The sequence below is a fragment of the Mya arenaria genome, chromosome 5 (assembly GCF_026914265.1).
Source record: "Mya arenaria isolate MELC-2E11 chromosome 5, ASM2691426v1".
NCBI classification, from domain to species: Eukaryota; Metazoa; Mollusca; class Bivalvia; order Myida; family Myidae; genus Mya; species Mya arenaria.
The window spans coordinates 76870565-76942653 of NC_069126.1; the positions used below are offsets into that span (position 1 = coordinate 76870565).

General features: G+C 35.8%; 3 protein-coding genes across 3 annotated transcripts; 1 reads left to right on the plus strand and 2 right to left on the minus strand.

The window, feature by feature from the left end:
• Nucleotides 1-18448: 18448 nt before the first annotated feature.
• Nucleotides 18449-29321, minus strand: LOC128233714 (uncharacterized). The gene is made up of 2 exons (XM_052947526.1): nt 29212-29321; nt 18449-19211 (listed from the first exon to the last, which is right to left on the minus strand). The coding sequence occupies exon 2, from the start codon at nt 19184-19186 to the stop codon at nt 18755-18757; it is 432 nt and encodes a 143-aa protein (XP_052803486.1). The 5' UTR covers nt 19187-19211; nt 29212-29321; the 3' UTR covers nt 18449-18754.
• A 6872-nt stretch (nt 29322-36193) lies between these two features.
• LOC128235977 (prespore vesicle protein-like) lies at nt 36194-37176 on the plus strand. The gene is made up of 2 exons (XM_052950760.1): nt 36194-36368; nt 36590-37176. The coding sequence occupies exons 1-2, from the start codon at nt 36194-36196 to the stop codon at nt 37174-37176; spliced, it is 762 nt and encodes a 253-aa protein (XP_052806720.1).
• A 25171-nt stretch (nt 37177-62347) lies between these two features.
• On the minus strand, nt 62348-63612 carry LOC128235978 (clumping factor A-like). The gene is made up of 2 exons (XM_052950761.1): nt 63573-63612; nt 62348-63066 (listed from the first exon to the last, which is right to left on the minus strand). The coding sequence occupies exons 1-2, from the start codon at nt 63610-63612 to the stop codon at nt 62348-62350; spliced, it is 759 nt and encodes a 252-aa protein (XP_052806721.1).
• Between the last annotated feature and the right edge of the window lie 8477 nt (nt 63613-72089).

Genomic DNA, 72089 nt, shown 5'->3' on the forward strand with positions numbered 1-72089 from the left:
GTCATCGAACAAACGATGTAAACTTGTGAAGCCATGGAAATCATCTTGAATCTCAAATATTAGCGTCTCTCATTCCGATAAGGCTTTATTTCGCTTTCATTTATAAGTTTTGGGACCAGTTTTACTTTGAGCATCGATCACCGGTGTTACCTGCAATGACCTTCTTGATTTTCGCTCAATGTTTGTTTAACCCCCAATAAACTAAACGATATCGTTGTTTACTGTTAATAGTGAAACAATTTATGATGAGTTAATAAATATATTTCACTAAAACAAGTACAGCTAAAACTGTTGTGTGAAATATTGATAGGAATAGTGCCGATCATACGTGTTTCCCTTCCAAATATTTATGCGAAAAGCTGTAAGCTTTAAAGCTGCACTCTCATAGATTGAACTTTTTGACAAGTTATTTATTTTTTGTCTTGGAACAAGCTAATTTTTGCGGAAGTCCATTGAAACCAGTAATATAAGACTGCTGACAAAAAATAAGATCGCATATTTTTTTGTTATTTTCTTAAACCGTTAGTAGCGGTTTAAGCCATAAAACATTAATTTTCGAATGGAAATATGACAATCTGCGATTTGATTTTTTGTCAGCAATCTTATCATTGGCTTGCAGATATTTACGCAAAAAATTGCTTTTTCCAAGATAAAAAAATAAAAAAAAGTTGTCAAAACGTTCAATCTGTGAGAGTGCAGCTTTAAAAGAAATACAATTTTGAAAATTAACAACGTTGTTTACTTTAAAAAAATATGAACAATCGGCCAAATATGTTTTAAATCTTAGATAAACTCACGCAATGTGTTTTTAACCCAAATTGAACTGGTTGGTTTTCCTTCAATGTGTGTTTAACCCTCAATATTTACACCTCAACTTACATTCCTTAAATGAATTGCCTTTCGGCAATTGCGTTCATCAATCGATGAACGCAACATCTTCGGATATGTTCGGATCGCAATTCATCGCAAAACAATATACATGAAAACTATTGATCTTGTTATTGTTTGTATTGTGTCAGCAGGTCCCGTAAAATATAAATCACCATTTTAGAAAGTGCTAAGTTATTATATTTTAAACGTTTTGTTGCCCAAAGAGTTTCAATTTTACGTTAAAAAGTGATTTCAAGTGGTTGATCTTTTCCCGCGTTATTGTGACGTCGTTTGAAAAAAATGTTTCCGGTAGCAGTCGGGTCGTCTTATTTACAGAATGGGTCAGAAAGGATTACTGAAAAGTAATCCAAAATTAAATGAAATATTTTTTTAATGTTTTTTTAACAAAATAATGAACTATAAGTGTAAATATAAGGAATGAATTGCGGGGTTGATGTCATTATCGGGGATATGAACGCAATTGTGCTGGTCAAAGTACGCGTGGAGTCCTTCGGACTCCACACACTTAGACCACCCCAATTGCGTTCATACACCGATAATGACATCAACCCCGCAATTCATTCCTTAAATGAACGACTTGGTATGTGATCAATTTGTATGTAATCCTCAATGATCTCCTTGGTTTTCGTTCACTGTGTGCTGTATTACGTGGCATTGATCCTGTTTGGTATTTGAACACCATGCCATTGCACAAGGCAACAGTTGGTATAAGGCTGCCGAGCTTGTATATGTTGTTTCCAGTGCAGTGTATATGTTAGTTTGGGTATCTTGTGGATATACTATGGATTTGCTATATTTATGGATAGACATTTGCATTAATACCAATATTGGTTTTAATTTCACATCTGTTTGTTTTCAGAAACATAAAGGTTAAATATTTCATAATAATCTCTGTCTATTTATTATGTAATTCAATATTTTAAATGAATAGATGGTATGACTTACAACTTAACAGACGCATCTATCATTTTGATCTATGTCCAATACGATGCCAATAATAGGTTGGAGATAATCAAATTAATTTCCTATATATTCTATAGAGAATAGACCGATTGGCACGCGAAATTACACTGATTTCAAGATTTTCACGACTCCAAACAATATATATTTTTTGCGAGATTTTTGAATCACAAACCATTCATCTTTAAAACATGAAAAAATTAAAGTCGCCCATGGCCTGATATGGTATGACTATGCTTTAATTCAGCGTCATGTGCTAAGAGAGAGAGAGAGAGAGAGAGAGAGAGAGAGAGAGAGAGAGAGAGAGAGAGAACCGCAAGTCACTCTGAATAGTCACTTCAACATTTGTATTATTTGCCTTTTAATATAACCCTTTATGTTACGTTTTTATGACACTGAATAACTGATGTGCAATCAATTTGCAAGTAAATCGAAGTAGGTTTTTCGTAAAGTTAACTCATGTTCCAGTTAACTCGAGTTCCACCAAGGCTGTTCTTTACCATCATTAACTAACCTTGGCTACAAGAGTTTGATAAATAGTCAGATTGGCATAATTTCACTCCAGAGGTAAGTCCTTTTTTTGTCGGCATTTTACCAACTTCACTTTGTCCATTCTTTAACTTATGCATTTCTTATCATCACTGTTACCTTGCTCGATGGAGTTCAATCAACAACCAGAAAACAATATTAAGTCTGGAGTTATATCCCTTGATATTTACTTAAATGAGTAACACTGTTTAACGGCATAATATCTAAAATACGTTTTACCAACAGCCAGATAGCACTATTAACGCACGAGTTATGGGCCCTTTATTGCTAACATTGGACGAAATTCACATTGACTCTCCACTCATACCCTAACATTACCCCACTCATACACCTGAGACTATTATTTTAGGTGATTTTAATACAGACATGTCTTCTAGTGCTAGATGTCCACTTCTCAACAAATTAAAATCTGTGTGCGATATGTTTAGTCTAAAACAAGTGATAACTGATTTTACAAGGATAACTGCAAAATCGTCTACAACGATTGATTTGATTCTAGTATCAGATCCGAAGAAAATTTCACTAAGTGGTGTAATAGACTTTTCTGTAAGTGACCACATGCTGACATTTTGCACCAGAAAAGTTTCTCATGAATTCTTTGGCAAACACAACAATGTTAAAATTCGTTCCTTAAAAAACTACTCAAAAGAAAGTTTTCAGCAATCTCTCTTGGGATTAGATTGGTCACCAGTTTTATTTTGTGATGATATTAATATTGCTTGGAATAATTTTAAAAATATGTTTGTCTCTACATTGGACTCTATTGCCCTTGTAAAAGAAGTACGCTTAAAACAAAGAACTGAAGAGTGGATTGATTCTGACATCTTGGAATGTATTAAGGCTCGAGATAAATCTTTCTATAATTTTAGAAACTGTAGAACTGATGAAAATTTTAACCATTTTAAGTCTCTGAGAAACAAGGCCAGCTATTTAATTATGAATGCGAAAAGGAACTTTTTTAAATCTTCACTTGAAAGCAATAAAAATGACTCTAAGTCTCTGTGGAAAAGCTTGGAAAACTTAGGTCTGCCTGGTAAAAATACGCAGTGTTCAAATAACATTGGCTTAAATATCGATGGCAACATTTGATTTGACAAACTTAAGGTGGCAGAACAATTCAATTCATTCTACACCTCTGTTGCCGATAAACTTGTGAGCAAATTGCCAGCTACTGTCAACAGGTTTGGTTCAAGTTTTGTATCGAATTTTTATTCTTCGAAAGGGGTTAAACCCAACAGTTTTTCATTCTCAATTACTACAGAGAAGAAAGTATATAAATACTTGAATAGTCTCAGTCCTAAAAAGGCTACAGGCCTAGATGGCATACCCTCTCGTTTTGTTCAGGACTCGGCTTCAATAATTGCTGGCCCCATATCTCACATAGTTAACCTTTCCGTAATACAGGGTGAGGTCCCTGATGATCTTACGTCTGCTCGTGTAGTCCCGTTGTACAAAAAGAATGATAAGACTGATGTTGGAAATTATCGCCCTGTCTCAATCTTGAGCATTGTCTCTAAAGTTTTCGAGCGGGTTATCTATAATCAATTAGAAGAATACCTAGTCCAAAATAGTTTATTATACGAGTATCAGTCTGGATTTAGACAAGGATTTTCAACTGATACCTGTCTGATTAATCTCACAGATTATATTCGCTTTCAGATGGACAAGGGACACTATGTTGGCATGGTCCTCATAGATCTGCAGAAGGCTTTCGATACAGTAAATCACTCTATTTTATTGAATAAACTAAAAGCGATGGGTCTCAATGAAATGTCTATTAACTGGTTTACCTCCTACTTGTCTGATAGAAGTAAGTTAGTTGAAATTTCTGGTAAATACTCCTCCTCAACAACTATTTCCTGTGGTGTGCCCCAAGGGTCAATTTTAGGGCCACTTCTTTTTCTTATCTATGTAAATGACATGCCTGCTGTTGTCGAAAATAAGTTACTCCTTTATGCAGAAGACTCAGCAATTCTTGTGTCAGGTAAAAGTAAAATGGAAATAGAAAACCTGTTAAGTAATGACCTGAATATTGTTAGTCAGCGGCTCATCTGCAATAAACTTTCCCTGCATCTTGGAAAGACAGAGTCTATTCTATTTGGGTCCCAACAACGGTTGAAATCCCAGTCCAAACTTGATATTCAATGTAATGGCCAACCTATTGAATCAACGACTTCAGTTAAATATCTTGGAGTAACCATTGATCAACACTTGTCCTTTGAGTCTATGGCAAGGTCTCTTATTAGAAAATCAAATGCAAGGCTAAATTTTCTGTACCGTAAAAGTAAATTCCTCACCCTACATACAAAGAAACTTCTGGTTACCTCTCTTATACAATGTCACTTTGACTATGCATCATCTGCTTGGTATAACAGTTTGACACAAGATTTAAAGAATAAATTGCAAGTCACACAAAATAAGTTAATGAGATTTGTGTTGAACTTACAACCTAGGTCACATATTGGTAAAGAGCATTTTTCACGTTTACAGTGGTTGCCAGTTGTAGGTAGAATGAATCAAATAACATTATGTCATGTATATAAAATCAACTCCAAACTTTCCCCTTTCTATTTAAGGGAACAGTTTACCCCCATCAATGAAGTTCATAAATATCCTACCAGGTTCAGAGTTAAGGTCGATGGTACAAATAATTTAATGTCGGAATGCAAGATGTTTGCAATTCCTAAGGTCAAAGGCTTTGGTGGCAAATCTTTTGCTTTTAATGGTTGTAACCTTTGGAACAGTTTACCACAGGATGTGAGGGATGCCAAATCTATTTCTTCCTTTAAAAGCAAGGTCAAGGAACACCTTTTAAGTTCGATTTAATTACTGTATTTGCTCTTCTTTTAATGCAATTTTACTATAAGTTCATTTATTTCTTATAATTTTTTAAACTGTCATGCATAAAGATAGATATTTCAATTACATAGTTAGTTTTACAGGTCAGTTTTTTCATGGCAATATTCATCTGTGATATCCATATATTTTTATCTGATAAAGCTTTAGTTAATATTGTTACTTAGTCACTCTATTTACAATGTTTTGTTAACGCCGCATATTGTTTCTTTATTTTAGCTATTTAATTTATTTATTTATGCAATTCAATGTCTTTCCTTGATAACCACACTGTGATAATTAATTATTTTTTGTTTTAAGTCTTCCTATGTCACACAATACTATATTTTAAGGACCACAATGGAAATAAGAGTTTTATTTAAACTCTTTTTTGTGATATCCTTATCATGTAATGTTGATTGACATGGCTGTATTAACTCATACAGTTTGTTTAACACCTGTATGTCTTAATTGTAAAATTGCCATGTAAATTGTACATTTTATGTTGAAATAAATCTAATTTCTTATCCATGGTGACAATGGAGTGACAATGCTAATGGGGATACAACTCTGTATCTCATTTGTTTATGAAAGTCAAGCAGGTCGCACTTTATTTCTGGGTTAGTGACCATGAAATTGTGAAACCATCACCAATTCACTTTTTATTTTTCAGTAAGTAACGCCATACAATCGGGAGCATAATTCGAATATACCACCTGGACCAAGAAAGTATTAGTTCGAATGACCTTGCAATGACATAATTACTAAAGTTTATTTTAATTCCTGTGAACTGGTCATGCTTTTCTCGCAATATGCAAGGAATATATGCAATAGTCACATTAACATTTTTACCCATGGTATAAAAGGTATTACATCTATATTAAAATATCGGCATTCGCTATTACGCGTACAATATTACTACTAAATTTGTCTGTCAGTCATATTTTACAAACAATATTGTTGAGAATTGCCTATTTTTTCTTCACAGCTATGGATGTCATCAACTATTATACAATCTATCAAAGTTGATGTGAATTCACCAGCGGAAGCAATATTTACTGCGGCGTTAGCCGAGGATTCTATTGTCTTCATCTGGAGAGTAGAATTCTAACAATTCCATTTTATAAGTTATAAATGTAGTTTATGGCAATATGTATTTCCCAATAATGCTCAATTATGCTTTATCCTGCTTTGCCATGTTTGAGAGCAATGAACACATTGTTCTACTATTAGACGTGTCACTGTGAATTCATGCCGTAATTGAATGTTCTTTCCCTATAAGATTCTGCAGCACCTCAGTCGTAGATTTTTTAGATCATACATAAATTGCATTGTTATTAGATGTCAGAACATAGACATTCGTTATTTAATTAATTTACGACGTCATTTGACGCTGCAACAGCGGTGTTTAATAATTAAAATAAATACTAGGTTCAAACTATTCTTACTTTACCATCCCCTAACGTCAGAATTAGTTTGCATGTTGTCAATGATATAAAGGTCGGCGATAACCCATTGTACTTATGAACTGTTTGAGGAGTAGGTTATGTGATGTCCAACAAGGACACAGCTTGCTTCCTACGTAATGATGGGCTGATATATGCGCAAGCAATAACACTATTGTAACTTAGTGTGGAATTTGAACAGACGCGCACGCGTTATGGCCACCATACCAACAAATAGTGCAATATTGGAACTTTGCGGAACAAATATTTCTTTCATGTTTCTCGATGAAATATGGAGTTTTAAAATTGAAATAACATTAGTGAAAATATCAAAGTGTTATTTTAACTGTTTTCGTTTTTCACTGATTAAACTCCATTTATCATCGAAAAGCAAACCAAGAAGTTAAAATATCAACTTTAAGAACTACTTTTAAAATCCATTGTAGTAACTTGTACTTACTGATCCAAAATTTGACATCACCTTTGAACCAGAAAATGCTACCAAAAATAAAAATGGTAATCCTGCTCTTTTTTTTGAACGTTGAAGCTTTCGAATATTCCATTAATTGCTTTCGTACAAAACAAAGTACAGACGAAAACAACACCTTAAGCATAAGTTCGATGTTATATTATTTATCAAATATCTTGTTGTACTGTTTGACTTTGTTTTAATACTTCCCTGGAAATTAACCCAATAATTAGAAGTTGTCTTTTTACCCCTCCCACACTTCAACAATCTTACGTGATCTTCACTCTTTTTGTGGAAAATAACCCGTCCTCAAGCGAATCAGGCTGGTCTCTGACATGTATCATTAACCAAACTCTAAGCTTAGACAATTTTTAAATACAATGATAATCCGCAATCGTTTGATAACACGTCCGAACTTTTATTTGTTTTATTCAGTAAATGGCGGCGTATTTTTTTGGTCAGGTATTTATGCCCTGTTTAATTTAAAAATGCAATCCTGAAATCAATCATGCATAACTGGTTACATTTGGAATATATATGGATTAAAAAAGTTCACTGATGTATGTTTATTAAATTTCTGAACAAAAAAACGGGTATACAATCAACTGAAATAAACAACTCTAACGAGAACTTTTTATCCACGAACCGGAAATAGAAAATAACAGCTACGTCATCAATTATAACTTTTCATGAGGGGCGTCCCACAGGTAGCGGCGTAGCAAACACTCTTTTAAGAAAGGGGTATTTAGAAAAGAAATACCAATAAAACTCCGAAAAAGGGCATACAAGAAACAGACACTTTCTTCATTTCAGTGTTGTACGATTGTTTAAGATTTCAATTGTGATCATAGAAAACTATATTCTCACTCGTGGTTTCGCCAAACAAGACAATACCTTTATTTTGAAAGGGCATAATGGTTTCAAATATGAAATATGAATTGGTATGTTTCATTTTCCTGCATTTTACTGTTGGTATTTGATGATGGAAATAGTCATGTGCTTCTAGTAAACATATTCACTCATTGTACCCAAGCGGAAGCGGTGTGTCGGTTTTTTAAGTTTATATTGCGCTTCACAGTAGTAAGTTGGTATGAAGTAATATTTTAATGATTAAGATTATGGGCGCAGTAAGCGAAGCGAATGAGCCTTTTGAATCATTAAAGTGCTACTTCAGGTCATCTCACTCATTGGCTTACACATTGTCAACGCAAAATCTGACGCAGGGAGTGTGTATCGGATGAGTGGCAATAGGCAGGCCTTTAAACATCCGCGAAAGTTGAAATTCTTAATGAGTAAGCCTAATACTTAATGCTTGCCTTTCTGCATTTCCATTGGCTGTAAATGTAGTTTGTATTCAACTTTGTTTTAAAGGTATTTCTACCATTAGGTAGTTATTTTTTGGCCATGTAATATGGATTTATTTCCGACATCTTTATTTTGCTACGTCTTGCCAATTTTCCACTGGTAGAAAAAGAAGTTCTCTAACTTTAGCTTCTATGGAATAATTTCTCGAATAACATGGTCGATATCAAGCACATTTGCACACTTGATTTTAACAATATAGAAGTAAATTGCATATCTTGCAAACACTCTAGGGAAAATTATCATTATGGGATCAAAAATAATTATTCCTTTTCACCTCATACTACTATATTAAAGCCTGACCTCATTTTATTTGTATCAGTATGTCCGGGTAATAAAGATATCAAAAATGAAAATTTGAAACGTTGTTATTACACATTAAACAAGAATGCTATTTGTCTACTATATATTTCACGCTTTTTATGCAGTTCACACATACTATAAACATAGAGAGTTTCTTTGTAGAGCACTATACTTTTCTATAAAGAAGCAGTTACTTTAACTTAATCTTTTAAGACTGTCGCTCTTTTAAAGGGACTCGCTTAAGGTTTGAAAAAATATTACTAAATAAAATGTGGCAAATTGCTTGGAGTGTAAGAAGTAAGATGCTGACGGCTGGGACCCTTCAACAAATGTTAATATTTGCTCAAATATTGTCTTTGAATACCACAGTTTTGAATACCGTTACTAACGAGATTCAGCGTTTGTTGTAGTGAGATTGGTTGATTGACATTATCGCAATGTTTTCTTGACTTGACACCACACTTAAGTCTTCCTATTTTATACTTTCCTTTTTTGGTTATTTCAATATCACTGAGAACATTAATGAGACAATAAGTGTTTTAGATACATTACCGGGATATTTTTTGATGGTCCAAAAACAAGAGCGAGTCCCTTTAATGATAAACAGTATATAGTAATACATGTACCACCTTATTTGGGAGTCGTAATGACTTGCGTGGGGATAGTTTAAATAACTATTGAAAGACTCTATATATTTAATATAATCGCCACTATCATAGCTTATATTCTATCTAAACCAATAAGCTTTAATCTAAATCCTTTAAAATACTTTCGATAGAACCCACTTTTCAATATAGTTTGACTTCATGAAAAATTAATACTTTCTTTCCATTTTGGCGTACATAGAACTGTGTTTCCTAATATTCTGGGTCCAGTAACTGCAAGGGAAGGTAGTAATAAAACCTAGCAATTATCTGGTATATATTTTCCTATGACAACGAGTGAAATGGAATGCGTTCTTACACTATAAAAGAAAAGTTTATGCTTATTTTCGTAGTTTTACTTGTATTTTTAATAGCCCTTTTTTGAATACATTTGCTACTCTGCTTCCTATGGACTCTCTTCGCGCAAAGATTTGATCGCTGATGACCAGGGGGTACACGTATTCCGAATCTGCAAGGGTTTAAGTGAGGTTTTGGAGCTTGATATGCAAGATGGCGGCGAAACCATGACGAAATAGGATTTTTGGAACCTGTTTTCGCCTGGTTAGTGGTATAAAGTATATATTTCAAAAATATCATGACGCGCATTCGGCTCTACAATTACTATGCCTCACTCGGCTTTTTATTTCATGCGTCTAGGTTACGGAATAAAAAAGTTATTGAAGGAAAACCCTCGGCCAGTCTGTTGTTAACAACTGTGGGAAGCGAGAATTTGATACTTTTTATGACGATTAAGTTCCAAAAACACATATTTTTGCAATGGTTTCTGCTTTAACATTATTTAAATGTGGTATTTTAATTTCCTGACAACTCCTTTGCTGTACAAGAGCCTTCGTGGTAATTTTATTTTGGTTTAACCACCTAAATGTGTGCTAAAATAGTTCAACCACCTTTTGGCATCTGCACTGAAAGACACTTTTATAAATGAAAAAAAAAACTGTGTGACAAATTAAACTTGTTACAAACGTTCCATAATATTATGACAAACTTTCAATTATATCATACTATCACGTGTTGTATACAAAACAAACGTTTTATACATGCATGCTCTCCTTTGTCAGTTTGAATCTAGGAACAAAACAAATTGGTCTGATCAAAAGTGTACAGCTATTGATATTAACCTTGCCCTCTATAACTCTTCTGTTGGTATGTGCTGATATCAATGATCGGTAGAAAGAATATGGTCTTAATCGTAAGAAAGAACAAAAAATAATTCAAATAAATGATGAAATGTTCCAAATAATTACCGTTTATGCATGATATTCATTTTTTGTCAAATTGCGCACGGCATTAATACAAGACCAAATCACACCGGTCGAACGTGTTAGCAAAACAAATGGCGATTTCCATTTGATTAAAACACTTCCTAAGTGTAAGAGTTTGTTTCATGATACGTGGTTATTCAATAGCCCCTCACTATCAGTGTTTGTATACCACGTAATAAATTGCGTCATAAATGCTACGTCAGAAGGCAATATTTCGCTTTGAATGAAGACTTTAAACAAAGATAACTTTCCTATATCTTCACCATTTTAAATAAAACAAAGTGCAGTCTACGCCGCTTACGGAGCCCCGCTTTAGGTCTTTTACCAGAGTTTAGTTTCTTAAAACACTTCGACAAACCTTTTCGCAATACGGCCATCTGAAGGAGCACTGTCAAAACATTATTTTGGAAACAAGTTTGTCGAAGTGTCTGATTATATTAATTACCTTATCAAAATCCGATAGTAAAACGAAGGCGTGGCTCTTTAAGCGACATAGACTGGCATTTGTTTCAATTGAAACGGTGTAGTAAAAGAAAAGTTATCTTTGATTTCAGTCTTCATTTAAAGCAAAATGTTGCCATCCTACATAGCATATATGACGTAATTTATCACGTGGTATACACACACTGACTATCAGAGATCTGGCTGATTCACTTCAAGATGAATAGATGTATACCAGTCTTCGTTGTTCTGTTGTTGGCCTTTTTCGAGGCGTGGTGGGGCAAAGGTTATTGCGTAAATTTGCCAGGAAGTTCGTTTTACAAAGGCATAAAGTTTCAGAAGATATAAGATACATGATAAACCATCGAATTTATGTTCGTGCAGTTGTTTTTGTCTGTAATTCGTATTGTACGTAAGCAAATGTTCGAGTAATCAGCTCTAAGAAATGTTTGAAAATCAGGATAACCATTTTTCTAATAAACGTTTTGTTATGTTTATTTACAATTAAATCTTGATTTAAACATATTCAACTTTTTAATATCATTTTTTTTATTTTTTGCAAAATTAACAGGTTCAAAAGTGAGATATTAGGATTTGATCTAGGGGAAGTACCTACAACTAATTTTCTAGTAGTTCCTAAAGCTGATTGTTTCACTCCTTAGTTTGCTGTAAAAATATCTAATTCATATTTCAACCGTTATTATTCCACTGATAAAAATTCCATATTTCATCATTCACAGACTTTATCCTCTATCAATAAGTAAAATTAAGATTATGAAATTGAACTATTTTATATTTAATATATATATCAAGTTATTCATAAAGACAACCTGGGTATTTAAAGACGGTCTGTTGATGAATTATAATTAGGTCCTGCTACACACACATCCCTCTATGAACAAATATTAAAAAATATTTAAACGACAAGTTTTTTTTAGTTATTTTATATGGTAAAGATATTCTTGTATTTAACTTCTGAAAGATAAAAGTTTAGATTGGCCTATTATTATAGATGATAAACCATTAACTTGTACATGTATATATGAGTTATTTCACAATAAAAAAACAAAACAATTGAGACTAAATTGTGTTAAGTTTAATGACAGGGAAAATAGACATGTGAATAAAATATCATTAATAATTTAAGTATATTACAAAAAATAAAATAAAGTAAAATTGCTAAAGTAAAGCTTACCTTTAATTCTGGGAAGTCCTCTTTTAAAGCTTTGATATCGAAAAAAAACTCGCTCCTACAGGTTTCGACTTTTTAACGGCGCGGCTTATTTCAGACCATGTTAAAACGGCAATATCAGGACTGGTTTTTGCTACAGAGCGTTTCCCGATAGCGGCTTATATACCTGCAGGCTTGGAGGAGGAGGCGGTATTCACAGAACCGATATCACAGGTGTCCACAGAAAACCAATTGCTAACCTAAATTCTATGATGAAGAAAACTTGTTATTTTTAATCATCTTCGAGAAATCCATATTCAATAGTATTCACAGTTAAACAGTGTAGTTTTGACTGTATTGTATGGTTCTGACGGAAGAAAAAAATATACTAGAAGTTTTCAACTTTTGGATGGAGTTGTTGTGTGTGTTTCGTTTGAAAAGATATCGACGACCTTACAGGAATACTTCAACCTCTGAATATTCAATGACATACTGTATACAAAGTGTTCTCTTGCTACCGTTGCCTAATTCACAGATTGGCACATACACTTAAAAACTCCGCGAGTTGATGATCATGATTTAAGCCTTTTTAATGGACAACAATAACACTAAACCAGCTGTCTAAACTGTCATTGTGTTTTCATGTGACATGTTTAAAAAGTCCTTTATAAGGGTTCTCCTGGACGTCTTTCATTCATTCTTTGATATGAAACGTTCCTTGAACGAGTTAGAAAGTCTTGGGAGCGAGTTAGAAAGTCGTGGGAGCGAGTCGGTAAGTCGTGGGAACGAGTTAGAAAGTCTTTGGAGTGAGTAAGCGCGTTAGTAAGTCGTGGGAGCGAGTTAGTAGATCTTGGCAACAACACAGTCAAGCGTGGGAGCGAGTTAGTAAGTCGTTGTCACGGAATAAACAATCACACATGTCACCTCTATGCCACCCCACACTATCACACACCAAGTAATTATTTGTGGGTTTACTACTTTTGTAACTCATGAGTGGCCACTTATTTCACTGATTGTTTAAGACTGAAGTCTGCAGTAGTTTTACAAAAATGTATGTACTTTCAGTCAGTCGGTATTTGAGTCTAAATAGATCTACCCGAGCCTATAAACTGCATTATTGCTTAACCGAGGGACATTTTAATTGTGATTAAGATTGTGTCAAGTGATAAACCGATTCTAACATTCGTTACTATATATATATAGCTTTTTCAAACAAACTAATCTGAAACTTTATATAAGGCCGAAGTTTCCGGTGAATTTGATCGTACTGAAAATATTATATGCCAGATAAGTCACGTGCAGCATGGCGCGTGCATTGTATAGTTTTATTAGGGATGCAAACAAATATTCAAATATTCGATCAAACTTTTGGTATTCGAATGTCAAAATCGGTATTCGAATATTCGAAAAAAAGTTGAATAAATAGAATAAAAATATTTTGCCTACGACTTTATTGTGACTTGACTTGTTGTTGTGTATAAAGTTTGATTGTTTTGTTTTTACGGCGATGGGCCCATAATGCCAGAGGTGATGACAATACACTATACACTATACACTATACACGCCACATGTCATTTAGTAACATATCGTCGGGAACTATAAAAAGTCCCTTTAATTTTTACAGTAACTGGCTATTAGACAAGTGACATCAAAACGTATTTTTTCGGTTAATTTCAATGCCTTTGCCAATTAAGTTTTTAATGAATCGGCCTTCACAACAATGTGTTGTGTTGGCTACAAATTAAGCTGTGCAACATTCGCCACCCATTACGGGGTGTCCATGTGAGTGGCCACAAGAAAGAACGTTCCTTAACCGTGGATCGAAACCTGGACCTCTTGGTCGTACGAGGGACACTCTACCTCTGAGTTACCTTCCCGACCTGTTTGTATTTTTTTAAGTTACGTATATGTTTGATAGGATATCTTACCGATATATTGGGATTTCGGAAGTTTATGAGTACATATTTGCATTACGAACTGTTTCCAGAAACATAAAGGTTAAGCATCTCATATGTGTAAGTGAATTAGAGATAAGTCTTCCACCTTACCAAACGGATCTATCATTTTCAATTATTTTCAATATAATGCAAACAATAGGTTAGAGTCAATCAGATATTTTTCCTATATATTCTAAAGGGAATGGCTACTTGCACGTGAAATTACACTGATATTTTAACAACTCCGACAAATGTTTATCGAGGTTTTGGAATCACAAACCATTAATCTTTCAAATAAATGAAAATTGAAAGTAGCTCATTGGCTAAACACTATGCTTTAATTCAGAGTCCAGTGCTTGATTAAAAAAAGAAAGAGAATAAAACGCATCTCACTGTGAGTAGTCATATCCAAACTGGTAATATTTGTCTTTTAATACAGCTCTTAACGTTACACCTTTATTCACCAGTCAATTGAAACAGCGGTCCCCCAGGGGCTATACCGGGGTTCGCCGGGAAAATGGGCCGTAATTTTACCTTCCCGGTGGTCCCGCAGTGCCGTGTGAATGCGGTGGTTTTGTCTTCGCGTCAAATATACAGGGGATGGGCCTTACCTAAGGTCCCTGAGTTGCGGGGGCATTTGACGGAGATTTTACCATCAGTTATTCCCCGCAAGGCGGGGATTTTACCTGGGCTTGACCGAAAGTCAAAGTCCCCGCTATTCCCCGAACATGGGGTGTGGGCGTGGTTACGATTGACTGGTGTATTATGACACTTTAAAATTTATGATTTTGCAAGAAAAACAAAGTGGATATTTTGTACAATCCTATTCCAGTTAGCTCGAGTAGTAGTAGTCTTTTCTTACCCAAGATATACCAAACTTGGCTACAATGTGTTTGTGCGTAATATATCGACTGATGTGCAATACAATTGTCAAACTTTCACTTTTAAGTTTCCATACAGTCGGGAACATCATTCGATTATACCCATGGACTGAGGAATAACTGTTCGCGCGAATGATCTTGCAAGGGCATAAATACTATATTATAAATTTTAATACTTGTCAACTTTTCATTTTTTTTCTCTCATTATGCTTGGAGTGAATGCAATAGCCATATTTTACCTTTTTACCCTATGTTGTTAAGTGGTATTGCATTTATATGAAACTATCGGCATTCGCTACAACATGTTCAATATTCCTTCTAAACTTGTCGTTCATATTTAACGCACCATATTGTGGAATATTGCCGATTTGTTCTGCACAGCTATAGATGTCATCAATTATTACACAATCTATCAAATTTGATGTGAACTCACCACCGGAAGCAATATTTACTGAGGCGTTAGCTGAGGTTACTTTTGTGTATAACCATCATTTCAGTTCTTACATTTCCAAAACTATTTTATTATATTTTTTTCCATTTGTGTTTGTTTGTTTAAGGTTTAAATGCAGTTATAAATACATATATTTCCCGATAACGATCAATTGTGCTCTATCCTGCTTTGCCGTAATAATAAGCACATTGTTCTACCTGTGAATTCCTGCTGTGATTCAATGTTCTTTCTTAAGGTTCAACAGAAGCTCAGTCGAAAGAATTTTTTTAGAACATATATAAATAGCCAGTGTTGTTAGATGCCAGAACATAGACATTGGTTATAAAAGTAGTTTACGATTCGACGCTGAAACAGGGATTTTAAATAGTTTAACAAATTATTAGATGATTTTTCTTACTTTACCATCCTCTCACGTCAGAATGATATTGTATGTTGCCAACGATATAAAGTTCAGCGATAACACATTCTACCTATGTACTGTTTGAGGAGTAGCTTTTGTGATATCCAACAAGGACACGGCGTGCTTCCTGCGTAATGATGGGCTGATATATGCGCAGGTAATGACAATATTGTCACCTAGTGGAATATTTTGAACAGACGCGCAATCGTTACGACTGCACTTTGGGAACTTTGAGGGAGTGATTTATGAGTTGGAACCAATTTATGCCATCGAATATGATCACCCAGAGGAGCGCATGAAGCCGCATGGTTCTTTGTGTGAAACAATTAATCTGACTTTTACGAAGTGAAAGAACTGATGTTGCCAAGACGCATTTTCTACTTGATTTACTTCTACTACCACCACCACTGCTACTACTACTACTACTGCTACCACTTCTACTACTACTACTACTACTACTACTACTACTACTACTACTACTACTACTACTACTACTACTACTTCTACTACTACTACTACTACTACTACTACTACTACTACTACAGCTACTACTACTACCACCAATACCACTACCACTACTACTACTACTACTACTACTACTACTACTACTACTACTACTACTACTACTACTACTACTACTACTACTACTACTACTACTACTACTACTACTACTACTACTACTACTGCTTCTAATACTACTACAACTAGAAATACCATTGGTCATAATAAAATAAGTAAACTTAAGGAGTTCCGAAAACGAGCTTTTTAGATCTCTGATTGATTAAAAGTTGATGTATTTTTTTTTCAGAAAAGTAAGGCAGATCACCGTTTAAGGGTAAACACATCGAGTAAAACACTAAAAGTAGTATATACATTGTTTTCGGACTTAATTGTCTTTGGTGTAATACGGTCCTGCTTTGTGTTCCGTCCATGCATTTAGACCTACGTAAAAAAGACACGTCATTTCGGGTTGTGTTAAAGTGCTGACCAACTAGCTGACGATTTAGAAATAGAGGGATGCATCTGACCATTTGCTGCCCATATAAATAAAGAAGGAAATTCTTAGAAGTGAAATAGTAGTATGAAAAATTACTTTATGTTTCATTATGGACCATTAATTTGTTCATTATTAATTGAGTGTTTAGTAAAAAGCCACAAACAATCTGGTTTATTCCTTGAAGGTCGATCATGATAGTCCAAACGAATGTTCTTAAGATTTCCTGTTGGTCGTATTCATTTACGCCCTGCAATAAATCTCATTATACAGCACATGGTGTTTTGTTACCACTTTTTATTAAGAGTGCAAACATTTCTGTATAGAAAAATAGCACGTGCTTATTCACATATTGCAATACCTTGTACCATTATGCATGGTAATGATCGTCCTTTCAAAAAGCTGCTCTGACTCAAGTTTAACCCAATAGAAATCAAAAATAATCTACATTACATGTCGAACATCCAAACCATTCTATAGTCCAAAGATGATTCATAACTATCGAACAACAGGATGAGCACACTGAGCTACGGAATTCTAGTTTTTTAATTAACAATATAACTAATAGATGAAAACCAAGTAATTTTATACCATTCCTTCATTAGTCACCTATATGGGTATGGATATGTACATATTAGAAAAAAACCAGCAGGAAAACCTAACCAGTTGATCAGAGGTTCAATCATTGCAGACTTGTTTTTGGTATTATTTCTAAAAAGCGCTTCACGTGGATGGGGTGGTTCCAATTTAAGCAGTCATGTGTGTTAGGTAGGCCTCTTTAAGTAACCAATCACTTTTCTTGCCAATTCATTTAATTAATTTGCAGTGAGCAAACTTTAGTCAGTAGATCATTTCCTATTGCACTGACACCGACAGCCAAAACACCTCGATTTTCTTTTTAATAATATGTCCACCTGTATAAAACTTGAAAAGCCATTGCTTTGGTTTAAGTTTGAAAACATCTTTAGCTATTGGTCCATAATAATCAAAGATTTCCTGTTAAACAATCAAAGTGCCTTTATGTGCAAGCAAGTGAAAGATTACTTGTGTATATTTGTTCAAGTTTCGACCAGAGAACCGCCATAACCTAGTTCTAATCTTATGGTCATCAGTAAACTCGTTTGCTATAACAATGAACATTTTGGAAACCAAGTAGTCATTGTTTTCAAATTGTTTTGCCCTTAAATCTTTTACGTCTGAGAAAGTATATTTTAAAGTGAATGAGGCTAGAAACCTGAACATCTAGTGCTCACTGTTGGTATCTTATGTTCATATAGTTTCTACGTTACTCCACTTGTTGAAAAAATCACAGAAGTGGGTTAAACGTATTACACTTATAGAAATCATTGCTACTTTCATTTAATTACGTTTGTATAGTCATACTAATGTATGTTTTATGATAATTTTGACATTGATAACACAGGATATTTTTTGCGTCTTCGTAATGTAACAAAACGTTCTTAATTATGTAACAAAACGTTCTTAATATCATTAGTCATATACATGTATAACAATTATTGAAATAATACATTGGCAACTACAGTGTCAATTTGTGATATGGAACATAGTTTAGCCCTTATTATTACTTATAACTTGTCTTTTTCTACTCGAATATTTAATAGTTTTGATACCTTGGGTACATAATACAGAATAAAGCCGTTAGTAAACAAAAGCATTAACAATTATTTTTAGTCAATGGCAATGTTATAAACAGTGTAGTTTAAACCATTCGTTGCTTTCATTTTCTAATGTAAAAATCGCTGAAAGCCTTCGACGATTCTACGTCACCAAGGTCACTTCTTTTGTTCCAAAATCCACGTTTTCCATTCATACGTCTTCTCATCTTTTCTTGATTCGTCGGGTAGGGTGGAATCATATACGCAAACCGCGGGAAAAAGTAACGCGACATAAGCCACGCCTGATCGTGCACGCGCTTATCCCAGAATCCTCGTTTATCCCAGAAGCCTCTCTTATCGCTTGGACCGGAAATGACGTATCCTGTCTCTTCAATGTCGTCTGATGGCAGAACTGAATTTGTAAATTCATCAAGCGTCAATGATTCGCTGAGTTTGTCTTCAGCAAGTTCCCGAAAGCTTTCTGCCGAGCAGAAGAATGAAATCAGCAGAACAACAGTAACAGCCACAAGGTCAACTTTCACGTAAGTGTTCATCGTAATGTTGTTGGGTTTGTTTGTTCTGAAAATATAATTTATAGTTGATATTGCTTAGGACTTTTGACGCAAAGCAAATATAAAGTGGAACAAACAATACATAACCCCTTTTACAAAAAACAAAATAGCAAATAAGAGAAAAAAAATCAAAGTCCAATTAAATGAAACGCTAAATACATTGCAGACACGAGAGTCCGCGGCCTCACCAAATTTAATAATAAAATTAGGATTGGTTCTTGTGGAAAAATGACATATTCAACATTATAACAATCTATATATGAAACAAAATGTTATACATTCACTTTCCTTTTAAAACAACATTTGAAGAATAGTATATGATAATTTAGAATTTCGGTGTACATACGATACTTTATGTACGGCTTTACATATTGTGCAAGCTCAGTTTTGCCTTTTCCAGACGAACTGAACAATGTCCACTTCACATATTTTATCTAAGATGTCCTCTCCCAAAGGAATATTTAAGATTTAAAAGGCAAAGTTTCGGCTTTACTAGAAATCCTCTGTTTTACTTTAAACTATCTGCAAGCCATAAGGTGACTATACGTCATCGAACAAACGATGTAAACTTGTGAAGCCATGGAAATCATCTTGAATCTCAAATATTAGCGTCTCTCATTCCGATAAGGCTTTATTTCGCTTTCATTTATAAGTTTTGGGACCAGTTTAACTTTGAGCATCGATCACCGGTGTAACCTGCAATGACCTTCTTGATTTTCGCTCAATATGTGTCTAACCCCCAATAAACTAAACGATATCGTATTTTACTTTTAATAGTGAAACAATTTATGATGAGTTAATAAATATACTTCACTAAAACAAGTACAGCTAAAACTGTTGTGTGAAATATTGATAGGAATAGTGCCGATCATACGTGTTTCCCTTCCAAATATTTATGCGAAAAGCTGTAAGCTTTAAAGCTGCACTCTCACAGATTGAACTTTTTGACAAGTTATTTATTTTTTGTCTTGGAACGAGTCCATGGAAACCAGTAATATAAGACTGCTGACAAAAAATAAGTTCGCAGATTTTTTTTATTTAAGTTCAAAAAATGACGTTTTATGTTATTTTCTTAAACCGTTAGTAACGGTTTAAGCCATAAAACATTAATTTTCGAACGGAAATATGACAATCTGCGATTTGATTTTTTGTCAGCAATCTTATATCATTGGTTTGTAGATATTTACGCAAAAATTTGCTCTTTCCAAGATAAAAAATAAAAAGTTGTCAAAACGTTCAATCTGTGAGAGTGCAGCTTTAAAAGAAATACAATTTTGGAAATTAACAACTTTGTTAACTTTAAAAAAAAATATGAACAATCGGCCAAATATGTTTTAAATCTTCGATAAACTCACTCAATGTGTTTTTAACCCAAACTGAACTCGTTGGTTTTCCTTTAATGCATGTTTAACCCCCAATGAACGACTTGGTCTGTGATCAATTTGTATGTAATCCTCAATGATCTCCTTGGTTTTCGTTCACTGTTTGGTATTTGAACACCATGTCATTGCACAAGGCAACAGTTGGTATAAGGCTGCCGAGCTTGTGTATGTAGTTTCCAGTGCAGTGTATATGTTAGTTTGGGTATCTTGTGGACATACTATGGATTTGCTATATTTATGGATAGACATTTGCATTAATACCAATATTGGTTTTAATTTCACATCTGTTTGTTTTCAGAAACATAAAGGTTAAACATTTCATAATAAACTCTTTCTATTCATTATGTAATTCAATATTTTAAGTGAATAGATGTCATGACTTACAACTTACCAGACGCATCTATCATCTTGATCAATGTTCAATAGGATGCCAATAATAGGTTGGAGATAATCAAATTAATTTCCTATATATTCTATAGAGAATAGACCGATTGGCACGCGAAATTACACTGATTTCAAGATTTTCACGACTCCAAACACCATATATTTTTTGCGAGATTTTTGAATCACAAACCATTCATCTTTAAAATATATGAAAAATTAAAGTCGCCCATGGCCTGATATGGTATGACTATTCCTTAATTCATGACCATTCAGAGAGAGAGAGAGAGAGAGAGAGAGAGAACCTCAAGACACTGTGAATATTCACTTCAACATTTGATTTATTTGCCTTTTAATATAACCCTTTATGTGACGTTTTTAATGACACTGAATAACTGATTTGCAATCCAATTGCAAGTAAATCCAAGTAGGTATTTCGTAAAGTTAACTCATGTTCCAGTTAACTCGAGTTTCACCAGGGCTGTTCTTTACCATTATCAACTAAACTTTGATAAAAAGTCAAATTGGCATAATTTCACTCCGGAGTTCCCTTTTTGTCGGCATTTTATAAACTTCACTCTCCACTCTCTAACTTATGCATTTCTTATCATCACTGTTACTTCGCCCGATGGAGTTCAATCAACAGCCAGAAAACAATATTAAGTCTGGAGTTATGTCCCTTGAATTGTTATCGAATCTTTACTTAAATGGGTAACACGGTTTTACGGCAAAATATCTTTATTACGTTTTACCAACAGCCAAATAGCACTATTAACGCACGATTTATGGGCCTTTAATTGTTAACATTGGACGAAATTCACATTGACTCTCCACTCATACCTAGTCCACCTAAATTGCCGTCAACCAGTCTTTTGACGATTTTCTTAATATGGCAGACTCGTTACAGGGATACATAAGAAATGTCAAAATAATAAAAGTATCCCTGATCGCTCATTATTGTAGCTACACTCATACCCTAACATTTCTTATCCATGGTGACAATGGAGTGACAATGCTAATGGGGATACAACTCTGTATCTTATTTGTTTATGAAAGTCAAGCAGGTCGCACTATTTATTTCTGGGTTAAGGACCATGAAACTGTGAAACCATCACCAATTTCACTTTTTATTTTTCAGTAAGTAACGCCATACAATCGGGAGCATAATTCGAATATACCCCCTGGACCAAGAAAGTATTAGTTCGAATGACCTTGCAATGACATGATTACTAAAGTTTATTTTAATTCTTGTGAACTGGTCATGCTTTTCTCGCAATATGCAAGGAATATATGCAATAGTCACATTAACATTTTTACCCATGGTATAAAAGGTATTACATCTATATTAAAATATCGGCATTCGCTATTACGCGTACAATATTACTACTAAATTTGTCTGTCAGTCATATTTTACAAACAATATTGTTGAGAATTGCCTATTTTTTCTTCACAGCTATGAATGTCATCAACTATTGTACAATCTATCAAAGTTGATGTGAATTCACCAGCGGAAGCAACATTTACTGCGGCGTTAGCCGAGGATTCTATTGTCTTCATCTGGAGAGTAAAATTCTAACAATTCCAACTTTATGAGTTATAAATGTAGTTTATGGCAATATGTATTTCCCAATAATGCTTAATTATGCTTTATCCTGGTTTGCCGTGTTTGAGAGAAATTAACACATTGTTCTACTTTTAGAAGTGTCATTGTGAATTCATGCCGTGATTGAATGTTCTTTCCCGATTAGATTCAGCAGCAGCTCAGTCGAAAGATTTTTTATGTCATACATAAATTGCATTGTTATTAGATGTCAGAACATAGACATTCGTTATTTCATTAGTTTACGACGTCATTCGACGCTGAAACAGGGGTGATAAATAATAAAAATAAATATTAGGTTCAAACTTTTCTTCCTTAACCATCCCCTGACTTCATAATTAGTTTGCATGTTGTTTAAGATATAAAGGTCAGCGATAACAAATTCTACGAATGAAGTGTTTGAGGAGTAGCTAGTGTGATGTCCAACCAGGACACAGCGTGCTTCCTTCGCAATGATTTGCTGATATATATTCAAGCAATGACAATATTGTCACATATAGTGTGATATTTTGAATAGACCCGCGAACTCGTTATAGACATCATACCAACAAAGACTAGAATATTGTAACTTTGCGGAACTGATATTTCTTTCATGCTTCTCGATAAAATAATATGCAGTTTTATAAGTGAAATAAAACTCATTTTTCATCAAAAAGCAAACTAAGAAGTTAAAATATCAAGTTTAAGAACTACTTTCAAAATTCATTGTAGTTACTTTTACTTACTGATCAAAACGTAAGACGTCACCTTTGATATGAATACGGTTGCATTAGTTTAAGTAAAGATTTTTTCGAAAATAAAAACTTATTGTTTATTAGAAAAATGGGGATCCTGTTCTTCATACCCATTCTTGAACGTTGAAGCTGAATATTCGAGCGATTGCTTTCGTACAAAACAAAGAACAAACGAAAACAACTCCTCTAGCATAAATTCGCTGTTATATTATTTATAAAATATCTTGTTAAACTGTTTGACTTTGTAATAATACTTCCCTGGAAAATAACCCAATAATAACTGATGTCTTTTTACCCCTCCCACGCTTCAACAATCTAACGTGATCTTGACTCTTTATGTGGAAAATGACCCGTCTTCAAGCGAATCAGACTGGTCTCTGACATTGAGGTATGACCGAATACAAATGTATCATGAACCAAACTCTAAACTAAGACACCTTTAAATCCAATCATAATCCGCAATTGATTGATAACACGTTCGAACTTTTATTTGTTTTTTTTTCAGTAAATGGCGGCGTAGTTATTTGGTCAGATGCAAAAATGCAATCCTGCAATCAATCGTGCACTACCTGTTATATTTGGAACAAAATGGATTAAAAAGGTTCATTGATGCATGTTTAAATTTCTTGACAAAAAAACGAGTATACAATTAACTGAAAAAAAAACTCTAACGAGAACTATTTACCCACGAAACGGAAAAAGAAAATAACAGCTACGTCATCAATTATTAACTTTTCATGAGAGGCATCCCACAGGTAGCGGCTTAGCAAACACTCTTTTTAAAAGGGGGTATTTAGAAAAAAAACTAAAATAAAACACCGAAAAAGGAATAAAAGAAACAGACAACTTGTTCATTTCAGTGTACGATTGTATTGGATTTCAATCATGATTATAGACAACTATATAATCACTCGTGGTTTCGCCATATAAGACAAGACCTTTATTTTGAAAAGGCATAATGGTTTCAAATATGAAATATGAATTGGTATGTTTCATTTTCCTGCATTTTACTGTTGTTATCTGGTGATGGATATAGTCATGTGCTTTAAGTAAACATATTCACTCATTGTATCCAAGCGGAACGGTGTGTCGGGTTTTTAAAGTTTTATTGCGCTTCACAATAGTAAGTTGGTGTGAAGTAATATTTTAATGATTAAGATTATGGGCGCAGTAAGCGAAGCGAAGCGAATGAGCCTATCTGAATCATTCAGGTCATCTCACTCACTGGCTTACACATTGTCAACGCAAAATCTGACGCAGGGAGTTTGTATCGGATGAGTGGCGAAAGGCGGGCCTTAAAATATCCGCGAAAGTTGAATTCTTAATGAGTAAGCCTAATACTTAATGCTTGTCTGTCTGCATTTTCATTGGCTGAATATGTAGGTTGTATTCAACTTTGCTTTAAATCTATTTCTACCATTAGGTGGTTATTTTTTGGCCATGTCATATGGATTTATTACCGACATCTTTATTTTGTTACATCTTGCCAAGCAATAATCCACTGGTAGAAAATAGTGTGTGCATACCACGTGATGATTTGTGTCATAAATGCTACGTCGGAAGGCAATATTTTGCTTCGAATGAAGACTTTAAACAAAGATTTCTTCACTATTTCTTCACCATTTTAAATGAAACAAAGTGCAGTCTACGCCGCTTACGGAGCCCGGCCTTCGGTCTTTACCTGAGTTTGATTGAGAGTTAAGTTTCTTAAAACCCTTCTACAAACCTTTTCACAATACGGCCGTTTGACGGAGCACTGTCAAAACATTATTTTGGAAACAGGTTTGTTGGAGTGTTTGATGAAACTAATCACCTTATTAAACTTCGGTAATAAAACGAAGGTGGAGCTCTTTAAGCGGCATAGACTATCCTTTGTTCTATTTAAAATTGTGTAGTAAAAGAAAATTTATCTTTTGATTTAATCGTCATTTTAAGCAAACTGTTGTCTTCCGACGTAGCATCTATGACGTAATTTATCACGTGGTGTACACACACTGGAAAAAAGAAGTTCGCTAACTTTGGCTTCTATGGAATAATTTCTCGAATAACATGCTCGATATCAAGCACATTTGCACACTTGATTTTAACAATATAGAAGTAAATTGGGAATCTTGCAAACACTCTAGGGAAAATGATCATTATGGAGCCAATTATTAGTATTCCTTTATCAGCTCATACTATATTAAAGCCTCCATTTTATTTGTATCAGTATGTCCGGGTTATACAGATAAAATTATGACAAATGAAAACTTGAAACGTTGTTATTACGCATTAAACAAGACTGTTTTTTTCTACTATATATTTCACGCTTTTTATGCAGTTTACACATATTATAAACATAGAGAGTTTCTTTGTAGAGCAGTATATTTTTCTATTAAGAAGCAGTTACTTTAACTTAAACTTTTAAGACTGTCACTCTTTTAAAGGGACTCGCTTAAGGTTAGAAAAAAATGCACTTATATATTTATAAATATATAAAAAAATATTACTAAACAAAATGTGGAAAATTACTAGGAGTGTAAGAACTAAGATGCTGACAGCTGGAACCCTTCAACAAATGATGATATTTGCTCAAATATTGTCTTTAAAGACCGCAAATTTGAATACTATTACTAACGGGATCTAGCGTTCATTGAAGCAAGATTGGTTGATTGACATTATCGCAATGTTTTCTTGACTTGACATCACACAAAAACCCTTCTTTTTTGTTATTTCAATATCATTGAGTAAATTAATTAAACAATAAGTCTTTTAGATGCATTACCGGGATATCTTTCGCTGGTCCAAAAACATGAGCGAGTCACTTTAATGATAAACAGTATAATTATAGTAATACCACCTTATTTGGGAGCCGTGTAGACTTGCATGAGGATAGTTTAAAGATGCACTGTTACTCCCAAACAAGATTTACCACAATTAATAATATTGTTTTAATATTCCAAAAAGGATAGTAGTTAATATTTTCCATAAATGCATAAGGTTTATCAGTTAAAATTTATGTTTGTTAAACATGTTTATGTATTGATTTTGAATAAGAGTGTCACTTTAAATAACTATTGAAAGACTCTACATATTTAATAGTATCGCCAATAACTAAACCAATAAGCTTTAATCGAAATCCTTTAAAATACTTTCGATATAACCAACTTTTCAATTCATGCTTTCTTTCATAGCACTATGTTTCCTAATATTCTGGGTCCAGTAACTGCAAGGGAAGGAAGCAATTTTCTGGTATATATTTTTGTATGCCAACGATTGAAACAGAATGCGATCTTACACTAAAAAAGAAAAGATAATGCTTATTTTCGTAGTTTTACTGGTATTTTTGATACCCACTTTTTAACATTTGCTACGCTGCTTCCCATGGTCTCTCTTCGCGCAAAGATTTGATCGCTGATGACGTAGCTGTCATTTCTACGCCGGCTCGTGGGAAAATAGTTCTCCAAGGGGTTTTTGTGTTGATTATTATAAGCTCGTGTTTCAGTGCAAACATTTTATTAACATTCTTTAATAAACTTTTATTAATGCACCTATGTTCCAAATAGTTACCGTTCATGCATGATTTTCATTTTTACAAATTGAGCAGGGCATGAATACAAGACCAAATCATACAGGTCGAACGTGTTAGCAAAACAAATGACGATTTGCGTTTGATTAATACACTTTTCAAGTGTAAGATTTTGTTTCATGATATATAGGATATTAAAAGTAGTTCTGTAAGTTGATATTTTCATTCCTTATTTTGTAGTGGAAATATCAAATTGATATTTTCACTGTGGTTACTTCACTGATAAAAGCCCATATTTTTTCGAAAAACATGAAAGAAATAGAGGATATTTGTTTATTTCAGTGTAAGATCGTATTTTATTTCACCAGTGTCATAGAAATCCACGAGTGAAAAAGTAGTTTTTTTATGATCACGGGTGAAATTAAATACGATCTTACACTGAAATAAACAAATAATCTGTTTCTTTTATGCTTATTTTCGAAGTTTTATTTGTTTTTTATTTATTTCTGAATTACTTCCTTTTTTTGAAAAGGGTGGGTTTTACGCCGCTACCCGTGGGGCGCCCCTCATGCATGATTTTAGCTGTCAACTTTTCTATATTCAGGTTTGCTGAGAAATAGTTCTCTGCTATTAATTCTTATATCTTAATATTCGCTCGTTTTTTATTGCAAAGCTTTATGAACAGTAAACAATGAAGTTTTATTAGTGCACATATGTTCCAAAAAATAATGAAAACACTTTTATTTTAAGATGGGCATGAATACATAACCAACTTACTACGCCGCTATTTAAAGAATGAAAATTTGGAAGGTCAAATGTGTTAGCAAAACAAATGTGGATACTCATTGAATTTTAAACATTCTTTTTAGTTTAAGACTGAATGTGTTTCATTGTAAATTAAAATTCAGTCATCTTACTGTCAGAGACCAGTCTGTTTCGCTTTAAAACAGGTTTGTTTTCCAGATAAAGAGTGAAAGCCAAGCTAGTTTGTTGACATATTTTGAGGTGTGGGTGGGGTAAAAAATATAGGATCTATCTGTAAATTTTTGTGTGAATTTTCCAGGAAGCTCATTTTACGTACTACAACGGCAAACAGTTCAAAATACATTTGAACGATGATATAAAATTTTATTTATGTTCGAACAGTTGTTTTTGTATGTAATTTGCTTGGTATGAAAGCAAATGTTCGAACACTCAGCTTCAAAGATCAGGAAAATGTTTGAAAAACAGGATAACCGGTAATTTGTTAATTCCCAATTATATATCTATTTAAATTTATAAAACATTTCTTTAATTTTTAAACATTTTTGACATAATTTACTGAAGCCTAGTGTTCTGTTTTGATCAAGGCAAGAACATGTTACAACAAAGGAATTTAAAAGTAGTTCTGAAAGTTGATATTTTCACTCCTTATTTTGTAGTGAAAATATCAAATTTATATTTTCACTGTTGTTATTTCACTATAAAAACCCCATATTTCATCGAAAAACATGAAAGAAACACGGGTATTTGGCTGATTCACTTCAAGATGAAGAGTGGGTACCAGTCTTCGTTGTTCCGTTGTTGATATTTTTGAGGCGTGGTGGTGCAACGGTTATTGCGTGATTTGCCGGGAAGTTGAATGAAAGCAAATGTTCGAACAATCAGCTTCAAGAAATGTTTGAAAATCAGGATAACCATGTTTCCAAAAACGGTTTGTTATGTTTATTTACAATTAAATCTTCATTTAAACATATTCAACTTTTTTAATATCACTTTTTATTTTCGCTAAAATATTTTAAGTTTTGATCTAGGGGAAGTACCTACAACTAATTTTGAAAGTAGTTCCTAAAGCTGATAGTTTCACTCCTTAGTTTGCAGTAAGAATATGAAATCCATATTTCAACTGTTGTTATTCCACTGTTAAAAACTCCATATTTCATCGAAAAGCATGAGAGAAATAAACTTTATTCTCTATCACTGAGTAGAATTACGATTATAAAATTGAACATTTTTATAAACATTCATTTTAAGTTATTTAAAAAAAAACCTAGGTATTTTAAGGAGGTTTGTTGATGAATTATACTAGGTCCTGTTACACACACATCCCTCTATATACAAAAAGTAGAAAAATATTCAGACGAAAAGATTTAAAAAAAAAACACAATTATAATTATGGTAAAAATGCTCTTGTATTTAACTTTTGAAAGATAAAAGTTTAGGTTGGCCTATTATTATAGATGATAAACCATTAACTTGTACATGTATATATGAGCCATTTCACAATAAAAAATAACAATTGAAACTAAATTGTGTTAAGTTTAATGGCAGGATAAAAGACAAGTGAATAAAATATAAGCGATAAATAATTCAAGTATATTACAAAAAATAAAATAAAGTAAAATTGCTAAAGTAAAGCTTACCTTTAATTCTGGGAAGTCCTCTTTTGAAGCTTTGATATCGAAAGAAAACTCGCTCCTACAGGTTTCGACTTTTTAACGGCGCTGCTTATTTCAGACCATATTAAAACGGCAATATCAGGACTGTTTTTTGCTATAGAGCGTTTCCCGATAGCGGCTTATATACCTGCAGGCTTGGAGGAGGAGGCGGTAGTCACAGAACCGATATCACAGGTGTCCACAGAAAACCAATTGCTAACCTAAATTCTATGATGAAGAAAACTTGTTACTTTTAATCATCTTCGAGAAATCCATATTCAATAGTATTTACAGTAAAACAGTGTAGTTTTGACTGTATTGTATGGTTCTGACGGAAGAAAAAAATATACTAGAAGTTTTCAACATTTGGATGGAGTTGTTGTGTGTTTTCGTTTGAAAAGATATCGACGACCTTACAGGAATACTTCAACCTCTGACTATTCAATGACATACTGTATACAAAGTGTTCTCTTCCTTCCGTTGCATAATTCACACATAATTCAATTGGCACATACACTTAAATATTCCGCGAGTTGATGATCATGATTTAAGCCTTTTTAATGAACAACAACAATAAAACTAAACCAGCTGTCTAAACTGTATCATTGTGTTTTCATGTGACATGTTTAAAAAGTCCTTTATAAGGGTTCTCCTGGACGTCTTTCATTCATTCTTTGATATGAAACGTTCCTGGAACGAGTTAGAAAGTCTTGGGAGTTAGTAAGAAAGTCTTGGGAGTGAGTTAGCAAGTCGTGGGAACGAGTTAGAAAGTCTTGGGAGTGAGTAAGTAAGTCGTGGGAACGAGTTAGTAAGTCGTGGGAACGAGTTAGTAAGTCGTGGGAACGAGTAAGTCTTGGCCACAACACAGTCAACCGTGGGAACGAGTAAGTAAGTCGTGGGAACGAGTTAGTATGTCGTGGGAACGAGTTAGTATGTCGTGGGAACGAGTTAGTAAGTCGAGGGAACGAGTAAGTAAGTCGTGGGAACGAGTTAGTATGTCGTGGGAACGAGTTAGTATGTCGTGGGAACGAGTTAGTATGTCGTGGGAACGAGTTAGTAGGTCGTGGGAACGAGTTAGTAAGTCATGGGAACGAGTAAGTCTTGGCCACAACACAGTCAATCGTGGGAACGAGTAAGTAAGTCGTGGGAACGAGTAAGTATGTCGTGGGAACGAGTTAGTATGTCGTGGGAACGAGTTAGTTAGTCGTGGGAACGAGTAAGTAAGTCGTGGGAACGAGTTAGTATGTCGTGGGAACGAGAGAGTAAGTGTTGGCCACAACACAGTCAATCGTGGGAGCGCGTTAGTAAGTCGTGGGAGCGAGTCAGTAGGTCTTGGCAACAACACAGTAAATCGTGGGAGCGAGTTAGTATGTCGTGGGAACGAGTTAGTATGTCGTGTGAGCGAGTTAGTAATATAAACAATATAAACAAAAGCACACATATCACCTCTATGCCACCGGCAATATCACACACCAACTAATTATTTGTGGGTTTACTGATTTTGTAACTTATGAGTGGCCACTGGGAAGGCTAATGGGCTATCACTAATTGTTTAAGACTGCCTGGTCGACTGAAAGTCTGGAATTTTTTTTTACAAATGTACTTTCAGTCAGTCAGTATTTTAGTCTAAAAAGTATTTCTACCCGCATCTATGGACTGCACTATTTGCTAGGTTGTATGTACATGTATTTCTTTAGACCTTGTGATCAAGAATAACCCATGAAAGTGCAAGCACTGATTTCCAACCGGGTCCTTTGCTTTTGCTGAAGGGACAGCACGCTGAAGAGACAGTGGTTAGATACAAGGAAGTCCGGGTGCTTTATCCTACCTACTCTTTTACGTGCTTGGTGTAAAGCAGCGATACACGGTGTACAACTTTCCTGTTTTAAAGAGTTTTGAGTACACCACTTTTCCAAGCACTACCCTTTAAATGCCGGGCGACAGGCAAGGGAGCTACTTGTACCAACTTTTAACGTCTTTTGGTATGACGCGGCCCGGGATCGAACCCACGACCTCCCGCTCCGTAGGCGGACGCTTAACCACTAGGTCACAGAGGTTGTGTCATGTGATAAACCGAATCTTACATTCGTTACTATATATATATATGTTAAACTTGTTTAGAAAAATTAGGTCGCAAAGAACTTGCTATATAAATTTTCCTTAACTAGTTTCAAAATGCTTAAAAAAAACAAAATTTACAATATGAAAATAAATAATTATATAAAAACGCGATTTAGCAGAGGAACTATTTGCCCTCAACATTAAACTATTTTATTTAACACCAATGGATAATTTAAGGTACGTTACAAAATAATATGTGTCTCGGCAAGCCGGACCGGAAACACATGATATAATTATATATTATCAATTTTTTCACGTGAATTTGACCGAACTTGAAAATCTTATATGCCGGAGGAGTCATGTGCAGAATTTCGCGTGTATTGTATAGTATTTATGTAAGGCCGAAGTTTCCGGTGAATATGACCGTACTGGAAATCTTATATGCCAGATGAGTGACGTGCAGCATGGCGCGTGCATTGTATAGTATTTATGTAAGGCCCAAGTTTCCGGTGAATTTGATCGTACTGAAAATCTTATATGCCAGATGAGTCACGTGCAGCATGGCGCGTGTATTGTATAGAAGTATTTATGTAAGGCCCAAGTTTCCGGTGAATTTGATCGTACTGAAAATCTTATATGCCGGAGGAGTCACGCGCAGCATGGCGCGTGCATTGTATAGTATTTATGTAAGGCCCAAGTTTCCGGTGAATTTTATCGTACTGAAAATCTTATATGCCAGATGAGTCATTTGCAGCATGGCGTGTGTATTGTATAGAAGTATTTATGTAAGGCCCAAGTTTCCGGTGAATTTGATCGTACTGGAAAGCTTATATGCCGGAGGAGTCACGTGCAGCAAGGCGCGTGCATTGTATAGTATTTATGTAAGGCCGAAGTTTCCGGTGAATTTGATCGTATTGGAAAGCTTATATGCCGGAGGAGTCACGTGCAGCAAGGCGCGTGCATTGTATAGTATTTATGTAAGGCCCAAGTTTCCGGTGAATTTGATCGTACTGGAAAGCTTATATGCCGGAGGAGTCACGTGCAGCAAGGCGCGTGCATTGTATAGTATTTATGTAAGGCCGAAGTTTCCGGTGAATTTGATCGTATTGAAAATCTTATATGCCAGATGAGTCACGTGCAGCATGGCGCGTGTATTGTATAGAAGTATTTATGTAAGGCCCAAGTTTCCGGTGAATTTGATCGTACTGAAAATCTTATATGCCAGATGAGTCACGTGCAGCATGGCGCGTGTATTGTATAGAAGTATTTATGTAAGGCCCAAGTTTCCGGTGAATTTGAGCGTACTGAAAATCTTATATGCCAGATGAGTCACGTGCAGCATGGCGCGTGTATTGTATAGAAGTATTTATGTAAGGCCCAAGTTTCCGGTGAATTTGATCGTACTAAAAATCTTATATGCCGGAGGAGTCACGCGCAGCAAGGCGCGTGCATTGTATAGTATTTATGTAAGGCCGAAGATTCCTGGTGAATTTGATCGTACTGAAAATCTTATATGCCAGATGAGTCACGTGCAGCATGGCGCGTGTATTGTATAGAAATATTTATGTAAGGCCCAAGTTTCCTGGTGAATTTGATCGTACTGGAAATCTTATATGCCGGAGGAGTCACGTGCAGCAAGGCGCGTGCATTGTATGGTATTTATGTAAGGCCGAAGTTTCCGGTGAATTTGATCGTACTGAAAATCTTATATGCCAGATGAGTCACGTGCAGCATGGCGCGTGTATTGTATAGAAGTATTTATGTGAGGCCCAATTTTCCGGTGAATTTGATCGTACTGAAAATCTTATATGCCAGATGAGTCACGTGCAGCATGGCGCGTGTATTGTATAGAAGTATTTATGTGAGGCCCAATTTTCCGGTGAATTTGATCGTACTGGAAATCTTATATGCCAGATGAGTCACGAGCAGCATGACGCGTGAATTGTATAATATTTATGTAAGGCGGAAGTTTCCGGTGAATTTGATCATACTGGAAATCTTATATGCCGGAGGAGTCACGTGCAGCATGGCGCGTGTTTGTAAAGAAGTATTTATATAAGACCGAAGTATCTTCTGCAGTTCATTTTGAATCTATATTCCAAAGTTAGTTCTTAACTATCAAAAACAAATAGTTCGAGAAAAACTGTACACGGACTTTTTTTATAATTAACAATAGAACTGTTCTACAATTTTCGGGAATAAATTGGTTAAAAAACAAGTAAGTCCATACAATTCTTTCATTAGTCACAAATATGGGTATGTTCACATTAAAGAACAGCATTTTAAAACCAAACGAGTTCATCAGAGGTTCAATTATTGGAGACTTGTACGGTATTCTCGCGTATTATATCTCAAAATCACTTTACGTGCACAGGGTTTGAATTAAAGCAGTCGTGGGTGTTCCTCTATAACTCCTTCAAACATTCAATAACATTTCTTGGTAAAATATAACATTATTGTATAAGCAAACTTAAGCGACTTGATCATTTTCTATTGAACTGACATTGACAGACTAAGCGCCTAAAATGACTTGGTAGTGATACATATATATGTGTATGACTTTCTCTAATGGCTTATATTTCTGATGGCATTATGAAACTGGAAAAAGTACTTTAAGCAAAACAGATAAAAACTGCATTTGCGTTATTAATCATTTCTCACCGTACTAAAGAGTTTTAGGAATATGTAAATCAAGTAAGTCTACCAATCTCGAATGTTCGTAGAGTAATACCATTGATGCCCTTTGTCGTAATGGTTTGACCTTTAACGGAACGTCCAAAAGCCTTATTTTTTACAATGTACTCTACAAAACTGATGATTTTCGTCTCATGACTTGAACCTAGGGTAAACTGAGAAGTAGTTTCTTTCCATTATATTTCATAAAACGTGGAACGAAACACAAACGCAGGATTGATGTGTGTACCCTTTCATTTAGAAATATTCAATACCAACCATATTCAGTAATTATACTGACAGTATATTGTGCAATAAAAGTAATCACTCTGTTAATGTCCACTATGTTCTGTATAAATTGGTGAATTACAGACACATTCAGCGAACAATGGTTTTACGGACCTAGTTGGATAGTAAATTGGAGCAATAACTACTCATTAAGCAAATACGAATTTTATGTTAACTGCTATAAATAGTTATTAAAACAGTACTCTTAATATTTCATAAACCAAATGTAGCAGCAATCTAGCGCCAGATAAATGGCAATCTCATACCGACATCCCGCCTCGTTCAAAAGCGGAAATTCCAATTAGAAGACGCTGTTCCCGCATTTGTACTTAATTAAAAGGGATTCATTTCGAGCTTATAGCCAGCAGACGACATCATTCATCTACGTGCACAAAATACCAGATAGAAATGTAGGTGAGAGTTATATGGGGACAGTTTCGCGAGAAGGGGATGCAAAACAAACCCTAACCTTAATTATCCCGAACCTTTGACGTTACTCCAAAATCGAATAACCTAAATACTTGATTTCGTTTTAGATATAACACTTATATTACGGGAAATGTAAAATAACGATCAAAATTTGAATATTGTTCTTGTTGTCAGAGCGCTCATTGTACAATAAAAGACATTTATAGGTTCACTAATATTTCATTATTCAAATTCCATTCTAACACATGTTAATCTATATGGAAGAGACACACTGTGTGTTTATACATATATTGAAAAAAAAGAAAAAAAGAAAAGCGCTGGATTTCAACGTAAAATTAATACGTTGCTATGGCAACACTGTGATGGAGACTTGCTGCTGTTCCGGCATTTCTGCTTGGCCCGTGAAGCACAGGTTACGGGTGTGACATGTATAGTTGCCGGCATGACCCAGTGTGACGTTATCAATACGTAGTTCCGCTTCGTCGATGTTTTTTTCCTGAAATAGACATCATTTCAATGTATTAAGTACAAACAATTCATGTTTAGTACAAATTAATATTTCTATATTTATTAAACATGCTCAATGAAGTAAAACTATGTCTCTGTCTAGAGCAGATACGGTCTTGTATTCGTCTTCATTAATATAGTACCATGGCAACTACAGGGACAAGCTTGTTACAAATATACTCTGTTTAGTGTTGTTCAGTTCACATACGACTGCGCTTAATTCAAATATTTATTGTATCTTAAACTGATGTAGGTTTGCCATGTTAGGAAACGAAACTTCAACACTAACATATTCATCATTCATTCGTTGTAGATTGTGCATTATACATTTCCTCGAGTACATGTTTCTGCATGGTTCCATGTCCTTGTATAATTATACACACTGACATTTAACACTTGAATGTTTTATAATTGCGGTTAGCCGTGTCTGAAAACATTTGGTTAGTGCTTTAGCAAGCTGCAGGACTTCACAACTATCCGTGAACCACTAACCGTTCAATTACCAAATGTTCCATACACCGATAAACCGCAATCCTAAAATAGTAAATGTTTATATATTTACACGCTTACAAGCCGAGACGACAGAGACGATAATAACACAATGTGACGTATTATAAATTAATCTATGTCACAAAGATTTTGACCAATCACAAGCTTCGATCGTGTAATACCAAACGCGTATTCCGGCGATGTCTTGCTCACCGGAACATGAATTCTATTTAAATTTAAATTCTGAAACATTTGGCCCAAAATACTAAACCTCTTTGTTTGAACACCAGCGAATCAATAAAGACACATATTCAATCGGCGTCAAATTCGTTTAACCCATATAAAACGTCATGTGACAAATCAGAAACGTCGATTTGTGCTTTAAAACTTATTCCGAAAATGTTGCATTCATACCAATATGAAAGCAATTGAAAAGTTGACGTTCACCTCAGCCTGAGAAAGCAAAAGTAGGAGTGTAAATATAACGTTTTGTACTTTTTAATGTTACGTATTTTAGACGATGATTACCACATGGGCAAACATTGAAGCAAACCAGCGAGCAACACCTACCACCAGCGAGCAACACCTACCACCAGCGAGCAACACCTACCACCAGCAAGTAACACCTACCAACAGCGAGCAACATCTACCACCAGCGAGCAACACCTACCACCAGCGAGCAACACCTACCACCAGCAAGTAACACCTACCAACAGCGAGCAACACCTACCAACAGCGAGCAACATCTACCACCAGCGAGCAACACCTACCACCAGCGAGCAACACCTACCACCAGCGAGCAACACCTACCACCAGCAAGTAACACCTACCAACAGCGAGCAACATCTACCACCAGCGAGCAACACCTACCACCAGCGAGCAACACCTACCACCAGCAAGTAACACCTAATAACAGCGAGCAACACCTACCCCCAGCAAGTAACACCTACCAACAGCGAGCAACACCTACCACCAGCAAGTAACACCTACCACCAGCGAGCAACACCTACCACCAGCGAGCAACACCTACCACCAGCGAGCAACACCTACCACCAGCAAGTAACACCTACCAACAGCGAGCAACACCTACCACCAGCGAGCAACACCTACCACCAGCGAGCAACACCTACCACCAGCGAGCAACACCTACCACCAGCGAGCAACACCTACCACCAGCGAGCAACATCTACCACCAGCGAGCAACACCTACCACCAGCGAGCAACACCTACCACCAGCGAGCAACACCTACCAACAGCGAGCAACACCTACCACCAGCGAGCAACACCTACCACCAGCGAGCAACACCTACCACCAGCGAGCAACATCTACCAACAGCGAGCAACATCTACCAACAGCGAGCAACATCTACCACCAGCGAGCAACACCTACCACCAGCGAGGAACACCTACCACCAGCGAGCAACACCTACCACCAGCGAGCAACACCTACCACCAGCGAGCAACACCTACCACCAGCGAGCAACACATACCACCAGCGTTTAGCTTAGTAAGCGCCATGTGTAAGCTACACTGTCAAACATGTTCGTTTTTGTGTTATTTATTAAATTAAAATTACATAATGTATTCCTACCTCAGCGGTGTGCCATTTAACGATGGGTAAAGGTAACCCGCCCACAATGCATTTCAGGACAGCCTGTTGTCCAACATGCCAGGTACGACTGCCTTCAATTCGAACTATGGATGCAGCTGGAAATAGTCCAATTCAATACAATATTCAGTTAGAGAAATCTTCGAGCTATTGTTTTAAATAATGAAATCTTACCACTGTCTCTTTTTGCATGTAAGTTTTTTTTCAAATGTTTCCCTTAAATATTTTTCATCATTCTTAGCAATAGAGTTACGTAGTTCTTTATACTAGAATTGATATATTGAATCAATTAGTTATCAGTGAGATTAAATCGTTAAGAAACGATACTTAGGTAATGAACCTACCCTTATAAATGTTCAATGCTAAAACATTATCAATCCATTTTAAAAAATAGTAATAATATATAGGGGCAAAACATATACAATGGATAAACTATCTGAAAGTAATATTATAAAGATAGCTCAAGGGACAAGCCCAGCAGCCAGCCATACATAACTATGATCTTGTTTCAAAGCGAAGTCTAAGAGAAACATGAAAAGAGACATGACACATAAAACAATTACATTAAAATATCGTTTTCACTAGACGCTGAGGCAACCGCCGTCAAATGCAGTTTACTGGAAACTTACGGAAACAGCCGCCGGGACCCAAGCACCACTTCTTCTGCGACTTAACGTTTTCGGGGCATCGGTCACAGAGGCGGTACCGGTAAGAGAGACCTGATACACCGGCCAGTGTCTGCATACATTGTGACCAGGTACCCCATTCGCCCCAGCCCTGGGGAACTAAATCAGTTGATAAAGGTTACGACAATGACATGAAATAAAATCTTAATGATTAAGAATGGGCGGATTGAGCGAGGCAAACGAACCCTTCATAAACATTAATTTATTACTTGAGAACATATATCTGACTTAGAATACAACCTGAATGGCTGACACATTGTCAACGCTAAATCTGATGCAGGGAGTGTTTGTCGGATGAGTGGCAGTAGGCGAACCTTTAAACGCCCACGGAAGTTGAAATGCTTAATAATTAAGTCTACATGTGTAGTACTAAATGATTGCCTAACTTCATTGGCTGAAAATGTAGGTTGTATTTTAAAGGTGTTTTCAAAGGCTACTGGAACTACCGGTACAGAGTCAAGACCACAGCCTTCGGTGATCTTTTTTCATGGCACAAAAAACAAAAGCTCATTTTATCATAGTTTGTAGCAACAATTACTGTAAAACATAATACTGCATTGCATTGCTTTGTTTTTGTTATTTCGTGCCCATATCACTTAAGTTTGTAAAAGTTTCAACAGGTATACGATGCCATGAAATACAATTATGTTGTTCGTTTGCATGCAAGTACCAATAACAGCAACAACAACAAATAACAAACAGTATCAACTTACCCACATTTTTTATAATCTAGGTCTGTAATAATGCATTTAAACTTATAGAGATGAACCCAGTAGCACAAAAGCCCATTGTGATCATGTTTGATAACACGTCTCAACAAATACACTTTAAATCACCACCAACGAACCTACCTCTGACCATTTGTATGTGCCACGTTGGTGTCCGTGGGAAAAAACTTAATGCCATAAATACTTGAAACTTGAAACCTGTTTATTTACTTAAATGCCTATTTCTACATATAAACACATATGCAATGGCGTTGTACAATAATGAATTAAAAGATAATTAAAGCAATACAGACACACATAGATCAATGCATAGTATATAAATGATGTATAACATGTATATACACAATGGATGTTCACCAACGTGTAGACAACACATCAATATATTGGTAAATTGTTCATAGGTGTACGTTTTGAAAACTCACGAGAAAACTCACATTTTCAGAGATTATTATGCATTGTTCTAAAAGTTTCTTGAAGATGTTTAATGACACTTTGTCTAAGGCTCAGAGGCAGTTCATTCCAAAGCTTACGGCCAATAGTACTAAAACTCCTGTCACTGAAGGTTTTTTTCTTATTTAAAGGCAAAACGTAGCATCCTATTGATGATTCCGAGGATTGTAATATGCGTTTTTAATGTTTTCTAGACAAAAGTTCAGTAAGGTATTGAGGAGCGTTTCCTACATGACAGTTATACATATAAGTGAGGATCTTGAAAATTAATTCTTGCCTTTATGGGTAACCAGTGCATGTCATATAATGCCTGTTTTGAACTATCACGCCTAAAGCGGTTGAGAACAAGTTTAGCACACATATTCTAGATACGTTGTAAATTACGTGGTTCACATTGAGTGACACCATACAGAATGATGTAACAATAATCCAAGTGAGAAATTACTAATGACAAAACAAAGACCTCAGCTGCTTCTTTGGTTAGAAACTTACGGATATTTTTCTATCTTGAAATAGTTCAAAATAGCAGTTTTACACTTTCTTTTAATATGCTCGTTGAAATTAAGTGTGGTTTCTAGAAGAGTGCCAACATATTTGATATAATTCTGCAGTTTGATGTTATCGCCGCATATTTCAATTTCTATGGTGTTACACTTATTCAACTGCGGGCGACTACCAAACATGATAAATTCTGTTTTGGATGCATTCATTTTTAGAATGTTATTGTTCATCCAGTCGTTTATGACAATAGCACAACCTTGCAGTTCTTGAATTGCAGTCTCTTATGCGGAAGACAAAACACGGAAATGGGCGGGGACACAATGACAAATAGAGTTCAAGCATAGGTCAAATAGAGCCACGGATCCACACAACTTCCTTGCGGGCCACTACATATAAGATGGCGCTGATATGAAGATATTTGATTCCCCTTCACGCGGCAGCCACGTGGTCGCATGTACGTATCCCACATGCAAGCGCTGATCCACAAACACCATACTGATTGGCCAATACGTCGACGAGAATGTCGTGGTCGACCGTGTCGAACGCCGCACTAAGGTATATAGCTATTAGTGCCGTAAAATCTTGATGTTCCATCCCATCAAGCAAATCATTCACAAGCCGGAGTAAAGCGGACTCGCACGAGTGAAACTATCTATAAGCTGATTGGTTCTTTGGGAGGAGGTTATGCTCATTCACACGCTGATATAGTCTATAAAGTGCCGCTTTTTAATTAAATTTAACAAAAATGACGAATGGCTGGCAGAGCGATAATTGGAAAATTTCAGTTGAAGACCAGCCTTTTTCAAAAGTGGTCTGACAATCGCCTGTTTCCATTTTGCTGGAAACACTCCTCAAGGAAAGGTTCACAAGCCAAGTTATTGAAAGCAACAGCTCGTTCAGGAATGACTTTAACACTTTTGTAGGCAACACGTCGAATTCTGATGATTTTGTTTGTAATTTATGTATAAGTTTTCTAATTTCCTCCTCTGAAAATACTTCAAAATATTCAAACGTTGGCACAATTTTCACAATTGTCAAAGTCCTTCAAAGATTCTCGTATGTTTTCGATTTTGTCCATGAAATGGTCAGCAAACTTATCAGCTAGATTGCTTCCGCCCTCCACGGTTGGCATAGAGTACTCAGACTTGCTTCCGGTTAAGTTTTTCTTACTGGTAGAGTTTCTTAGAATCTCTGGGACTCGAGTACTTTCTGGCTTAGAATAAACTCTTTTTTTCAGGTCTTAGAGCATAGTGATATTTATTTAGTGTTGATTTGAAAAATTCATAGTCTTTTGGCTGGCGATATTTTCTCCACAATTTCACAGATCTACACACCAGTCGTGTCATGGAATAAATATCCTCACTGAACCATGCTCACTTGTTTATCAAGAACAAGATTATAAGTATCTTCCATGGCCGAGAGTGTAAGATAGGTTCATTCCGACCCGAGCGTAGGGTGTTTTGCGGAAACGAGGTTTACCGAGTTTTTGCAAAACACCCTGCGCGAGGGTCGGGATGAAACTATCTTACACGAGCGGCTATGGTAGATGCTTTTTCTCCCACCTCAGTTAAACAAAATTAATTAAAAATGTATTTTTGGCTGGAACTCTTTTGTTGTTAGTGAAAATAATTGCGTATAAGATAGATAGCACGTGGTTGTCATGGATACGCGCGCAGTGATCCAGTTAATGTTAATAGTCAAATCGGTCTTTTTAAATAGTTCTAAGGAAAATGAAGCATTATTTCTTGAATGGTGCGTGAAAACTATTTTATGGTGACATTTGAAGCGAGAAATAATTAATTAGCGTTCTAAATATTACCATAAGACAAGATTTCCTTGATGCTACTGACGACAGTCTTCAACAAGGGAGGTTAATTATAATGTGGTGACCGTTAAAAAGGAGTTCCATACGGGCATTTTATCTTCGCCCGTGGGCAAGATAAGAATATCTAGCGTGGTTAAATTATTGGATCTACTTATCTGAGGTGGGAGAAATTAATTTCAAATTGCTCTGCATACACACAGATCGACAGATTCTCAACAAATGGATATCTCAGCATGATCATTAGCAAACTCAGACTCAGCAATGATATCAGAAATACACATCACATTAACACCAATGAACATACCTCCGACATTTGACGGTGTCGCGGTGGTACCCGTGGAAATCGCAGTGTGTTGTCCTGGAGCAGGAGCGGCAGTATTAGGTGGTGGTTTAGTGCCTGTGGAAATCGCAGTGTGTTGTCCTGGGGCAGGAGCGGCAGTATTAGGTGGTGGTTTAGTGCCTATGTAAAAAGATACATGCCATAAATACATGAACAATATACACACTTAATGTCAACACCAATCAACCTACCTCCGACAATTGAATGGTTCGCAGTGGTGCCGTTGGGAAAAACTTAATGCCATAGATACACGAACAATTAATACACTTTAAATCCACACCAATGAACGTACCTCCGGCAATTGACGGTGTCGCAGTGGTCCCTGTGGAAATCGCGGTTTGTTGTCCTGGGGCAGGAGTGGCAGTATTAGGTGGTTTAGATGATTTTCAATATGTGCCAATTTACTTTCGGTTTCAAGTCTGACTAAACAGTCGGGAAAAGTTCGCTAGTGAGTGATAATATCTACATAATAGTAAGATGACATAAGTAATTTCTTAATGATTAAGAATGGATGGAGCGAGCGTAGCGAACGGGCCCCTCTTAATGAATAAGATATTACTTCAGGCCATCCAAATGAGTTAGAATACACTTTCATTGGCTGATATATTGTCGACTCAAATTCTTACGCAATGTGTGTGTATTGGATGAGTGGCAAAATACCCGCAAAAGTTGAAATTCTTACTGATTAAGTCTAGTACTTAATGATTGCTTATCTTCAGTTTCATTGGCTGAACATGGAGGTTGTATTCTTAATTTCTTTTCACCATCATTGATCAACTTGAAGGAAATTTGCCATTTTAATCAGCACACAAGCCAAATAGCACACTTTTTAACTAAGACTTTGATATGAAGCAAAATATTTAAGGCCTTCAACGAGAGACATACGTCACAAGACAACTAACAAATGTTACATTGACTTTATTTCGTTATCATTTAACGTTTGTCTTCGTCTACCTGAGGGTGTTTTGCTCTGGGCTGTTGAGGCAGGTAAACGTGATGAGGTGACGAGGTGGTTGGTGAAGTGGCATAGGTCAGTCGTGCAGCACTTGGGGTAGACGTTGTCGTGTACGTTCGTTGACTTGCATTGCTGGAAAAGGGAGTAATTAAGGTACCCATCCCACCAATAAACTGTATGCCTTTTGTTTTCAGATATCGCCATTTACTTTTTTTAAAATAATTTTAATAGCGCCATATACTTGATGCTAAGATTTGATGCCTTTTGACCCATATTATTTTTGCATCATTTGAAAAGTATTTGTTTACTGATTAATAGCATGTCAAATAAATGACCAAAAGTACATCATAAATGCAGTTATTTAAGTTTGTATATTTGCTTTTTTATCATCTGAAATCGGAAGTAAACGACAATTCTGCAATCTTTGAAGAGCAAAAAACTTATTTTTATATTTTATTTTTCTGCGCATAAAAACCTTAAGAACGATGCCTAACTTATATGGGGGTCATACGACAATTACAATTCACACATTTATGGGTCGCAAACATAGTTGAAACACAATGACACAACATTTTTACCAAAATGAAATACATGTTTAAAATAACAATTATTTTATCAACTCTTTTTTATGAGGAAGGATGAGTATTACGTCATTTCGCAAGCACATCGTCTGGTATATTGTTGTTCCAAATTTGTTCTCCATTTTCAAACCACATTTCTGAAGTCAAAAACAACAACACGAGTATATCCAAAAAGTCATCATTGTTTCAACAGACAAAAATAATTAGATTCATGATTTGTATAAAGAGAAAACATCATTGATTTAGATTTGTACCATGTACACTATCTTCAAAACCACATATATAACATGTAAACACAAACATTGCCAATGCACAGGTAATAAAAGTATGAAATATAACAAAATATATGCACAGGATTAGATATGGTGGGGGTGAACACAATATCTTTATAATTCAACATGTGGTGGTCTTCATCACGAATTTATATTGACAATATTGATGTAAATGTTCTTGTTTATTTATGTAACAATTCCATAAACTGAATCAGATCGACAAAAGGTAAACATATTGTTCTTGACGTAATAATGCGACAAAGGGCAAATCCATCCAAACGAATGTCACTAATTAATCTAAGTAATACATCTATGCGTTATATGCACATGTTTATAATTATATATGTCGCCAATACTATGTTTGAAATGGCCATAGGAATTTATATGCCGCATTTGCCAATACACATTGAACACTAACTTGACATGAAAAGCAACGAGCATGCCTCAATCTACAACAAAACACCATTTTTGGACAAATATGTGTAATTCGTTGTATTGCCTGCTCTGCTGTATGGCAAATATTGTTTCTAAATATAATTAGATCCAATAACCTCATTGACGTCGCACTGCGTAATTTTATTGCACGCCGAGGGTGTAAGCTGTTGATCACAAGAATAGCAAATAGGTCCCCTGTTCCTCGTGTAACCTAGAACACAATCAAGTTCGTGTTATAATTTTGATTGGAATTCTTAAAATACTGACATTAAAATATCAACACTTGCAATCATCAAACTAGCAGTGAGGTCTGTTTGATTTTTGTTTACAGGCCTTTCATTATGGCATGGTACGATTATATGTTTTACAAATATTATAATGTAAGGCGTTTGGTGCAGCTTTGTGCTCGATGCTAAGTTGAGAATATGAATTAAATTGACTAGACACCAGATGGTCCCAAAATCGGCATTATTTCCACAAAACAAGCCTAGAAATGTCCAAACGTTTAGTATGAGGCCGGCAATATAGTTGTTGCGCGTGACTCATCTTACATGGGGGGGGGTGTAAGATGAGTTTTTCCAACACCGGTCACATGACCGGAAACACACGTCCGGTATGCAAGAAAGGACCGTATTCGATAACCAACTTACGATTAAAGCAGCTGTGTGAAGTTAGCTAAACATACGACATTGGACATTGGACATTCAAAATCGAATGTTGTGCTGGCACGACATTGGACATTGGACATTCAAAATCGAATGTTGTGCTGGCACGACATTGGACATTGGACATTCAAAAGTGAAAGTCGTGCTAGCACGACATTGGACATTGGACATTCAAAATCGAATGTTGTGCTGGCACGACATTGGACATTGGACATTCAAAATCGAATGTTGTGCTGGCACGACATTGGACATTGGACATTCCAAAGTGAAAGTCGTGCTAGCACGACATTGGACATTGGACATTCAAAATCGAATGTTGTGTTGGCACGACATTGGACATTGGACATTCAAAATCGAATGTTGTGCTGGCACGACATTGGACATTGGACATTCAAAAGTGAAAGTCGTGCTAGCACGACATTGGACATTCAAAATCGAATGTTGTGCTGGCACGACATTGGACATTGGACAATCAAAAGTGAAAGTCGTGCTAGCACGACATTGGACATTGGACATTCTAAATCGAATGTTGTGCTGGCACGGCATTGGACATTGGACATTCAAAAGTGAAAGTCGTGCTAGCACGACATTGGACATTGGACATTCAAAATCGAATGTTGTGCTGGCACGACATTGGACATTGGACATTCAAAATCGAATGTTGTGCTGGCACGACATTGGACATTGGACATTCAAAAGTGAAAGTTGTGCTAGCACGACATTGGACATTGGACATTCAAAATCGAATGTTGTGCTGGCACGACATTGGGCATTGGACATTCAAAATCGAATGTTGTGCTGGCACGACATTGGACATTGGACATTCAAAAGTGAAAGTCGTGCTAGCACGACATTGGACATTGGACATTCAAAATCGAATGTTGTGCTGGCACGACATTGGACATTGGACATTCAAAAGTGAAAGTCGTGCTAGCACGACATTGGACATTGGACATTCAAAATCGAATGTTGTGCTGGCACGACATTGGACATTGGACATTCAAAATCGAATGTTGTGCTGGCACGACATTGGACATTGGACATTCAAAAGTGAAAGTCGTGCTAGCACGACATTGGACATTGGACATTCAAAATCGAATGTTGTGCTGGCACGACATTGGACATTGGACATTCAAAATCGAATCTTGTGCTGGCACGACATTGGACATTCAAAAGTGAAAGTCGTGCTAGCACGACATTGGACATTGGACATTCAAAATCGAATGTTGTGCTGGCAAGACATTGGACATTGGACATTCAAAAGCGAAAGTCGTGCTAGCACGACACTGGACATTTGACATTCAAAATCGAATGTTGTGCTGGCACGACATTGGACATTGGACATTCAAAATCGAATGTTGTGCTGGCACGACATTGGACATTGGACATTCAAAATCATTATTTGCGCTTTGTTTCCTTTCAACCCTTTCAACCATTGTCAGTTCTGCCCAAGACGCCATTTCCAATGGCGCTGGTGTCACATTTTACATGTATAAATTGTATATTCTGTAAAACCTATAAGAACTTATGTCGTATGTGATGAAGACGTCATTTTGAATTCTTTAATGTCGATGTGATTGATTATAAAACGCTTTGTGTAATTCTGTCGACTCATCAAAAAGGTTTATTGAACACAATTATTTCATATAAACTTTACCAAATGAAGACGACGTAGCATGTTCGACTAACTGAGTCGATAAAAAAACAAGTCGACAGGCAGGAATATGTTTTTTTATCGACTCATTGACAATATTTTTTTGTGTTTACGTAAAACCAGAAAAAAAGATGTACGGACGATTACATTTATACTTGTAGGAATCATCAATGCATGTCTATATTCTCCATATGTCATTATATACTGTGGATATAATTATCTTCACTTCGTTTATAAATGGTACTAGATGTGTAGCAGTGGTGTGTAAACAATTAAGCTTATTAAAAATATGCCATTTTGAAAGCATTATCACTGTTTGTCTACATATAATCCACGACCATTCATAAGTATATTCATTTGAATCTTTCTCTGCATATGTGACATCATATATATCTGAATCATGCTTAAGTTTCAAATATTGCGATGGAATCGTCATGACAATGCTCTCTTGGTGTTAATAAATTTTATAATGGTTCATTGCTTTGTGATCTCTAACCCTTTTCAAATAATTTCAAGACAATATCTCAAACAAACAAAAAATCCGAATAATGCATGCAATCAAAATTAATTTAAAGTCGGTAAAAAAACATTCATTCATAAAACATGTCATACATTGATTTAAATGTGCTAACTGCTAGCACGACTTTCACTTTTGAATGTCCAATGTCCAATGTCGTGCTAGCACAACATTCGATTTTGAATGTCCAATGTCCAATGTCGTGCCAGCACAACATTCGATTTTGAATGTCCAATGTCCAATGTCGTGCCAGCACAACATTCGATTTTGAATGTCCAATGTCCAATGTCGTGCCAGCACAACATTCGATTTTGAATGTCCAATGTCCAATGTCGTGCCAGCACAACATTCGATTTTGAATGTCCAATGTCCAATGTCGTGCTAGCACGACTTTCGATTTTGAATGTCCAATGTCCAATGTCGTGCCAGCACAACATTCGATTTTGAATGTCCAATGTCCAATGTCGTGCCAGCACAACATTCGATTTTGAATGTCCAATGTCCAATGTCGTATGTTTAGCTAACTTCACACAGCTGATTAAAGCTGCACTCTCACAGATTGAAAGTTTTGACAACTTTTTTGTCTTGGAACGAGCCAATTTATGCGAAGATCCATGGAGACAGTTATATAAGACTGCCGACAAAAATTTGATCGCAGTTTTTTTATATTTAAGTTCAAAAATTGATGTTTTATGCATTTTTCTTAAACCGTTAGTAACGGTTTAAGCCATAACACATTAATTTACGAACGGAAATATGAAAATCTACCATCTGACTTTTTATCAGCAATCTTATATCACTAGTATGATGATATTCACGCAAAAAATTGCTCTTTCCAAGATTTTTTTTAAAAAGTTGTAAAAATGGTATATCTGTGAGAGTGCAGCTTTAAACATAAATTTAAAAGTAGAATCTCAATGTTTTGATTGGCCTTTAAAATGAATTGGCCAATCGACTGAATATAAACACTGAGTCACGTTAAAGGAGAAGAGTTTTGGAAAAAAACAACAGCTTCTTTGCAGCTTGGCTTGTCCATGTAGAGGTATGCTGCATGGCTCTTCCCATGATGTTTATATATTGGTCTTGTTTATTAAACCCTAGTGCAAAGAAGTAAACCAAAACGTGTCTGTCCGTGATAAGCTTCATTTAGTCCAGAATAAAATCCAGTATCTAGGAATGTCTTTAAAGTCAAACTAATATAAAATAGTATAAACTAAACCCTACCCACCTCCGCCGCACTGGTTGACGTTGCAGATGGTGGAATTACAACACTGTGAGCAGACGATCTTTCCTGTTCCGTCTCCTAGCAACATCCTCTTTCGCCCACCTCCAACAGGGGTGTTGCATTGCTGTCGTAAAGAAGTGCCAATGGTAAGTAAGTTTCCGAACGATACTTCGTAGTCACAACATGCACATCAAATAAAACCATCCTAGGTGGTGTTCACTGACAGTACTGGCGAGCCCATAATGACGCCCTTATAGACTATAATGTAGACTGTTCATCGACATTATTGACAACATGTTCGACAAGCCCATGACGACTACAGTGTAGACTGTTCAACAAGCCCCTGTATACTTCAATGCAAACTGTTCATAGACTGTACTGACATGTTCGACATGCCCATGACGACTACAGTGTAGACTGTTCAACATGCCCCTGAATACTTCAATGCAAACTGTTAATAGACTGTACTGACATGTTCGACAAGCCCACAAGCCGGGTAAGTATTAAAGAATATATTCAAAAGATAAATGTAAAATGGAGGAAATAACACTAACATTCCTATCCCTACAACCGGTCGAGAAGAAAATGTTGCCGCCGTACTCGTATTCATCTGTGTAGCAGCTCTGAAGAATGGAGAAATATTTATTAGATTTAGGACAAAAAACTAACCAACAATCAAATCAATACAACCAGTTTAGAACAAGAATGCTTTTTCACACAGAATTGAGTCATTGTATGAAAAAGCATTCTCAGAGCGATTTACAGTAATGAATAACGCAACGTGGTCAAAGCCTACATGTGCTCGCATTGTTTCAACATGTAACTTTATTCACTATTTAATAAGTCATTCTATTTAAGTTTAGGTTAAACATAAAATTACACTTTGACCTATTTTATCAGGTAAGCAATTGAGTTTGACCATGTAGACAGCATACAGCAAAACTAGGTAACTTATTTTGTTCATATCAAATTTACTGGTCAAGTTTTATGAGAAATAATTTTCAATTTCATACAGTGATATCTTTGGCGAACAAAAAAGACAATGTAAGAAGATAACTAAGTAACTAATGCGTGTACCTACAGAATGAGTCCCGCAATGTTCGATATGCCCGCATGTTGAAGGTAACACCGAGTCAACACAGTTCAGACATTGTATTCCTTCAAAATAATATACCGTTAATGAACATACACTCATAATCAAACAACTCAGGAACACACCACTCATGAAAACACCACTTATAACCACCACTCATGAGCATCACACATACACACTACTCATAAACATGCCATTCATGAACATGCCACTCATGAACATGCCACTCATGAACATACCAGTCACGAACATCGTACTCATGAACATAACACATATGTAATTTCCACTCATGAAAATACCACTCATTAACATACAACTCATGAACATAACACACATGTAATTTCCACTCATGAAAATACCACTCATTTACATACAACTCATGAACATAACACACATGTAATTTCCACTCATGAAAATACCACTCATTTACATACAACTCATGAATATAACACACATGTAATTTCCACTCATGAAAATACCACTCATTTACATACAACTCATGAATATAACACACATGTAATTTCCACTCATGAAAATACCACTCATTTACATACAACTCATGAACATAACACACATGTAATTTCCACTCATGAAAATACCACTCATTTACATACAACTCATGAATATAACACACATGTAATTTCCACTCATGAAAATACCACTCATTAACATACAACTCATGAACATAACACACATGTAATTTCCACTCATGAAAATACCACTCATTTACATACAACTCATGAACATAACACACATGTAATTTCCACTCATGAAAATACCACTCATTAACATACAACTCATGAACATAACACACATGTAATTTCCACTCATGAAAATACCACTCATTTACATACAACTCATGAACATAACACACATGTAATTTCCACTCATGAAAATACCACTCATTAACATACAACTCATGAACATAACACACATGTAATTTCCACTCATGAAAATACCACTCATTTACATACAACTCATGAACATAACACACATGTAATTTCCACTCATGAAAATACCACTCATTAACATACAACTCATGAACATAACACATATGTAATTTCCACTCATGAAAATACCACTCATTTACATACAACTCATGAACATAACACACATGTAATTTCCACTCATGAAAATACCACTCATTAACATACAACTCATGACCTCTAAGAATAAGTCAATATAACTTTCTTTACAATCGATGTAAAATACATAATTTTAATCTAAACGTACCACTCGTAAACATGCCACACATGAACATAATGATAACACATAAGCATCGGAAATGTTAGTGTTTGTAGACGTCTTAAAATTATCACAATGTTTTAGGCCAAACACCTGGTTTGCTTACGTCTCTGCATGATGTTGTGGTTCACATTAAAGTTACCCAAAATTGCAAACAGAATCAAACCATCCCGATAATGACGCTAAACAACCTTGATATTGTATTCATCTTGGACACACAAATAGGGATATTTACCAGTCTCATAAGAACTATACTAAGACAAGCAAAAGCACGTGGGCTTTGATTCAGTATAATATTGTTTAAATCTTAATCTTGTTTAAGCGTCAATCATTTGAAACTAAAGTTTAAACTCACAAGTCCGGTTAACCAAGACTTGCTAATATCTTATAATATATGATATAGTCTTGCCATGTAAGGCTGAGATTTCCATAGCGAGGCGCAAGTATAACCTCAAGCAGGTTTAGAAGATATACACATTTTTATTCAATTTCAGAAATACACAGAAAGGTAGACCGCAAAGCAAAGTACATCAAATGTTTGGATCCTGGAGTACAGTGACACAAGTAGGATGCCAAAAGACAAAACGGACAAACAGACACAAAACAAAACACTAAGACACCAGACATAATATTCAGCAAAGCTAATAACTTTTGTAACGTCATTCCCACACATAATGGCGTCGCTCACGTGGGAGAACTATTTTGTTCTGTATCCTTTTATATCGTAGCGAAGGTGAACCAAACCGCAAACGTTAGTTTAATTGAGCGATTGTTAGGCTCAATTAAACACAGTGCTTTTTTCGAATACCTGACGTCATACACTTAACGACTTCCACTCAACCTTATACACTTATCCTCATACACTTAACCTTATACATTGAACCGTATATACTTATCCTAATACATTTAACCTCATACACTCAATCTTATACACTTATCCTCATACACTTAACCTTATACACTTATCCTCATACACTTAGCCTTATACACTTATCCTCATACACTTAACATCTTACACTCAACCGTATACACTTATCCTCATACACTTAACCTCATACACTCAATCTCATACACTTAACCTCATACACTCAATCTTATACACTTATCCTCATACACTTAACCTTATACACTTATCCTCATACACTTAACCTTATACACTTATCCCCATACACTTAACCTCTTACACTCAACCGTATACACTTATCCTCATACACTTAACCTTATACACTCAACCAGATACACTTATCATCATACACTTAACCTCATACACTCAACCTTATACACTTATTCCCATACAATTAACCTTATACCCTCAACCAGATACACTTATCCTCATACACTTAACCTCATACACTCAATCGTATACACTTATCATCATATACTTAACCTTATACACTTATCCTCATACACTTATCCCCATACACTTAACCTCTTACACTCAACCTTAAACACTTATCCTCATACACTTAACCTCTTACACTCAACCGTATACACTTAACCTCATACACTCAACCTCTTACACTCAACCTTATACACTGAACCTCACATATGTATTGGTTAAAATAAACCACACAACAAAGTTATAGTTTTATGTTCTTTACCTGGAGTACAGTCCCTATTGGCGCACGTGTGGTCTTCCTCTATTTCTATACCCATCCCGTTACATGGGCGACTATCCGGTGTGGGTTTTTGGCAGTACCGGACGCGCTCCCTCACTCCATTCCAACCGCACGTGGCGCTGCATGAGAGCCACGAATACCAACTGGACCAGATGCCGTAACCTCAAAAGATTGTAAACATCTGACAGTGAGAATTATTAGTTTCAACAATATACGAAAGAAAAGAACCCTAAGATATTACAAATCAAGGGTTTGGTATTTGCCAAAAAGGTCTTAGCTGAAAAAAGCAGTAAGTACTCTTAGAATACAACCTACATGTTCAGCCAGTGAAATTGCAGATAGGCAATCATTAAGTAGTACACTTAATCATTAAGAATTTAAACTTTCGCGCGTGTTAAAAGTTCTACATTCTGTCACTCATCCGATACACGATCACTACATCAGATTTTGCGTTGACAATATGTGAGCCAACAAGGTTGTATTGTAAGACAGCAAGATGATCTGAAGTAAAACTTTAATGATAAAGAAGGACTCGTTCTCTACGCTCACTCCGCCCATTCTTAATCATTAAAATATTACTGCATGCCATCTAGCAATTACGTAGTATATTTAAAAAGGACAAAAAAGAATCGGAGTATCCCTATTGTTTTAGGAGTATTTTCATTACCAGAAAAATCATATATCAGCTTTTGTTATTCTTAGTTAATTCAACGAGACATTCGACGATTAAAATAAGATCCTCATCATTTTTGGATCGTATTGACTATCATTTTGTTAAAATATATTAACATCACCAGCATTTCATCACTCAGTTTCCTCATTGTCAGCAGGAGGTAGGGACCAAACTATGTCCAGTTCGTGGTTAAGAAATAATAATTGGAACACGATATCAAACTGTAACTTCAATATAAAAAGTACAATGAAATGATCAGAAGTAAGTACAGCTTTCAAGAATCTCTAAATATGATCATTGATATTGATTCAGAGAAAAGTGTTTTCATCAAAAGACTCGTCATTTTGTTCCAAATAACACTTACGGTAACTGTTACAGAAATCACCATAGCAACACGACCTTGTTGTGAGGTCAGCTGATCTTTTTTCTGCTGTTTCCATTTCCTTATCGTGTCTTTTAAAACGTTCAAAGTCGTGATCGTAGAATGTTGACATAACTTCTCCAGTCTCTGACCTTCTTCCAAAGACTATGCTGCTTGTTGCATTTAAAAAGATATGTTCAGCTTGGCATTGCTGTAATGAACGAATGGGTAAAGGGACTTTTTGCTTTGCATTGCTGTAGTTCAAATGGGTAAGTGGACGTTCTGCTTGGAATTGCTGTAATGAACGAATGGGTAAAGGGTAAAGGGACGTTCTGCTTGGCATTGCGGTAACGACATAAAAATGTAAAGGGACGTTTTGCTAGGCATTGCTAAAGGGACGCTCTGCTTGGCATTGCTGTAACGGACGAATTGATGAGGGACGTTTTGCTAGGCATTGCAGTAACGACATAAAAGGGTAAAGGGACGTTCTGCTTGGCATTGCTTAAGGGACGTTCAGCTTGGCATTGCAGTAACGACAAAATAGGCTAAAGGGACGTTCTGCTTGGCATTGCAGTAACGACATAAAGGGTAAAGGGTCGTTCTGCTTGGCATTGCGGTAATGAATAAATGGGTAAAGGAACGTTCTGCTTGGCATTGTTGTACTTAGCGAATGGGTAAAGGGACGTTTTGCTTGGCATTGCTTAAGGGACGTTCTGCTTGGCATTGCTGTACTTAGCGAATGGGTAAAGGGACGTTTTGCTTGGCATTGCTGTAATGAATGAATGGTTAAAGGGACGTTCTACTTGGCACCGCTGTTATGAATGAATGGGTAAAGGGACGTTTTGCTTGGTATTGCTGTAATGAACGAATGGACAGAGGGATATTCTGTTAGGCATTGCTGTACTGAATGAATGGGTAAAGGGACGTTTTGCTTGGCATTGCTGTACTGAATGAATGGGTAAAGGGACGTTTTGCTTTGAATTGCTGTACTGAATGAATGGGTAAAGGGACGTTTTGCTTGGCATTGCTGTACTGAATGAATGAGTAAAGGGACGTTTTGCTTGGCATTGCTGTACTGAACGAATGGATAAGGGACGTTCTGCTAAGCATTGCTGTAATGAATGAATGGGTAAAGGGACGTTCTTCTTGACATTGCTGTAATGAATGAATGGACAGAGGGATATTCTGCTTCGCATTGCCTTAATGAACGAATGGACAGAGGGATATTCTGCTTGGCATTGCTGTAATGAACGAATGGACAGAGGGATATTCTGCTTGGCATTGCTGTAATGAACGAATGGACAGAGGAATATTCTACTTGGTATTGCTGTAATGAACCAATGGGTAAAGGGACGTTCTGCTTGGCATTGCTGTTATGAACAAATGGGTAAAGGGATGTTCTGTTTGACATTGCTGTATTGAACGATGTAAATGATGTAAATGATGTTACATGTCAAGCAACACCTTTTTATGCAATAAAGTCAATGACAGCTTTTAAGTAGATCCAATCGGAGGCAGTTTCAGACTGAATAAAAAAGATGAATTAAGTACAACAAAAAATCAATCATTTATACAGTTAAACTAAGTTCAAAGACGCAATTACAAGATACATACACCACCTGGCGTGATCAGTTGTTCATATATATTAATGTTGACAATATGGCAGAAAATGTTTTACTTTGCCAAAAAAACAACATCAGGAACGCAAATCAGTGATATGAACTTCAATTTACATAACAAACATATTCAAACGGTTGTCTACTTCTTGTTGCTTGTGTTTATTCAAATAAACGAATTGAACGACTCAATTGATAAAATGACTAAAAAGAGTCAACACAAATTGGTCTAGACTTTGGAGGCAACAAATATCGATTCTTACTATTCTACTAAAACATCCGGTCTGAAAAACGCTTTGTCCGGCGATACTTTCGTCGTGGATGAAGCAGACCTCGTCCCTCCCACACACCCTCAGTTTGGGACAGGACTTGACGTCCATCTGCTGGTCACAGGCGTAACATATTGGACCACGGGCGGTACCGTAATCTAGGGGGATAAGTGAACTATAGTACATGCAATATTCTCCCAACATTGTCGCAGTTTTTACCGGTCCTTCTGCTGGCCACATGCTCAACCAATAGAAAGACGCGCTTCTACTCAACAGCCCTCTAAGACATTGAACGTTTGAGTCAGGACAGGAGTTTTTAGATGGACTTTTTCTACTGGATGCAGGCGTAACCTATGGAGAGGCTTGCTTCCATACAACTCCTCTATCACACACGTGACGTTTGCATTTTACATCCATCTGATAGTCAAATAGCGAAATCTATTTAAAGAAACTTTCTATTCAACAACCCTAAATCATTGGACATTGGTTTAAACATTTCTTATTATTGAAAGAAACGTACAAAGTATGCACGCCCATATGTACAATATCAAAATATAAGATTGGACTGGAAGATAGTAAACAAACCATGAAAGTCCTTTCTTGGACACTGGACATTGAAGTTCATTTGTTGCTTGCAAACGTTACATATGGAGGGAAGTGCTTCATACAAAGCGGCTATCACGTGCATGACGTTTTCTACAAGACTTTCAGTCCATCTACCGAACGTATGCGTAACTTATGAATGAAGTTCTTCCATGCAAAGCTTTTATTATTATCAAACACTCGACGTTATTATGAAACACTTGATGTCAACCTACAGGCTGCATTCGTAACCAATAGGACCACGAGCAGCACTTTAGCGGCTATAAATATCCACATTTTGGTGAAAAGTGGGGGTACGTTTTGCAGTGTGAAGTTATCCTGAATGGGGAAAGTTTAAATGTGGAAGTGAAATTCAAATTTTGCACACTGACCACAACTTTTATTCTTACGATTAGTCGTTACTCAAAAAATAGATCACCCGCGTTAACTGCGATGGCTTAAATCGTTGTCGCTATTTTTGTTAATTTTAAATGATTTCTTCGATTATCTTGCTTTCACTGCTTCAGATTTTTGAGGTTCTTTGAAGAAGCTTATTGACAATTAGTCAAATGTCGTTGAAATAATTGTTCACGGTTAGTGGCGATTTTCCAGCCAAAACATTCTGGTAGTTTCAAGCCTGTTTGATTAAGACTTCTTCATTCATTTAATAGTTTTTAGATTTACTTTTTCTACTGAGCTTCATTTAATTCGATGGGTCTCATTCTAACTGAAATAAGCTAAACATTATTATGGATTTTTTTTCGAAAAAAAATAGAATTTGCGGAGATAGTGCCAATCAAATCATAGAGTACAATTAGAAAGACCAAATATTTCTGGTCACAATTACCGCTGGGGACTGTAAGACAGAACTTTCACAGAATAAACATGGTCAGAAATATAACAACGTTATTGACTTGCTACATGTAAGATGTAGTGGTTTACAGAACATTCACAGTTTTGTCGAAAAGACGTTTCTTTCAGAATCCCATGCTTTAAAAAAGGCTAAAGAACATTTCTAGTTTTACCCGCCTTATAGATTTTTTTTAATGTTTTTATTAAACCTGGGCTACTTTCATTTTTCGTTATAACTCCTACCATCTGCGCCACACTGATCCACGTTGCACAGATCTCCCGATCTACAACACTGGCTACAGATGATTGAAGCTCGTTTTCCTCCAGCCATTTTAATGTCTTCAACATGAGTGGGGCTTGTGTTTGTGTCTACACCATCAGTGGCGTTTGTGACATCTCTACGCCCAACGATCGCCGAACATTGCTGAAACAAGATGTCATTTATTTGTATTGAATGGTTTGAAATAGTCCATGTGCTGGGTCATCATTTCGTCAATGTCATAATTGCGCTATGTTAAAAATGCACTTTTACTCCCAAATAAAATTTACCACAATTAATACAATTGTTTAAATATACAAAAAAGAATAAATAAACGCAATAATTGTGGTTCTTACGACGGATACTGAGTTTAATGTGAAAGAAAGGTGCAGAAAACACAGTATTTCTACCCTATGCGACGATAGTAAAGCACTGTAAATCTTTTAGCATTCACTAATCATTTAATATTTTTTCGTTTTCAGCTATTAAATACACGGTTATAATATTGTTAATACTAAGTAATATTTTCCATAAATGCATTATTTAGTATGTAGTTGAGGGTGTATCACTCAAAATTTAGGTTTGCTTTACATGTGTATGTATTGATTTTGAATGAGAGTGTCACTTTAAGATACAAAGAGAAAAATATTACAAAATTGTTTGAATTTGTACTGCAGCAAAATATCGAATCAATGGGTGATAACTAAGGAGCGTACATTAGTATCCCTGCAGCCAAGGTTGTATAACAAATGCCCATCTGAAGAAACATACTCATCGGAGTAGCAGCCCTGTAAATAAAAGGTAAAATGTCAGAATATTCACACTTTTACAAAGCATATTAAAGGGTGATTTGTAAGGACTGTTTTCTCATTTAAATAAAATCTGGGGCCATTTTCAGTCTTAAGTCTGAATTTCTGACTCAGGCATAGAAAAAACAGAAAAATATTTTGTCGTAAATATGCTATTACAGGAGCAAAGAAGGTAATCATTGCTTTAACTGTTATAATCAATGTGTTCTACAATCAGACAGACATCGTGTAGAATTAGTTTACATTATGGATATTTTTAAATATTTCAGAATAGTGTTCTGAGCCTGGGTCTTATAACAGAAAGTATCGCTATCTCACTGAAACATACAATTATCCTCTATATAATATGTAATGTCTACCACTATATACATGTTAATGTGTTGAGCGCAAAAAACATGTAAACTTGCACACAATGATTGCTTCCACGTATAAACACTAGAACAGTTGGCTGTCAATACATTCAGTAAAGTGTATTTAACCAATCAGCTAATGCCCTATTATGACGTATGCGATATTAGAACTGGTTTATAGTTCCGATTGTTGATGCGGGCTCGTCATTTCGGCCATCAGTTGAACCAAAGTAACATTCTCAACTAGACTAAACCGTTCCCATATAATATTTGAGGTTTGGCGGTACAGTTCTATTGCAACTAAAGTATGTATTGGTCGAACTCGCTCATTAACTTAAGTAGACTAGTTGATCGAACTCGCCCATTAACTTAAGTAGACTAGTTGATCGAACTCGCCCATTAACTAAAGTAGACTAGTTGATCAAACTTGCCCATTAACTGAAAAAGACTAGTTGATCGAACTCGCCCATTAACTAAAAAAGACTAGTTGATCGAACTCGCCCATTAACTAAAGTAGACTAGTTGATCGAACTCGCCCATTAACTAAAAAAGACCAGTAGATCGAACTCGCCCATTAACTAAAGTAGGCTAGTTGAGCGAACTCGGCCATTTAACTTAAGTAGACTAGTTGTTCGAACTCGCCCATTAACTAAAGTAGACTAGTTGATCGAACTCGCCTATTAACTAAAGTTGACTAGTTGATCGAACTCGCCCATTTACTAAAGTAGACTAGTTGATTGAACTCGTCTAGACACTAACCTCGTGTGGTCCACAGACCGTCAGGTAGTCACAATGCTTGGGGCTGGGCGTATGTTGGCAGGATAGGCAGCGTAAACATTCTGGAAACAATTCCAAATGCATGTACTGGTCTAAACAATATATGCTCACACAAAATAGAAACTATACCGAATTCTTATTATAAGTTTTTCATGAAAAACTACATTATGCACCAGTCAACTGTAAACACGCCGCCCCCCCCCCCCCAGGTCCGAGGAATAGCGGGGATTTTGATTTTTGGCCCAGCCAATCGCAGGTCAAATCCCTGCCATACGGGTACAAACTGCTGGTAAAATACCCGTTTAATGCCCCAGCACCCCGGGGGCATCCTGGGAAAATCGCTTTATTCGGCGCAAAATAAAACCACCGCATTCACTCGGCACTGTGGGGCTACATGGAAGGTAAAAACACGGCCTATTTCCCCCGCTATCCCCGGTATACCCTTGGACCGGGTGAGGGGGACGTAGAAACCAATGACTGGTGCATTGTATTTTTTTATATTAACCGACCATGGTTTTATTTCATATATGTGAATGATGTATTCTGAGAATGATGTGTTTTCAATCTGTGAAACCGGTTTGCATATGTCTTGGTACAGACGATTCACTTCCGGTTTCCGCGACGTTGAGCGTCCGTGTGTAAATATTGTTGATAACATATTGTCATCCCTCAAATACATATTTTGATTGTTTATTTATCTTCAAAATAGTTTACAGTTGGATGTACTTATAGGCTGGGCGTATATTGGCATACAGGCAGTGTAAACATTCAAGGTATCAAATGGCTCGTATAACAATCTATTAATCATTTCTACAAATTTATATATGTAGTGTATGGATGAAGAAAATTGTAATAAAGTAGCATATTTAGCTTTGAAGCACTAGCGGCTCCGGGGGGAGGGCGCACCCGGTGCCCATCCCCATAAAATCGTCCGATTTTAATTTTTATTTCAATAAAGGAGAAAAAAGCTAATAAAATACGCCCAAAATGTACCATTTCCGACCATATATTGTTATATTTTTCTTGGGGGAGTACCCCAATACCATGGCAACACTTTAAACAAAAAAAATATCGGTTCTGATGGGGCCCAAGTCAAAAGGTTACGCCCCCTAAGTTACGCCCCCACCAAATTTGAATATGGATTCGCCCCTGTAAAGCCTTTGTGGTGGGGTGTGTTTTGTTGGGAAAAGGTGACGTAAACCATATAGGTACAGTATCGAAGCGAATCATTATATTTTTGTTCATGTCATTGTTATAAATTAAGTTTAAACTTGAACATTATATGGTAGTCCATGTTTTGACGACAACAACATGTTCACACAGGTAGCGTGGTGCCCGCAAAGGAACTTTCAGCGAGTTATGGTTGATGAAAGTGGCCTTCCGGTCTATTTTCATCAACATTAGTTAGATAACAATTAAAATATATTACCCGCATGGTCAATGTTGTGTAGAATGACAAATGTCCACAACATCCACAAATTCAGCTTGTCATAACGTATCCAAGACATGCCGAAAATGTCCAAACCTAAAACTGACACACTTTAATGACCGACCGATATCGTTGACTACGTTTATGAATTTTAGAGAATGGTATAAATAATAAGATAGTCACAGTTTCTATTGGAATTCAAAACGTTCAAACTGATAAGGTCATCCCTATCAAAAGGTGATGATAACACAACACCAGTAAGGAACATGTAGACATTGAGTACTCACGCACCTTGCCTATATATATGTAACAATAGTATTTCAGATGAATAAGATGAAATCAAAGTAGCAGAATAGTTGGAAGTTTAATCTGAAATACACAAGTATTTATAAAAACGCTTTTAACCATTCCCATTTTCGCCATGGACAACACAACGCCTGTTTAAAATGATGGACTTTCACGAAATGAACTTATAGCTCAATGTCATTAGTTTGTCGTGATAATGTTTTTGTCCGTTATTGGTGGCTGTCTTCTGTGATGGAGAACGGACAAAAAGGAATGAATTTCAAACAAAATCCCGGTAGCAAAAAAGTTTAACAGTGTTACAACAAGCACATACCAAATAGAAATATTCCAAAATTCCACATTTGCTAATAAAACTTTGAACTTCAGCATGGTGAATGTCATGGTATTACAAACAGATAGCTCATTCTTATACATAATATGTAAGTACATACTAGCACACTTTAATCACATCGTAATAGTTAAAGAGTTTAAGTATGCTACTAGCACAAATAAATGGTTTCATGCGACGCAGTCGAATAATCATTTATTGTATGTAAGAGCATACAAGTTTTAAGCGATTTTCATAATCTTTTGAAAACAATATCTAACTGGGCCAGCCACTGTATACATATATCGATTCATCTGATTAAAATAAAAAATGGCTGACTGCTGATTTACTGAAATGAAAATGTATAGTGAACATTGAAAAGAATATACATGAAGTTCTCTCGAATCCTTATTTTTATACTATTTTAATTATTTTCCTTATACGTTTTCTATGTACATATTAAAAGGCAAAATTCGGATTAAAAATGTCATTTCTAGCGTTTCACATACATGCGTATGACAACCATACATTTCCTTAATATTCAGTTCAAGGCCAAGCGTTGCAAACAATGCCACAAGTCATATCAAAAGTAGGGCACCGTTCATTTTTCATGGAATCCACGTTGCATCAGGCCAAAATAAGAAACGTTCTAGTACAGCAGATAATATTGAATTACTGGGATATTTTTCAAGCTCTGGTTATAATTAGGTATTGGACTAAATTCAAATTATAACTGCTTTTCATTATGTACATTCCTCAGACGTAAAACAAAATATAGAGAGTGCATCCTGGACCACATCCGGGCTCTTAGCATTTAATTATAAGGTACCTTATACTTCAAAGTTTAAATTTATATTTACACTTCTTTCGGATGAAAAGACAAAATACTTAATGTCTTAAATTACTTTAACTATTACACTGTTAACAATAAGTTTAATGGAAACTTCATCGGCAAGCCGATCAGCCGATCTCCTAGTTCTGCCACCTTGGTTTAAAGATACAATGAGAAAAGACCAAGCAGACAAATAGATGACATAAATATCTAGAAATCGTAAAAATGAATATTGGAGCAGGTCGTATCAAGGATTTGACATTTAAGGATTTTTAATACGCCAAAATCCTGAACTCTGAAAATGCTACTTTGACAATGTGATCTTATAAATGTAATTAAAGGTGAGAGTGGGGGTAATGTTTGTGAAAGGTCACAGGTGAGTGACTTCGAGCCGAAACGTCAAGGGGACCATAAAACACGGGTGACAGTCATCCAGCCAGATCCTACCATCAGGACAAAGGGGTGTAAATATGGGTTTGTCATCCTTTGTAAGGATTTACTTACACTGGTCATTTCTCTCTTCTAAATGACCTAAATGTCACTCTCATATCAATCTTGAGCTTATTGTTCAAGACGAACCCTTCACACCATTTTATTAATTGTTCTGAATGTTATAGTGATAAGTGAACGTTTTATGTATTCGTTTTATTATGTTTACATTTTATGTTTATATTTGTGACATTAAAACATTTAAGTTTTTAAATATTTTATCAAGTCTCCTATAACTCGAATCTGAGTGTACTCGTGGATATGTATTTTATAGTGATATAAATTGTATATCTGATGTACATTTATGAGACGTAAATAATCCAAATTAAGTCCATGTAAGATGAAAATGTGTGAATTTTAGCTTCATGCATCAAAAAAATTGCCGGTGATGTCTATATCTTGTCGATATTTGCTGGTGGTGTCTATATCTTGTCGATGTATGCTGGTGGTGTCGGTATCTTGTCGATGTTTGCTGGTGGTGTCTTTATCTTGTCGATGTTTGCTGGTGGTGTCTATATCTTGTCGAAGTTTGCTGGTGGTGTCTATATCTTGTCGATATTTGCCGGTGATGTCTATATCTTGTCGATACTTGCTGGTGGTGTCTATATCTGGTCGATGTTTGAAGGTGATGTCGGTATCTTGTCGATATTTGCTGGTGATGTCGGTATCTTGTCGATATTTGTTGGTGATGTCAATATCAGGTCGATGTTTGCAGGTGATGTCGGTATATTGTCGATATTTTCTGGTGAAGTCTATATCTGGTCGATATTTGCTGGTGATGTCTAAATCAGGTCGATGTTTGCAGATGATGTCTACATCTTGTCGATGTTTCCAACTGATGTCGGTATCTTGTCGATATTTGCAGGTGATGTCGGTATCTTGTCGATGTTTGCTGGTGGTTTCTATATCAGGTCGATGTTTGCTGGTGGTGTCTATATCAGGTTGATGTTTGCATATGGTGTCTTTATCTGACCGATGTTTGCAGTTGATATCGGTGTCTGATCGATGTTTGCAGGTGATGTTGGTGTCTGGTCGATGTTTGCAAGTAATGTCTATATCAGGTCGATGTTTGCACGTGGTGTCTATATGAGGTCAAGTTTTTGCATGTGATGTCTATATCTTGTCGATGTTTACAGGTGATGTCGGTAATTTGTCGATGTTTGCAGATGATATCTATATTAGGTCGATTTTAACAGGTGGTGTCTATATCTTGTGGGTGTTTGCTTGTGATATCTATATCTTGTCGATGTTAGCTGGTGGTGTCGGTATCTGGTTGATGTTTGCAGCAGATGATGTTGGTATCTTGTCGATGTTTGCAGGTGACGTCTATATCAGGTTGATGTTTGCAGGTGATGTCTTTATCAGCTCGATGTTTGCAGGTGATGTCTATATCAAGTCGATGTTTGCGGGTAATGTCGGTATCTGGTCGTTTTTTTCCGGTGATGTCTATATCGGGTCGATGTTTACAGGTGATGTCGGTATCATGTCGATACTTTTCAGGTGATGTTTATAATATATAGTCGGTGTTTACAGGTGAATTCTTAATCTGGTCGGTTAGTACTGCATGTACTAAGATTTTTTTCGTTACGTTGATTTGACGTCAGGTTATGGTGGCTGATTTCTGCCATTTTGTAATTTCGCCTTTTTGCTGGGCGAAATTGCGCCAAGTGGCCTGGAAAAGTGCAAGATTATCATGAGGCGTATTAGGGTTTATCTAGAATAAAATGGACTCAAACATATGTGTTTTAACTGTTCCGATACTTTTTTCAGTATATATCTTGACCTTGAGCTGGTCTCTCGTAAAATTCGGAGTGACATTAAGCGATTTACTTCTCAGATATGTATTTCATTATATTTCTATGTATGAATTTGTTGTCATTAAATTAAATATTGACAACCCTCTCAACCACTCCACTCCATGTGCATAAGAAAGCCTTGAAATACAGGTGTATTATATTAATTAACACAATTTTCCTAAAACATAGCGGTTATTTAGTTCAAAATCTACCCAGTTGCATAAACCCCATAACTTTGTAAATGTGATATCGGCATTAGTGCAGTTTATCAATAAAGTGGAAATCAATACATGCTCCATTAGCGCTTTAGTATGCAAATAGAATAATAAGTTTCGGCGATATTTTGGGCTCTTTTGAAAAGCATACATTATTTGAACTCATTTAGCACATCTGAGCTTAAATTGGGAGATATCATGACTTGTTTTGTTCAATGGTATAAGTTAATCACAACGATGTCTTTAATCACCCTTGTTAACTTGAACAAGGTTCTGAACAATCGGCCCAATATGTGGTATGCCTTCTCTTCTTCTTCCTGTAGTTGCTAAAAATTAATGAGTGATTTAGCTGTTTAAAAGGTTAAAGTCATGGTGACGATGTTTAAGAATCTGAAATTTAATTAAACCTTGCGACAGGCGTTTAACAAACTTACTTTCAGGTTCGCCTTATTTTATTAACCTCAATCTAAGATCGAAAGTCGGGTATCTAAACAAATTAGCGCATGATATACATCACTTACTGGTACAGGCCGCTCTGTATCCGCACTGGATGGTAGTTTGAATTCAATATCGATTAAGACTCGTCGCCTTTCATCTCTTAAAATGTATTTTCAAATTAATATTTACTACTAATAGGTTGAAGTTGGGGGGCTAATTGTTGGAGCTTTATTTGGGAGTCAGAGGGGAGAGGTGCGGTTTTTGTTGTTTACAACCTTCGTGAAATGTTGGATTAAAACGTTGATATTTGATTAAGGTACGTTTTGTAATCATTTTTATTCTCATTTTTTACGAATACACGTTCGCAAAATTGATAGACGGTCACCGGTATATATTTGATTTGAATATGACTTCAAAGCAAGGACTACATTGTACTTTAATTGTTTTTCTTCTTCAGAAACTTATTTGATTTCACCCACAAAACGTTTTTTTACTTTGTGTGTGATAATTATGCATACCGAAATGTCGAGAGTGTTCTGTTGTGTTTGCTTTTTCATAATTAAAATGTTTATATCGTTTGTCCTCACGTATCGAGCTGGGAAACGTATTGATGGCAGGTGAAAATTGTTTGTACAAGTATAAAAACTTTTATGTCATGCTACCTTTTGCTTTTGTTACGAATGAAATTTTAAGAGTCGATATAGTTGAAACTTTAATATAATAATATGATATAAGGACACTATCATGTTTGTGTGCATCTGAGCATGTAACCATACCCGACATAGCGGGCGCCCTTATTAACTTTAATTACAACTGAGGAACACATAATATCATTTTATGCTACATTTCCCATTAAAACTGGCAGTTTTCAATAGAGTAAATTCAGCATTGCGGTACAGAATACATTATCTGTCGACTGAAACCACCAATTTTCTCGCCTATGTTCGAAAAAGCAGCTAGGCTATACAAATGTGTTTATGTTTAACCTGCAATTAAATATTGGAAAGAGTATGTTTTGCTCATCTTTTCACATATTCCGCCATAGGAATTTCACGTCTCACAAAATTCAAATACTAGCAGAAGAACATGTGAGGTTTTCTTTTTTTGTGCGTACGTTCATAATAGATAACAGTTCAAATAGAAATCAAATGGAAATACATATCAAATCGTAAGTGACTAGAACGTAGATATTGACATTCCTCAGCTTTTCTTTCAAATGTCTTTCAAATGTTTCAATTGAATTTTCTGAAATGTCAGACTTTACTAAAACAGAGCTTAACAAGACAGTTATTCCTAAAACATCTTAAGTTCACTAGCTTATCTCATTTTCCTAACTAAAGTTACTGACTTATTATAATTATTATCATTACAATTATCATTATAAATTATTATTTTATTATTATTATTATTATTATTATTATTATTATTATTATTATTATCTTCTTCTTCTTCTTCTTCTTCTGCTTCGTCTTCTTTTTCGTCTTCTTATTACTATTATAATTATTATTATTATTATTATTATTATTATTATTATTATTATTATTATTGTTCTTCTTCTTAATCGTCTTCATCGTCTTCTCTTCTTCCTCTTCTTCTTCTTATTCTTCTACATTTTTTCTTCTCTACATCTAATTATTATTATTATTATTTTATTATTATTATTATTATTATATTATTATTATTATTATTTATTGTAATTATTATTATTATTATCATTATTATTATTTATTATTATTATTATTATTATTATTATTATTATTATTAAATTTGTTTTATTTATTTCAATTTTTTTTTCAATTTACAATGCTTACTGTACATTTTACTGAATAATTTTGAGTGTGCTCTAAAAGGGATCAAACAAAATATAAGATAATTAAAACAGAAAAAAATATTCATTTCCATTCATAACTAGTGATAACCATGCTGTAAGGAAAAGGTTTGAAAACAACTTACCTACCTGAATCACGCACGCATCGTTTACATTTGGGATTTAAGAAATGAAAGTTTAGTTGTTGCTTATGTATTTATTTGAATATGTTTATTTCTATTATGGCAGTCAAAACTTATAAGTGCATTGGCATGACTATTATCAGATGATAGCCTTTTGGGTAAAAACATACCCTGAATAGGAAAGCGTTGGACAAGGGGCGTCTGGTATTTTTATCTTCTTGACAAACTTTTCGAATTGTGTACATATAGCACACTACACAGTCAAATGATAGGAGTTTCCAAATTTCGGAAAGAATTTGCCCTTTTTTTAAACGTTATATTTTCATTCAAGTGGGAATACAACATTTCAGTTTGAAAATTATAACACAATTGTTTTCTAACAGCCTTCATTTTGTTACACCAGTGCTAAACCGGTAAACAACGCAAACCCTTTGCAAAACAATACTACACACTAGTAAATGGACGTCATCGCGGAGAAAAATTCTAAACATCGATTAAATTGCAGCTTTTATAAAAGCTCTGTACCACAAACAAACCCGGTTCGCGGTGAATATAAAGCTGCGGTCACACAATTTCTTTCATATTTTCAACAAAAGGTGCGGTTAATCCGTGGAAAGAAACATGAATTTGTTGCGGCCTAAAATCACGTACGTTTTCTTTTAAGTTGTCTACAAATATCTAAGGGAATCGACTTCAGTATGTATTATGAACACCGGTCCTAATTTTATGTGACCATACATGTTAAACATTGCATTAATATTCTCATTGTAACATTTTCATGCGATGAAATACTATCAAATTATTACCGGCCCTGAGCTCTATAATTAGCGGTAATTTGGTTCATTTCTAAACGAAAATTTATGAAAAGCTTGTATATTATCGCATGATCTATGAATAATATGATAAGGTTGATGTATGCATAAAATGTTGAAGTTCAGACGATAACGAAATGTCGGAAACGTTTGTTGATATAAAATATCTGGATACGATATAATAATCAAACCTCGAGTTATTCGGTTCATGAAGTCAGGTGGTGTTTGTCCTTAGTTGTTTTAAGGGACGTCATGGTTTGATAGGTGTTTTTACTTATGTATTTTTAATTCTTCAACAGTATGCTTTCTATATTTTTGATGTGAGGTTGGACGCTCGAAAACTGGAGTAACTCTCCAGTGTCTAACATACTGGCTGTTGGCATTGATGTTCAATACTTAAGGGCTGTTCTTTATGCCCCCGACCCCACTTCCCAGCCGCCGCCCTTGCCCCGGTCCCAGTCACGGTCCCGGCATCCTCCCCCTTTGGCCATTATTCGCAAGGTGCTAAATGCAATAATCTAGAAGCAGGAATACATATTTGCTATTGAGCAAGTCCGACTAGTACCACTGGATTTAGTTGATCCTTAGTTTTTATTTCAGTCAACTTTCGTTTCCTTTACATCTACGAATTTTCCTGATTGTATGTTTGCATATTATACATACAAGAAATGTACCCGTAAATTGATAGGTTTGTTTATGTTTGCCTTCAATTATGACGGTGCTCAAATTCCAAGTGCATTAAATGCGAAACAGTGCATTTAACCGGATAGAAGACATTAGCTCCCTTTGTAACACTAAACATTCTGAGGGTGTAATACCCGTATGAAATACAGAAAATCAGTAAAAACATACAAAATAAGTGCTTGGATGAACAAATACGGTTGGTTTTTACTGTTATCAGTACTATTTACCAAATGTTATAAAATATAAATTGATAAACTATTTGAGAAGTCATGTCAACAATTGCTGTAAGAATATTTTGTAATATCACTGCAGATAAGGAAAGCATTAGACTCGAACACCATGCCCCCCGAGTCTCGTCTGGTGTCGCTGTTAGTCCTGTGCTGTGTCATGGGAAGTGGGATATGCGCGCGCACCTGCCTCGCGGAAATCTACGCCAGGGGTTTCCTGGAAAAGGTAAGTGATTCAATCATGAATTCCTCCATCATTTTAAACCAAACATGAATTGAATTTAAAAAAACAACAACACAACAACAATAGACATACAGACAACAAATAAGCACACACATCAGTGACTGGACATGTTTTAAACAGCATATAAACACACCATGGTAATGACAACATACATTTCAAACGCAATGACACGACAAAACTCTTATAAACATCAATGGAGAACAAATCGTGCTACATTTTCCAGTGCAGTGCTACACTGTTAGTTATGGTGAACAATGAAAACAACTCATCTGATTGAAATAAAATGCACACCTTACCTTGCTTAGCTATTACACCCAGTGCAGGCCTTCCATGGCCCTAAGAGTTCGGTTATCCACATGTCAACCAACCCTAACAATCTAATCATGTTACTTCAATCACAAAACACGCCTAAAAAACAACAACCGGAAACACTATCGCGAAAGATTTTTCCTTCAGCATTTTGTTTAATTTAACAGTGTCATTCATAAGAATCAAATAGCAGCTAATCCCAGTGCTAACAAACTGCAGACTTAATAAGAACAAATAAACACACACATGGTAATGACAAGACAAAATGCTTATAAACATTAATGACATACATGACAAACTATCGTAAAGCTATCTAACCGCGATACTTCATGGGACACGCTATAAACGGCTTGAAAGGAACAGGCGAAAAATTGTTCCCGTCAGCAACTATATTTACATTTAATAATACATTCAAAAAAGAACAAATACCAGTTTATCCCAGAGCCAGCAAACTGCACAGTTTTCAGTTGTCCATAGAAGAGATAGAGATTGGTCAGGAACGATTTTACACGCACCGGGAATTCCACTCGTGATCTCACTGTGAGACCTGACAAAGCAAGACGTGAAAAGGCCGGAACAGTAATAAGAAAAGCATAGCGACAGTTACGTAACTTCTTAATATCCACAACAAAAACTAATCGAATCAACCAGGCGTAAAAGCAGCAGAACTCGTTAAGTCTAACTCCAGGAAGTCTTCCCGTCCGTTTTGGACCAAAAGATATGCGTGAAGTATCCTCCTAAATTCAACAAGAAAGGAGACAACTCGTCAAGATACTTATTTGCGTAAAAGTACATCCACTCCGTGTTTTTAGGACAGCATTTGATTCACATACAATCCATTTTTGAAAGTAAACTGTGATCAATCAACTGAACTAAAACTTGAAAATTTATTTATCAAAGAGCTTACACATTTTGCAAAGGAAACCTGACTTTTTAATACATGAACGACAATACTGTAGAGCAGCTGCATGTATATGGCAACACGCGCGACTCGTGCAATACGGTAAACCTGTTTTTAGGCTAGATGACCAACCCATAATGTAGTAAGCCAAGAACCGACATCAACATGATGAAAGAAAAGAGAAAAAAACCTTGAACGTTATAACGTTTCACCACATTTCTAGCTAAGTACGGAAAAAGTTCACACACAAACGTGGTTTGGTTACTGGGCTGCCATTGTACATGTATCGATATAACTACTACAAAGACTGTAAGGCTCTAGTAAAATATGTAAGTGTAACCTCTAACACCTGATACATAGATACATCGATAGAAGGTGTACGTTTTCTTGGTATCACAAAGTGCCTTTGAGGTATAATGGCGACTTTAACATGTATATAAACCTTGATAGCCATTCTTTAATGTTTAAACCCCAATGAACTCGTGTTCCGCTTACCGTTCCAACGCGGTGACGTCAGCAATCTTTAATACATGTATTTTGTTTCATGTGTGGCCTGGCAGTCGTGCTGGCAGGTTCATCACTTCCTGGATCCTCGTGTAACTTAACATGCTTGTCTACTGGGTCTGTCCCTGTAGATTTCAGTGTCTGCTTGGTCTGTCCCTGGTGTTTCCATTGTGCTATAGTTAGTTGTGTTGGACGATTCACTAAGTTCCTTGTTAACAACATGCATCAGTTTGTTCGTGTTCGTGTGTATGCTTTGATTTTGGCTCATGATCTGAAAAAATTGTTTCATTAAACATGGGTTTGGGCAATTTTGCAGATACATGTACTTGACTTTTCATTTTAATATCATTTGGACAATTAGGACTATTTCCGCTGTGCCTGGTTAGCCCTTTCCGGTTATTAGAGATGAAGCGAAACACTACATGTACATGTATACTACTAATGTATTGTAAATGTAGCTGAACGTACATGTAGATGTTGCAGGAGGCTTTTAAACTGGAATTTCGAAAATTGCTTTTAATCCAGTAGCAGTGGGCGGACCTTAAAACACCCGCGAGGTGAGAAGTGGAATTCTTAATAATGAAGTCTAGTACTAAATGATTGCCCATCTGCGGTTTCATTGGCTTAAAATCTAAGTCTTGTAGGCCCGCTAGTACTCGCAAAATCATTTTCCTCGTGCTATCGTACCAGCAATTTTTAACGTATACAATGTACACATACTATGATGACGTGCTGCACTAGAAAAAGTCGGCACGTACACGAACTCGAATTAGTAGCGTTTCGCAACCTCTCTATTGTATATATACACGCTTGCGCACAGTCTTCATAAATCGGCTCAGGGAAAGCAAAATTTGATGAGCACATAGAAAGGTTCCCTTTTCTCCTTCTGTACCCTGTGCGCAGGAGTGTATCAATTTTTGCGACATAAATTTATGATCAGGCAAGCTTCACATCTCAAATTACTGCAAGCATTCAGTGACCTATTGTATTTCAAAGCATTGTTTAAATTTGACACCATGAAATCTGACCCCATTCTGTATTAGTGAAGTGATGTAATTGAACATATAAACGTTCTTACTCCGTTTGTGTTTCGAAAGAAACTATTTCATCCGTTTGTTTTTATTAAACCCAATTGCTTATATCAATATTAAAAAAAAAACAATGTGGATACTTCTGAAAAACATTCACTGTTAAAATATGTTCGAATGGACTGACAGAGCTGATGTGACAAATATCTTCCAATGCTTTCGACGTTTCATTCATGGACTGTAAAAGGTGACAAAAGCTGTTCTATTTAAGCTTGATAGTTGTCGAGGATGTGTTTAAGGTCCATTTTAATGTCACCAAAGATCAATGTGTTCCATCATCGATGAACTAAAGATGGATCAATTTAAATGTTTATTTGGTTTAAGGTATACATTCATAAAAGACGGCCTAACTTAACATACGCTGAAGAGGCGGGTTATTGGAAGTAGCCAGTGTGAAATAGAACAAATACTGGTATTTGAGAAAACTGTTTACCGAGCTAAAATGTTTGTATACATCTGTATTTTGTTGCTTTTGTTTACATAAATCAAACATTCAATACTGAAGAGTGGTTTCGTTTTGTGAGCTAACAGTGAATTTACTTTGCAGAAAAGATTCATTTTACAAAAGATCACGGATAATATGGATTTTAGGTGACACATGTGCATCTATTAGGAAGTGTTTTTGTTTTAAAACTCCAACGATCGGATATCATAAACTACTTATAAAAAGTGTTGTAGTTAAAGCAAATAAAGATATGCACCTAAAGATGACTGACCTGAAGTGTCTGGTGTTTTAATTGATGGAATAAGAAAAAAATGGACGGGAAGTTTACAACGGAGGACCAATACGTAAGAAATATTAAGGGGTTTATAGCAAATATTTTATTACTGGGGAGATCGAATCATTCAATTGACTTCATCTCATACTATAAATTGTAAGATGTACTTATGTTGGATAAGCAGAATGTATGATTTGATTATCTTTTTTGCAAGAGAA

Bases quoted from the DNA above. Each gene is read 5' to 3' on its own strand.
- LOC128235978 (XM_052950761.1), bottom strand. From the start codon at position 63,612: ATGGCAGAAATCAGCCACCATAACCTGACGTCAAATCAAC. The intron at 63,067-63,572 runs GTAACGAAAAAA...GACCTCATATAG, and splicing joins TAACCTGACGTCAAATCAAC to ACACCACGTGCAAACATCGA.
- LOC128233714 (XM_052947526.1), bottom strand. From the start codon at position 19,186: ATGAACACTTACGTGAAAGTTGACCTTGTGGCTGTTACTGTTGTTCTG.
- LOC128235977 (XM_052950760.1), top strand. From the start codon at position 36,194: ATGATTACCACATGGGCAAACATTGAAGCAAACCAGCGAGCAACACCT. The intron at 36,369-36,589 runs GCAAGTAACACC...ACCTAATAACAG, and splicing joins GCGAGCAACACCTACCACCA to CGAGCAACACCTACCCCCAG.